We start from the raw sequence: 72089 nt of genomic DNA, 5'->3' as shown, positions 1-72089 counted from the left end.
GGCTGTAACTGGAGTGAAAGCAGTTTTGGCACCCTGTTCCTGAGCCATTTTGGACGTAAGTACAGCTGCAAATGTTGATTCCTTGGGAAATACTTCTGTATTGTTGGGGCAACTGACATTTTATTGGATACTTTCTTGAAAGTTTTTGAATCAAGAATAAGTTCGTTTAGCCCTGATTAGATTGTCATCTCCAGATCAATCAAACAAGGTGCATGGCTTCTAGTCAGAGATGGGTAGCCCTAACCTTTTCTGATGTTTAAATAAGACAAAATTATTTAACAGTCTAAACTGGAGACTCTTCAAACGATCATTAAAAAAGCCGGGGGGACATACTAGCCCCATTGAAGTCAATGAAAGAAGTACTATTGACTTTAGCAGGGCCAGGATTCCACCCTTTAAGCTTAGAGCCTGATTCTGATTTCATTTACATTACAGGTCTGTCTCATCTTACGTGGGGGTTCCGTTCCGCGGTTAGCGTGTAAAGTGAAAACCGTGTATAGCCAAAACCCCATTGAGTTCAATGGTGGGCGAAATCGCCCGCACTACAGGTATAATATTAAAACTGTTGTTTTTTATTTTTTTTGCCGACCGCGTAAAGTTGAAATCGCGCATGTTAAATGCGTGTAAGATGCGACAGACCTGTAGTGTGGAGTAACTCCACTGGGTGTCATCTTGGGAGTTACAACTGTGGAAAAAGTAGTGTAGCTGAGGAGAGAATCAGGCTTCACAGTAATAGTCTCAATGAAGGGTAGCTATCCATCATCCATGCAAATTCTACTATCCAAGTGAAGAGAAAATGTGATTTATTGCTTAAAGGATGGAATGCCTTTCATATCCCATTCAAATTTATACAGAATCCAAAGACTTTGGAGGGGCCTAAATCAATTACCATGTTGTGTTCCAGCTCTTGATTAAAACATAAGGACTGGAGCATTTCTGTGGTGTGGGTGGATAATCTCTTTTTGACCTGTACCTATTGCCTGGTCTATAGACACCTGAGGATCCTGTAGGTGAAGAACTGCCAAATACTTTTACTGTAGTTGCTTGGTTGGTAAAATAGTTCTATGTAAATAGATATATGTAAAATTTTTTTGACAAAGATACTTGGAAACAATTGGTGATTGGTGTACCCGTTATTGCAGAAAGCCCTATACAGAGCTGGCACAAGGCATAAGCAAACTAAGCATTTGCTTACAGCCCCGAGCAGCTCAAGGGGCCCCTTTTCACTTTTTATTATGTGTTGGCAGGAGGACGGGGAGTGTTCTTTACCATATGGATAGAATGAACATGTAAAGAGGAGCAGTAACCATAAACTCAAAATCCTATATTAAGACTTATTCTGTCTTGGTTACTGCTCTGGTTCTAGAATCTAGAACCTTCTGGAACTTAAAGTTCCTGTTTCATTTTATGATTTCTTGATTAAAAACATCAGTCAATAATATTTAATTACATATTTGACACAATTAAGTGTTTGTACCTACAGGGCTTGACCCTGCCCTCTGATAAATGATGTACATGATGGGATGATTTAGTTGGGGATTGGTCCTGCTTTGAGCAAGGGGTTGGACTGACCTCCTGAGGTCCCTTCCAACCCTGCTATTCTATGATTCTATGGTACATCACTGGAGGGGGAAAAAACCCCACAGCTAGTCTACTTGTACACATGAGCCACAGCTGATCTTCCAAGGTACACAGAAATATGTATGATATATCAGAAGGCAGGATCAATAAAAATGAAATGGCTTAAATAATGGCAACAAATGGTTCTATGGTAACTCACCATATAGAGTTATGGGAAAATAACTGTCGCCCAGAGGAAGAAAAGAAAAGGATATGTATGTAAAAAAAAAAAAAAGAGGGGGGGGGGGAGATATAGCTAAGCAATTATAGGAAAGTAAAAATAGAGAATAAATTAGAAAGGGACATCTGAAAGAAGAAGATGTCAAACTAAACATAATTTAGAATGTGATTTTTTAAAATGTTCAGCGTTGGCCTAACTCCATTCCTACTGGAATCCATGGGAATATTATCATTGACTTGAATGGTAGTGGAGCCAGCACCTAGTGCTTTTGGATATCTGACCCTTAATCAAAACAAATTTTGTTTCATTTGGCGGGTGGGGGAGAGAGAGAACTTCTGAAACAACATGAATAGGAATCAGAAGAACTAGTAACTAACAAAAGAATTATGGTACTGTAAACAACAACAACCACCAATGCAATACTAGTTAATAATTCATTTTAAAAAAATAAGAACAAAAAGTCAGCATATTGTATGAAGCATTAATTGTAACTGAGGCTATGCATGTCAATGAATGGAATACAAAGTGGGGAAACAGTGTGGGGGGAATTAAAAGCAAATGAAGAAAGATAACCAATAATTTAGAAGTTAGTGGGATAACAAGTGCACTGTGAAGATGAGAGGTTGTTTTAAAGATATACCTTTCTTCTTTCAGGTTTAAACACAATACAGTCCTTGCTTCAATATACAGTTGAATTATTCATTTTTTTTCTAATGCAAAATACAGTGAGAGGATTGTTTTTAAAGTTTTAAAATGTCTTATGGAGCTCTGGTGCTGCTAAACTATGAATAAAAAGCAGAAACTCAATTATCGTTGGTAGATTAATTTATTATGCAGATAAAGGATTAACTTAATAAATTAACAGTTATAATGAAAAAAGACTGCAACTTCATTAACCACAATAGCTATGGAAAAGGCGCTGCAACTACTGCCTGAGTCCTATTAACTTTCAAAATTCCCATTGCTGGTTGAGACAACTTGGGTAGATCCTCTCAAATGTATTTTATCCAAGGGATTACAGCTATAATTTTACTGCCACTCAGGGCATTCCTACTGTTTCTCTTTTAATATGGATGGAAGAAAACTATTCTATTTCATTTCCTTAATAGTACCCCAAGTGATCTCAGGCTGTCAGCCCACTAAGTTGCTGGTGCAAAGAACAATCGATATGGAATTGTCTCCTCCTGCTATTTTGATACTGTAAAGAGAAAACAACAATTAAGTCTGTTTGGTGATCTCTGCACAAATTTCAGAGTTAAACTACCAGATTGGGCCTGATCTGGTCAAATTTGTGGAGCTCAATCCTTCCTATGAAGGGCCTAATCTTGCAAGTTGCTAACTGCCCTCACCTCCCATGTCTACTGCTAGAGTCAGGACTCTCGAGTCTCTCCTACAGGTCTGTATGTACCTCTCCATACATTGGCCGTGCACTGGAATTACAAGTCCTATGAAAAGCGATAGTATAGGACTCCTGGCTGCAAAATTAATTTTCATTAAAACAAATTACTCTTAACTTTAAATGAAACAGCGGCTAGAATATGGCTTTAATCAAACATCTCTCTTTTTTCTGAGGTTCACCTGGTGACAACAACAAAACAAACATTTTAAGAGAGTGCACTTTAAAACTCCTTCAGAATGTCAAGATTAAAACAAAGGAGTAGATCCATAAATCCAAATGAAGAGGGAAAGTGAAAGAAGCATGTCAAAACAATATACTTCTGTTAAATCCTTTTCTTAAGGTGTAAATTGCCATTCTGACACAACTGCCAGTCTGAGCTACTTTGTCTAATAATGAGTTTGATCATAAAAATAGCTCCCTGTGGCAAGAAGACAGATGGGCTATCAATTCCTGAATTTGGTAGCCCATGAAATGACCTGTTACCCTCAGGACTAGAATTTTTGACCCATTATTAAGTGCAAACATGGTGATGAAAGTGTACTTCTGAATGCTAGAAAGATGCTTGCTGAAGTCAATGTTATGGGTTTTTATTAAGCCTGATTTGAGTTCTTCCAAACATTGTAATAGTTAAACTATTGATAATAAAATCAGAAATTCTTCTGGGGATAGAGGATTTCAAAGGTATTATAAACAAATTATTAGAGAAGGTAAAATGTTCATGGCCAAATTCAGTGAAACTCACCTGATTTGTGTTTCATGAACCCAACACTCACCTAAGGTCATGGACTCTTCAGCCTACTAGCCTGAACCGTCTTACCTTGCTCCAGTGTTTCTGGCAATGACCCATTCCCTTCATCTTGCTCTTTTGTTAGCTAGGACAGCAAATGGATCTCTACTGCTAAACCAGGATAAATCACCTGGGTGAAAGAGGTAATGTTTCCATGCCTTAATTCAGCACCAGAGGATCCCTAGAGCCCCAATGTCTTCAGTGCTGCAGAGGCCTGGATTGCCTGATTAAGCACCATATAGTAACCACCAGGGGTGCTGGAACAATTTTTATAGTGGGGGAGCTCAGTCATTGAACCAAACTGTAAACCCTGTGTACACTGGAAACCATTTCAAGCCAGGGGGTGAGGCAGCACCCCGAGCATCCCTAGTTCCAGCACCTATGGTAACCACTTCAGGTTCACATGGAATTTAGGATTTTATACAAACCTGAAACTCCAAGAAACCTGAAGAAATATGAGTTACAGAGTAGCAAAACTGCTGGTTTGCTATGAGAAACTGGGAAACCTGCCAGGTTCAGAGTCCTATACATTATGGGGGAAAGGTGTCAGCAGGCTGCCCTGAAAGGTCACTTCTGCTCCTGCAAAGTGTATGCATGAGGGAATTTGGGCCGTGACTGAGGGAAGGTGACTGTATCTAGGTTCACAGAAGAATCTATAAAACAAATCTGGTGGGGCAACTTTAACACAGTTTTCAAAGATGGGAGAAATCTTGTTTTCTTGAAGCTCCAGTGCTTGTCTTAGTGCAATAGATTTTTTTCCAGACTCTGACATTGCAGAATTATGCATTATTGAGAGTCTATAATGAATATATATTGAAAGTGCTGAGTCATACGATGATGACAGCGTAAGTACTTAGCTACATTGAATCTAGAACTGGACAAAGTACTTTATTGGAATCCATGAGGGAGGATTTTTTTCCCCCTGAGCTTCATGTAAAAATATTTACTGAGTGCTCCCTTAATCCCGGTTACTGAGGACATTCAATACATAATTCAGTTTTGATGTTTCCTTTGCAGGTCATATTTAAAGGAAAATAATGAAACACACACAGATCATGCTTTGGCTATTATAAAAATATCCATCTTCTCTTTTTGCTGTGGCTCATTTCAAACAACTCATAGAAGCTCCTGAAAGGAGATTTAGTCATATATTAGCTTTTCTTTACCTATATGATTACAATAGAAATCAAAAGATCACACTGTGTGTGTTATGGCATCACTAATACACATTGATTGTGCATTTATTAATATTTATACTTTATCTGGATATAATAAAATACATTTTAAAGCTGACTTGTATTTCTTTTTAATGTATGTAATTAATGTTCAAAATTGTGAGTTTGGATGGGCTAGCTTAATTTCTAGGATTAATCAGTTGATCGTTTTACTTCGGAATGGCCTGAGGATGTAAAATATGATTTAAAGGTACCGGGATCATACATCCTGTTTTGATTGGGACAGTCCCCTTTTTCAGCTCTGTCCTGTGTGTCCCAATATTTTTGCCCAAACTGGGCATTTGTCTCTGCTGATGACTTGTGCAGAAGTAAGGATGGCAATACCATACCACACAACACTTACTTCTGCGCAGATTCTAGTGGTGGCACTGCCTTCAGAGCTGGGCACCTGGCCAGCAGCTGCAGCTCTCCAGCCGCCCAGTTCTGAAGGCAGTGCCGCTGCCAGCAGCAATCACATGTTGCACATGTGATGCTTTTGTCCTTTTTATGGTGCTTGTGCATGTGACGGGTTGGATCACAGAAACCCCCTTGGGAACTTCCAACTGATGTGCCAAGACTACTTCTGCCCCTGTTTTCCCTGCCAGCTTGGGACTCCAGCACCCTGTCTTGCTGAGCCAGACACTCCCGTCTGCTCCAACACAGACCCAGGGTCTGAACCACATGCCCCAAAGCTGCAGAATTAACTGAAAGCAACCTAAGAAGTGTTCCTGTCTTTAACACTCAAATGCCCAACTCCCAATGGGGTCTAAACCCCAAATAAATCCGTTTTACCCTGTATACCGCTTATACAGGGTAAACTCATAAATTGTTTGCCCTCTATAACACTGATAGAGAGAGATGCACAGCTGTTTGCTCCCCCCCAGGTATTAATACATACTTTGGGTTAATTAATAAGTAAAAAGTGATTCTATTAAATACAGAAAGTAGGATTTAAGTGGTTCAAAGTAGTAACAGAGAGAACAAAGTGAATTACCAAGTAAAATAAAATAAAACACGCAAACCTAAGTCTAATACAGTAATAAAACTGAATACAGATAAGATCTTACCCTCAGAAATGTTTCAATAAGTTTCTTTCACAGACTGGATACCTTCCTAGTCTGGGCACAGTACTTTCCCCTGGTACAGCCCTTGTTCCAGCTCAGATGGTAGCTAGGGGATTTCTCATGATGGCTGCCTCAGAGTTATATTTCTTATTTCTAGTTTCAGATACAAGAGTGATACATTTATATAAATAGGATGAACACACTCAGTAGATTATAAGCTTTGTAATGATCCCTTACCAGAGACCTTTTGCATGAAGCATATTTCAGTTACATTATATTCAAACTCATTAGCATATTTTTATAAAATCATATAGAGTGCAATGTCACAATGCATATTTGTGTCGTTAGAAGAATCAGTAGTTTGTGTGTGGTCATTTATTACTATAAAATGTCTTGGAAATGTCTGTGTAATTTTAATGAAGATCTCCAAAAACAGGTCAAGTTTTTAAAAAGACACTTCAACATCGGACAACAGCAAAGTTGTATGCGAGACATGTGGAGCACATTTATTGATTGCCCACAGCAGCCAAAATGACATTACCCAGCACCTTCAAAGCAGAGATGCTGATAAAAGTAAGTGTTCAACACCAAGAGTTTCAGGATTTTTTTTCTGAGACAAGACACAGAAGCTGAAAAAGTTTTTGCCAGTGAGGGAGTGTTTGCTTACCATTCAATATGGCACAGACACAGTTTCCAGTATAGTGACTGTTCATCACAATTAATTAAGAAACTCTACCAACCTAAGTTTATCTGCTTGCACAAAATCTGAGGCAATCATTTGCAACATCTTAGCCCCATTTTCCATTGAAGTGCAGTTTAAGTTGAACAAGTGTTCCTTTATTGTGCTTAGTGTGGATGCGTCAAACAAAAAGAAGCAAAAACTAATTCCTGTTCTTGTACAGTATTTTCTCCCACTGAGTGGAGTTGCACAAAAATTATTGAGTTTTCATCTCTACCTGAAGAAACATCTGATTTGCAGTGTGCATTCATTCAGGAAGTGATTGAGAAGTACTCTTAGGACTTGGCTACACTTGCAAGTTAGAGCACATTAAAGCAGCCCCAGGTACCCTAACTCCTGAAGTGTCCACACTGGCAAGACACTTAGAGCGCCTGGACTTTGCAGCTGGAGTGCTCCTGGTAATCCACTTCCACGAGAAGCATAAAGCTTGCTGTGCCCAGTCTGAAACGCCCGGGCGTCAGTGTAGACAACGTGTTGCATTACTGCACTTTGATTGGCCTCCGGAAACGTCCCATAATTCCCTGAAGTCAAGTGGCCACTCTTGTCATTGTTTTGAATTCGATTGCAGCCATGCAGATATCCCCTTTCAAAGCTCCGTTTCTGACAGCCGGCATGCTTATCTGCTCTCGGACAAAGCAACCATTACTATGGAATGCTGCTGTTGTGAGTGTGTGTGTGTGTGTGTGTGTGTGAGAGAGAGAGAGAGAGGCGGGGGGAAAAGGGGGTCTACTGCTGTCTGAACTTACAAGACAGCATGCTGACACACTCTCTGCCCCCCAAAACACAGTCTCTCCCCCCACATACACACAACACACTCCCTGTCAGACTCCACCCCCTCACCCCATTTGAAAAGCATGCTGCATCCACTTGCACACTGGGATAGCTACCACAATGCACAGCTCTCTGTGGCGTTGCAAGAGCTGCTAATGTGGCCATGCCAGTGCGCTTGCAGCTGACAGTGTAAACACATGGCAGCGTTTTCCCTGCTGCTGTCTCAGAAGGCTGATTTAACTCCCAAAGCTCTACATCTGCAAATGTAAACAAGCCCTTAGTGACCAAATTGTTGGAATTTGTGAAGACGAGCAACACTAACTTTGGCAAAAGATGCAGGCCAACTTACGAAAAGAGACCATAAGTATTGGTGCATATGGTGAATAACTGCCTCCAAACTGCAGTCGACTGTCTTCCTTTAGTAATGGAGATTTTCGATGTAAAGGTTTACATATACTTTCATATCTATACAATGCATGTTGAAGAGCTGAAAGACTTCTGTTGATTTGTCAAACTCGAATATATCAAATTACTAGAGCATGATAGCACACAATTCCTTTCACTGGGACCAGCAAGACACAGGATTTTTTAATTTATTTGATGGACTTAAAGCATATTTTTTTTCTCAAGATAAGTGCCAACCTGCTAAAGAAGCTCTTTGATGATTCTGCTATTCAACTATGGCTTCTCTTTGCCAGCAAATTGCCACATTCCAAAAGATAATGGAGACGATCGAGGAAAAAGAACTTGTTGGTGACAGAAGTTGCATTGCAAATACGTTCCCTGCAAATTAACTTATCGGAGAGGCTTGGAGAAAGATTTGTCACAACAGAAGTGAAGAACCTATTGCACACTCTTGTAGAATGTGAGCAAATAAAAAAAAAGAGTTTTACAATGTAGTCAACATTTTTTACACAACATGCCAGTCCTACTTAGAGCTCTGGAGACTTGCCTTTGAGTGCACCCTGCTGAGGAATATACCACACTGGGAAGAAATGCACGACAGCCTTGCTGTATGCTGCACCAGAATTCCCACCTTGAATACGTTGGATGAGAATCATCTCTTTGAGAGGTCCAGTGCAAAATCAATTGTCTCCAGTTGTCTTTTAGACTAGAACCATCAGAGAATGCCCATTAGCGAAAAGTGGCAGAAAATTTTTTGAGAGATGGTCTGTAACCAAGGCTGTGGAATTTGTGCTGTGTCTGACTGGTACTATAGTGCCCATTAAACATGTCTTTTCAATTATTAATGATGTGTGGTCTTCTGAAAAATCACCTTTGAATGTCTCCACCCTAAAGGCTGTCTTGTGCATGCAAGTTAACTTTTCTCTGGACTGGACTGCATCCTACGACAAGTTGCTGAAAGACAAGAAAACCCTCGGAAAAATAGCACCGTCAGAGAAATACAACTGGTATCAGTCAGCTTCACACCCTGAAGAACAGCAGCAAGACAGGGAACAATGTCAGTAACTATTGAATTGTAAATAATGTATATGAAATTATAAAATGTATGAACTGCCTTATCTTTTGTGTGTACTATAAATAAACTCCCCAGGGCACTGACCATCTGTTACCCAGTCTCTCATTTTCAGTTTAGGAAAATATGGTCACCCTACTTAAAGGGAACAAAACAGTCAATACTGTATTAAGCATCTAATAACTTGTATTAATATGTTTTAGGGTCCTCAGCTTGAATTGTGTACATATTTCCCACTAGTATTCCCACAACTACACATCTTCCAGCCATTCCTGTCAGTGGAGGAAAGTACACCAACCATGAATACTACAGCACCCTTCAGGTTACAATAGCGACTGTGGAAGAGCTCCACTGCTGGTCTCCTGACCTGTGTAGGAAAGGATTCTTTCCCCAGCTCAAATGAATTTCCCTAGAGCAAGTGTAACCCATCCCCACTTGGTGTGGCACTCTGTCCCCCTCTAGTGGTAGCTAGAGCATCTAGAGATTGATGAGCCCGCTACTGCCTTGACTAAAAGAGATGTGTCTTTTAGCTCCTGCAGTAGAGGTTCATGTGCTAAGATTGAGAGATCTCAGGTTTGATCCCGGCCAACAACAACCAGGGTCTGTCAGTGTTACACAAGCACAGTTAGTCTTGTTTAAGGCTCCTTATTTGTCACAGCATCACAGTGTGAGAGGGAGCCCAGCTTGGTAAAACAGTGGTACCCCAGTTCCAGGTTGCACCCCGAGGAACCCATCAGACTGACACACTTCTAAAAATCATAATCTTGAGTGTCACACACACACAGAGAGAGCAAAGGGCAGAGAAAGAAGCCAAGAAGCCAGTTTAAAGCATCAATGCGTGATGAGTGGGATCGTTATATTCATGTAATTGAGTGTGTGCTAAACAGTATTGGTCGGAAGTGTATTCAGTCCTTAATAGGGATGGAATTTGCTTCTGTTTTGAAAGTGTGATTTGTGGAGTGTGGCTACAAACCTTATTTTTATACACATAGCACCTACGAGCCCTAGTCATAGAGTAGAACCCCAGTGTGCTAGATGCAGTACAAACACAGAATCAAAGAATGGTCTAAAATAATGGTGTGGATCGAGCTGTCATAAAATACTCTTACTTACTCATTGAGCCTTTCACTGTTCCCCTTAAATTGATACCGTATATGTACAGAAAACCCAAGAGATGAGTATTTGCCTTGGCCTCATTGATAATCTCTTGGGTTTCTGGGTCTCAGTCTCAATGTTACCAATTCTTACCATGTTTGGTGGGGGGTTGTTTGTTTTTAAAGCCACACCACCTGGAATCAGGTTTTTATGTTAGGATCTGAGTTTTAGATTTTTTTTTAAGTAAATTTCTAGTCTTCATGGTTGCAGAGGAAAACTTAAAAACATGGACCCAAAAGGCTCAAAACCAACCAAACAAACCCAGAAGACTGACTGAGAGAACTCAACATGTATTTTTTTAAAATCTTGTAATTTTTAAGATCATTCAATATTCTGGGGGGCTAGATTCATAATTTTTGAATGCCCGGGATTGGCAATGCTGCAATCATTACTGCGCTCTGTTTTCCATGATGCCTCCACCTTCCCCAGCCAAATCTGAGAGACACGCCATTTGTCTGGTTTAGCCTCTTATCCAGCAAAATTGTTTCTGGCACAGCAAGGGACAGCTGTGATTGTTATTGAAATTATAAAGGATCAAAGGTTTGCTTAAAGTTCAATCTAGGTAATACCACTTTACAGGATTAACTCAATGAACAAATGCAGGTCAGCTTTTAAGATACATATTTGCTTCATGAAGAGCATATACATGTGAATGCTCTCTCTTTCCTATAAAACTTGCATCATTCCTATAAATGGGAGATCTTCAACTTTTTTGTGTGTGTACTTTCTGTGTGGTGATTATCGCACTACCCCTCAAGAAACCTGAAAATGAAAATAAAAACTCTTTTTTCCATAAACTGTAATTACTTTAATTGCAGGATAATTATATAAATAATGCATTTGACTATAGGTTTCAGTTTTTCTTTGTTTTCTAAATATTATCATTTTTCTGTGTTTTCATTTGTATAAACAGGAAACATTTAAGTTAAGATGCAGAGCAGGTGAACTGCATGTGATACCAGGAGAGACAATCAAAAGATGATTAGGCTATTGAAAACTGTCTAACTAGGTGATAATTTTTAAGTGAGCAGGTGTACTTATTCATTATAACTTTAAAATGGAAAATACATTTGAATTAACTACTGAAATCCTACATTAACAGGTCTTGTTTACACTGATAAAAAAGCAAGGAAGTTCTGAACTAAGGTTGAAATTCACTTATTAAGCCCCAGGGATTAGTCACATTTTTTAAGAACCAAACTGAAAACAGGAAGAAAATACAAACTCGCTGTTTCCAGTCAGTGATGGGCTCAAGCTTTTTGCTTTATAGAAGACATCTTGGTTTCCTTAATAATATGGATATGTATTTGTATAAATGCACTGCCAAAGCTGCTAGAATCAAGGAAACATAATCATCACATCATTGTCCCAGTTGCCACATCCCTGGCTGGACCCTTCTCTCCAGGTTCCACTGGGGCCCTCCCTTCTTTATCCACGACTTCCCAGAGGGCTCATTCCTGGGAGTATTGTTTGAGTAAGGACTGGAGGATCAAGCTGTCTAATGGTGAAAGCCTTACTCCATTGAAATCAACAACAAAGCTCCCATTGACGTCAATGGGGCCAGGTTGTCACCTTAAAATTCTACTAGTATCAGTTGATCATACCATATGGTGACAATTCCACATATTTACATTCTCACCACTTTTCCTAGTACAGATTCATCCCAAGGAGTCAGAGAGTGGTACAATATCTAGGCATAACAGAGCAGCCTAACATCAGTGGGATTAATATTGTTTTGGTTAAAGTTTTTAACTAGTCAATAAACAACCTTTGATTAATTCAAGTGTGTGTATGTGTGTAGGCTAATCTTGTGATTAAAGTGAGGACCAGAAGTCCAGATGGGTCTGCAATAGTCTTCCTATGTCACCTTCAGAAGATCACTGAATGTTTCTGTACCTTAGTTTCCACATTGTGTGAGGTGATTTCAGATTGAATTCCTTATTGTTTACTAAAGTGCTTTGAAATCAACAGAAAATGCTACAGGAAAATAAATACTACATTGTTTATATGATGTTGTCAAGAAATAGCATATCACTACAAGTTACTCAGGTTTTTTGTTGGTTTGTTTCATTTACTTATTATATTGAAATGCAATAAGCAAACCAAATGTCCACAGTATATGACGGGTACACGCAGAACACATGTACAGTGCCAAAATGTTGAAAGTTAGGCATAGAAATCCACACTTTGACATTTGCCAATAACAAAATGATCTGATTTACAAAGGGTTGCTGGGCCCAAAACTCACTGAATTTTGGTTATTTTATTGACAGGCTTTTCTCTGCTACTCATTGCCAGAGTAGTTGAGCACATGTCATCAACATTAACAGCTTTGTCCTTGTATCACTCCTGTGTGCAAGGTGTAGATTATTATCCCCATTTTTACAGAGGGAACAGAAATGCTTTCAAAAGTGGGTTGGAATTTTCAGTGCTTCACTTTTTGAGCACATGCCACTCTCCTGCCTCAGCATGTGGGGGAACTTGATGGATCCAGCCATGAAGGGTAATAGTCCCAGCAGCAAGTGGGGGAGGGAAACATTCATTGAGGGACACCAGGGAGCTCCTCCAGCCCCCTCACCCCTGGGAGTCTCTGGCACCCATTAGCTAGCTTGGGGGAGAGAGGTGCTGATTGGCCAGCATTCCCCAACTCCCAGGATTTAACCTGGAGTGGGGTCTTGTGGAGCCTCTTTTATGTCTGCTCCTGCAACCTCGCTTTACCCACATTGATCCAGGAATGGAATCCAGCCTGACAGATTGCTGTGGGTCTAGCAGATTGTCCGTTTTGGAGGTCAGCAAGGAACTTTTTCTTGCATGAGCCAATTGGCAGAGGACCAGGGAGTTTTCCACCTTCCTCACAGCACCTTCAAGCCACAGTAGGTTAAGTAGGAATACATTTAGTAGCTAACTGAAGTACTTGGGTTGAGTTGTTAATTTGTCACAACTTGCAGCCTGTTTTCAATGTGGTTAAAGGGATAAAATGAAGTAAAAGATCTGGGATTTTGGTGATGGGCCTTGGGCTCATGGGATAGGGTGCGACCGTGTGGCCTTTGCTGGCTGAGATCCCCACCCTTCTGCACCTTCTGTCCCCATCAATGGGGGGGGGGGCAGGAATGTATTAGGACTGAGAGAGCTGAGTACAAGACAGGTAAGCTGAGGAGATCTTACCCCCAATTATGGTAAGGAGCTCTGTAACCCCAACACTGGAACCAATTAAATGCCTGGTATAGGAGAGTATAGCACTCCTCGCCTGTGCTATAAAGTTTAACTAAAGTTGCAGCCTGTCACTTAATTCTATGCATGTGTCTGTCCTCATTTTGCCATTGTCTTCATCAATCAAGTTTTGGACTTCAAGAATTGCTGAGCACCATCTAATCTGTTAGCGATGTGGGTGTCCGGCCTTCTGATACTCAGGCAAAATCTGAGCCACCCAAAGTTAAAAGCCATTTTTTGACAATGTAGGCGTAATTGATTTCCCAAAGGTCACAAAGTCGGTCTATGATAGTTCTCGAATCTCGGTCCAGGGGACTAATCACAGGATCATTTTTCCTTACCACTGCAAGGTTTTGAAGTCAATAACACTTCTGAAAATCAAGCTACTTATTTAAGTTCCTAAATATGGATATGCCTAACAAATTAGAAAAGTTTGACCAGTGTGGTTCTGTTAAGCAGCAAGATATAATAGGATGTATTAATTCAACTAACTCCTAATGTGTCATGTGAAGCGTGAGGCTGGTGACCAAGTGTCATTAATGAAGCTAAGTATGAATTGATGTAACACAATTCTTGCACTAGAGTGCCTTATTGTCATCATAAAATGTTATATGCAACTTTGTATGTACATCTATGTATGTTTCTCACAAGTTCTGAGCCCAGTGATTTATACTGTATGACACTGCTCCCAATATGCTTATTAGCAAGTTAGCTCATTGGTTTGTCCTGACTACTTTTTTAGAAGATCAGACTTATATTTTGACATGTATATAATTGAGTTCTATTGCTCTGTGCTCATTTTCAATCTGGCCAATTGGTTTTTACATCTTTTCTATGAACCCTCAATATCTTTGCAGTCTGCATGATTTCCTCCAAATCCTTCCTTTGTTTAAATTCTGTGGAGCTGTTTGCTGATTTGGTCAATCAAACTATACCATTATCATCATGATCTGACAAACAAGTCAGCACCACTACACTGAAGTCAAACAAATTAAAAAATAAAACTCAAATTCCCCACTACGAATTATGGTTTACCATAGTCACAGCTTGCAATTCTTATTGGCAAATCATTTCATCCACTTCCAATGTCTGTTTTATTAGCACTTCTTTGAACACATGAGGGCCAAGTTTCTCTCTCGATTACACTTATGTAAATTCAGAAAACTCCACTGAAGTCAGCATTTAGATACCCCAGCACCAAGTGCTTTAATGCCTACAGATAGAACCGAAAGCAGAATTTGACCTGTAGTCCTTCTCAATACACCCATCCATAACAAAAGTGTATTTAAGTTGCGTACACTTATACAAGTGTGCGGCTACTGTACTCTCTTATATCAGAGACGCTTATCCAGTACACTTGTGTGGATTTCTTTCTAGTCCACATCATGCTTGACTGTAATATGCTCAAATAAATTTGTTAGTCTCTAAGGTGCCACAAGTACTCCTGTTCTTTTTGCGGATACAGACTAACACGGCTACTACTCTGAAACCTGTAATAAGATAGTTAGATATTTTCTATTTTGGAAAGTAAGGGGGAAACTGCTGCTTGTGTATGTGTGTCTGAAGGAGAAATGTGAAAGGGGTTGTGCAGTGAGCTTTCTTGGCTTTTGGAGCATGCCTGAGTGGCAAAGGCACTGGTTTGTACCGACCTTTAACCTTTGTGTTCAATGTCAGTCACAAAAGGCTGATAACAAAACAGTTACAAGAACATACATTCACACTTTGTGTCAGTTGCTTGTCCATATGCTTGTTATGAAATATATTCAAGAGATCAAATAACCAATATTAGTCAGGTTTATTGCAAAAAGTCAACAATAATACAGTACAGGAAAAAGGTTCAATATTATAGCAGTTTCTGGGAAGCCATCTCATGCAGTGTTGTTATCTTCACCTTATGAAGAAGGTGTGCTTCCAAAGTTACACCCCTAAAGTGATCTTTTTCATAACAATCCTGTTTATAAATAGAAAGGTGGTAGGCACCTCATCTAAAACTAGCTTTAACCAATCAGCTATCTACCTTTTTTTTTCCAGGTACCATGGTGTACCCTTTATCTCTTTGTTTTATACACACATATTCTGGTTACCAAGGGGCATGAAGGCACCTCCTCGGTTTGTACCAGGGTAGAACAATCAGATAACTTGTCCTTTTCATTTGGAACATTCCAGTATTGCCCTGTAATAGTAACTCCTGCTGTTGCTATGGTAAAACATCCATATGTCCTGAACCTGACAGTTTTCTGATCTCCTTAAGCCAAAGCTTACTACAGCTAATGCGAGGTATTATGGGATACTTGACATAGGTGAACAGAATTCAGGGGACAGTATAAATACATTGTTAGCATAACTTCCCAACACTTATATTAATACTATGCCTGACATGTATGTATTGGCTAACACAACGCCACATATTTGAGTGCATGCATATACAAATACTGCCACCAAAATATGACAAAAAAAGGAAAAAAGCAGCAACAGCAAAAGGCAAACTCTCTTCTAATTGCCTGCTCCTGATCTCCCTGGGGTGATCTCTCTCAAGCTGGTGACTTGAGAGCAATTCTGATGCCATTATTACAGAGGAGTAATTTCATAATGACAGAATTAAAGGCAGGAGAAGATTCTTATTTGTTAAGACTGTTTAGATTTCATTTATCAGATCCTGATCTCAGTTACACAGGGTAAATCGGGAGTAACTCCACTTATTTCTACCTGGCTCTATAGTACATTAAAGAAGGTCTTATTAATATAGCTGCTCTTTTATTTAGAGTTGATTTTACTCAGGTTTCATTTTTGGTGGTAGATGAATTATGAGGGCTATGTGAAAACAGCATATAATTCTTCAAGAAACAATATTCCCAATTGCCCTCTGAATATATTTTGTGGGCCAAAACTTTTTTATGTGGAATTTTCACAAAAATGTTGACTTTTCATATTGAAAACTGCAAAATTGTATGTTTCGCCAAGGAAACTAATCTTTGTGCAAATACACTTGTGCATTTTACAAATCCTTCCCCTTTCCCCCGCAAAAAAGATTAGGACCTTTCTTAGTGAAAATCCTACAATTTTGAACAAACATCCACAGAACATCTGTTGTAAAATTGAAATAGAATGTGGAAACCACAAGTTTTGAGGGTTTTGAAGTTTGCTGAAAACATATTGCACAGTCCTAATTGTTATCAGCTATAACTGTTTATTGCATTTTTATAACAAAAAGGGTATTTTGTTTTCTTTCTGTAAACACAGAAATCTTCACAAGATATTTTATGCACTTCCTGTGTTTCCATTTTCTTTACATCAGAATATACTGTGACCATAGGGGAAAATTGGTGGGTGCTCTGCACCCACCGGCAGCCAAGCTCCCAGCCCTCCCCCGCCCCAGCTGGCCTCCACCTCTTCCCCTGAACTCACTGCGTCCCTGCTTCTTCTTCCAGTGCTTGCCACCATGAAACAGCTGTTTTGCAGAGTAACAAGCTGTGGGAGGGAGGGAGGGAGAGAGGGGAGAGGAGCGGGAACGCAGTGTGCTCAGGGGAAGAGGTGCGGCTGGAGTGGAGATTTGGGGAAGGAGGCCAATAGGGGCAGGGAGGGGGTGGAGTTGGGGCAGGGACTTTGGGAAAGGGGTTGGAATGGGGGTGGGGCATGGGAGGGAGGGGGAGAGGGACGGGTAGGAGTGGAGTCGGGCCGGGACCGGGGGCGGGGCATGGTCAAGCACCCACCGGCGCCAGGGGAAGTTGGTGCCTATGACTGTGACCATACTGAATTGATAAGGCCTGATCCTGAAGCCCATTAAAGTCAATGGAAAGACTCTCATGATATCAGTGAGCTTTGGAGCATGTGCGCACACAATATATGTATTAAAATACATAAAACCTACACAGAGCACACCAAAAATTGTGTTAGCACCCCCCTGAACCACCATTCCCAGAGACATTCTTGCTCCAGATGACAATGGATCATCATTTCAGGCACTGTTAATCCATTCTTAGGGTATGTCCAGACTACCCACCAAATTGACAGGTAGTAATCGATCTATCGGGGATCGATATATTGCATATCATCTAGACACGATATATCGATCCCCAAACGTGCTCTTGTCGATTCCGGAACTCCACCAGGTGAGTGGCAGTAGCGGAGTCGACAGGGGAGCCGCGGCCATTGATCCCGCGCCATGAGGACCCGAGGTAAGTCGAAATAAGATACGTCGACTTCAGCTATGCTATTCCCATAGCTGAAGTTGCGTATCTTACATCGACCCTCCCCCCCAGTGTAGACCAGCCCTTATAATTACAGCATTTCAAACCTACATGGTGATTTAGCGTATGGCAAGCCTGGGTGTGTTCGAAGTTTCCTTGTGAACCCTGCTACCATGCATTAAAAAGTCCGTAGTGCGCTTTGATGTCTTGCTGTTTAAAATGGGAGTACCTCCAAGCACTGTAGTGCACTGTAGCAGGGCCAGTGAGTATGCTGCAAGTTAGTGTGCTGTACGTTCACACCCTGACTTGGCACATTCTAAATTGCCATGTGAACAAGCCTGTAGTTTCTTCATGATGCCAGAGGGCTTGATGGAAGTCTGCACACTGCCCTTTGAACCCCGATATTTAAAATGAATCAAATGCATCAAAATGTATGCCTTATCACAGAAGTAGGATGTGTCCTCATACTTGGAGATACAATACCTGTGTTTTCTGCAGTACTGTGATCATGATGTCTCTGCTTATAAATTGAACACCTTCCATTCTTGCTGTTCTTCTTTACCTCACAGCTCTTAGCCATTTAAATGGTGGAAGCTGTTTATAGTGCATTAAACATTTATGCCGTTTCATGTTTCCCAAGTCATTTCTTTCCATTGTCATAGGAAACCATGCCCCCCCCAGACCGCCCCAAAACACAGAGAAACAAAATACTAATAGTGGACATCAAGAAGCAAGAGGTTTGTGGGTAATCAGCTAAGTCAACAGCTATATGAATGAAAGAAGTAATGCTACCAAATACTCTGCAGTTTGTATGTGAAGGGTTTAAATTTCTGCATATTTTCTAGTAAAGGAGCATTAATGATTCTTTTGAAAAATAGGTGGTTATGGGGCATTTGTTCACTAAAATATATTGAAAAGACACTTTGAGCTCCCTGATGCATGATGTCATCTGCTGGATGAAAATGGGAAAGTCAGGAAGCTAAGCTGTTTCCTTTAATTGGAAGAGATGGCAATTTCTCCAACAAGCAACCCTATATCATAACATTACAGTTCAGAGAGAAAGAATTGGTTGGAGTTACACTAACTCAAGAGCTTCCCAATCCATATGAGAAAGAGCTGTCCATTAGAATAGTTATTCTGATTGGCTTGGACAATTAAGTGTTGTATACTTATATGCCAAGTATTAATTACAGTATTTCACATGTAGTCCCCACGTGCATTAGGACTCATGATTTGCATTTCTTCACTTAGTGATATTGTCCGTTTATGCGTTAATGGATACTTATTTCACTGCAGTTGCAATATAACAAACACTATGTATAGTGAATGGCTATAAATAACTATGCTGCTTTGCTTTTGCACTGAGTTCTAAGCTGCATAAAACTTCAGTAATTATTTTGGGATCATTGCATATAAAGCATAAATACAATGTTGTATATTCACATGTAACATGAGAGGTTTTTCAATGGGAAATTGGAAATGTCTGTGTGATGATTGGAATAAATGTCTTCATTCCATTTACCATTGGATCTGTCAGGCATATGAAATCTTACCCTTGTAGGTCTCTATCCTTGCTCTAGAGGTACTGATGATCTTTCAAGGGAGAAAACACTGAATAAAGTGAAAAATTCACTCCATTTATTTATATCAGTTATGGTCTCTTCTATAGGTCAGCAGTCTTATGGCTCACATTAGAACTGGACTTGTGACCTTTTGCTTTTCCAAGTGAATTATTGAACTGGGAGCTCAATGGGGCCAGTTCGGAAGTAAGAATGACATTGTGTATTATAGTCAAGCTCAGGAAAATATTTAAATATAAAGGACCAAATTCATCTCTGGCTTGACCCTTTTGAAATAAATGGAGTCACATAAAAAAATTCACATAATTTATAGACCACAGTAAACCCCCTGAGCACCATACTGTTTGCTTCTTCTCATTTCTAAATTCTAATTATATTCCCACTCATTCTCTTGAGAGATGGTAACTAATTTTAGTCATGATAGATCTGGGCCTAATTTGAAACCTTGGTTCTCTCTCCTATCACATCACATTAGGGGGCTATTCAGTCCATCAGCTCTTTTGGAATGTTGATATTGTAATATACTGATCTGTACAACTTTGAAATGCAGCTCCTGGACAAAGACGCTATTTTATAACATCTATATTTACATTATAACCCTCTGCATCTGTTGCAGTCTATGCTAAAACCAAGCAAACAAAAGAAAAATATAAGGCCTCGGTCAAGCGCAAGTTCAGTAATACATTTTAATTTAATAGAAATGACTACAGTTTAATAAGAAATAAGTTTTTCCAAATTAACTGAAAAATAAAATACCTATGTATTAATTGGAAAAATAGAAAACAGGTCAGATGAAATTATCACAGGGAAATATACAAAAAAGAAGCTGTTACCTCTAAAACCATCCCTTAGCTTTAAATTGCAATATGGAAGAACTTCTCCTCTCCTCATTCATCTCTTGGATTTCCTTTCTCATTTTCCTCTCTCTTTTTTTTTTTTTTTGGAGACGGGGGATACTCCTCCCCCACTGCCCCCCCCCATCTCCTCCCGTCTTCTCACTGTTAATGGTGAGGAAGCTCATGCAGAACAACTCTAGGAAGTGAAGAAAGTATCCTTATTTTTTGTACGCTTTACACCAGTGGTTCTCAATCTGAGATACATGTACCCCTGGGGGTACGCAGAGGTCTTGCAGGGGGCACATCAACTCACCTAGATATTTGCTCAATTTTACAACAGGCTACATAGAAAGCACTAGCAAGTCCAAATTAAAATTTCATACAGAAAATGACTTATTTATACTGCTCTATATACTATACACTGAAATGTAAGTACAATATTTATATTCCACTTGATTTGTTTTATAATTATATGGTAAAAAATGAGAACATAAGCAATTTTTCAGTAATAGTGTGCTGTGACACTTCAGTATTTTTGTGTCTGATTTTGTAACCAAGTAGTTCTTAAATGAGGTGAAACGGGGGTATGTAAGATGAATTAGACTCCTGAAAGGGGTACAGTAGTCTGGAAAGGTTGAGAGCCACTGCTCTACACAAACACCTCATATTAAAAGTTCTCCTCATCCCTGGGGAACTGTTAAAGGGAAAGTGTGGAAAATTCCTCAGCGTTGTGTTGTGGGTGATTCACTTTACCAATTAAGTAAGGAGCACTTAGATGAACTCCAATATAACTGATCAACTAATATAACTGGTCAATGTAAAACTGGGGGTGGGAGTGGGGAGAAGAGTGCAGTTGTTTTTCTAATCTCTGGATCAAAATGGGTGTCCTACTGCTTCTGAAGTTTAACCCCAGAATTCAATGAATGCAGATATGAGTGGGGGAGATGCTTTTATTTGGAAAAAATATTTAATGTTATTTAATTTGAAAACAAGAATTTAAAAAGGTCTTTGGTATGACAAAAATGAAACTCAGCCATCTTCCATTCCTTTTGTACTTGAGTTTCAAATATCTACTTCAGTTGTGTACTTGTCTTGAATTTTATAGTCTGCCCGACATTCAGCATCTTAGTTGCACCATCATATAACATCAGAGCATCTTTTACAATAGTCAAAGAGTAACATCGCTCTCCAGTTACTATGATAAAGCAGCCAACTTCCTGGAATGAGTCAATACAAAGAACCACCTGTACAGTTCATACATACATGACTGTTTCTGTGGTCTGGGTAAGCCCTATTCCATTTAAAATATGGTATGAGTTGCAATTCCTGACAAAGGAATTCACAAAGCAAAATGGGATGTTTAATATGTCCATTTTCATGGTGATACCTAGATGCCCTTCAGTTCACAGCTGTCCCACAGCATTACTACTATTGGTGCTCCAGGAACAACTTAAGAGTCAGAGTAGATCTACACTATAAAAAAACAAACACGACCAAAAAACGACAGTGAGTCTCAGAGCCCAGGTCAATTGACTTGGACTTATGAGGCTCAAACTATGGGGCTAAAAATAGCAGAACAGACTTTCTCACTTGGGCTGGAGCCTGGGCTCTGAAACCTGGTAAGAGGTGTGCAGTGTAGGCAAAGGCTTGTGTGTCTTTGTGGATGTTCCAGGGTCATAACAGCCCTACTTCCTGCTCCTCCATATAAGATGGGCTCCCTGAGTTCCCTCAGGTCCAAGGTACCTGCATGCTGGGGAAAGATAGAACCTGATTACTTATCTCATTTGTTTACATCCCCACCTTGAAGTTTTTAGCAGTTCTGTCCTGTGTAAGCTGCTGTTCCCTCCTTGCTTGCTCCTCTGCTCTCAGCTTTGCACTCAGATCTACCAGTGGGAGTGGAGAGCAGAAGCTGAGGAAGACAGAAGGAGAAGCAATCAGCCACCATTTCATTGCGCACTCTGCCAAGCTGGATGCTGGCATTCCTTTTAATACCTCAGGCAGCAGCCAGTCTGGGACCATGACTGGAATTGTAAATGACTCACATCTGTTTCAAAAACCCAGGTTGCGTCTGGACTTTTGGCAGTTCTGGATGCAAAAATGTTCCTCTAAAAAAGAGCAGCAGAGATAGACCATTAATATATGACGACTCTTTGCCTGGGCCCTCTGCGTGGAAGGGATTCTGCGAATTTCAGGGGATGGGGTGGGGACAGGAATAACAGCTGTCTGCAGCATTGTGCCCTGCTCTGCACCTGGATTTAATTTCTGTATAGAATTCCAGGCAGGAGGAAATGCAACTTGAAGCCGTGCTCAGTTGTTGCTGAGCAGTAACTGAGGACACAGCCAATGCAAGAGTGGCTCCAGATGGATCGATGCCTCCAGGAAGAAGAAGGAGAAGAAGACCAACAGAACAGCAAGGCTATTAGCCTTTCCCTGTGAATTGTGGAGATCTGTGGGACTGAGGAAGTGTGTTTTAGAAAACCCACTGCTTCCCTAATCACTCCTGCTGATACTTTCCCATTACTTTTCCCCACTGGAGCAGATGATCTAGCCCCATATTATTAATTTATTTAATCAATAGAAAATTCCTCATGTCTGGAAGTTTAGTACATTATGTGGTACATTTCCCCAATGACTGTCAAGGGGATCTATGTGCATAACTTGCACTAACATCAATGGCGGCTATCGGCTTAAATCTCTCGTGCATTAATGGGAAAATAAATTCTTAAGCGTTCAGCCAAGCTACCTCCTTCTTCTATCATTTTACTTTTCATTGAGTTGAAGCTGCTCAGAACTTTGACCAAGCATGAAGTTGCTTTTAGAGATAGGTTCTTCTGCCGTTCCTGATGCACTGATGTGTGTATATTTATATGTAATCTCAGCTTTACTTTTGTTGCATTAGCATTCCATAAATACAGGTGGAGATGGACACCCCCTTCCCCCCCGTAATGATGACAACCACTAAGCTGATTCTGCTGGGGACAAAGCTTTCCTCAAGGCTTTCATGTTTTGTCTAGGTCTGACTCAATAAAATATACAATAATAAATTAATAAACAAGTAACTAGGTAAATAAATCATTGAATCATTGCCGATAGTTTATTTAAATACAGTTTTCTTTAAAGCTGCTTGGAGCCTTATTTACCTTTTCATAAAACTCAATCACTTGTGCCACTGTAGATCATTCTATTGCAGAATGAGGTTTTTAAATTGGCATCCTGGACATGTGGCATATGCAGGATCACTGTCATTACTTCTATGGGCTTGTTTTCATTTGGGATAGAAACACATCATCCCCATGAGAAGCAGTTTAGTGATCCAATTATAGGTGCAATATACCCAGACCCTCTGAAACCACAAGTTCAGATAGTACCTTTTCATGTGTATAATTAATTCCATCTACTTTATTGTGTGGGCTCTTTCAGGTGAGATTTTATAATCTGAGTTTCTGTGAACAATAAAGCTTGTATGACATTCTTCATGAGAGTTGAAGCTTGCTACGGTTGTCTCATCCAAAAATGTCCCCCTGTCTAGCTGCTGCTGTTCCTTCACCTCGGAGGTTGTTCTATAATTATACCATTTGTAAAAGGAGCTCTAGTTTATATGTTCATTATAGGCAGGGCTGGTAGCATTACTTTTAGCTTAGGTTGTCCGACACTTCCCATTTAAGACTCTGTTTTCAGTTGCTTATAACTTTGCTAAATTTTAACAGTTCAGACAACATTTTCCTTGCTGGGTGTTTGCTCCAGGCTGAATTTTGTTTGGAAAGTTTCAGCAAAAATGAATCCACTATTTCCAAAAATGTGATTGGGGAAACCATGTTAAAAACAGTCTGACAGCTGTTTTGTTGAGAAGTTCTAGCACCTCCATGCTTTCGTAAGTGCCAGACACTAAGCAAGGTGGGGGTCAGGGATTTGCCTTTTTCTGTTGCTATGGGGAAAAAAACCACCCACATTGAGCGAAGTTATACTTTGAAAAATCTCAGTTTGTACAGGATCAGATGAGACTTAAAGTTTAGCGGCAACATTCTCCAAAGATTCCACCTTTACTGAGAGCATGCTCTAGCTTCACGCAGCTCCTATGTGTCTGTGCAATCTTAATTTGCCTCCCTTGTGTGTATGCATTATGATACAGCCTTTAATTACATGAACACATTTATTCCACAGGACCTCTGACTCATTCAGTGCACAGGATATACTATGCTCTGGGGATGAATCAGGGTTGTGAAATGAACATAGTTGTTATCTGAAGTTCCTTGGCCTCATTTGTTGCTGAAGTTGGAAGGTGTGTGGTGAATGATGCAGGGGACTGCAGGAAGAGAAAGGATAGTCTCATTCCTGTATGATGCTATTCAAGTCACTTAAACCAAACTTTTCTCAGGTGGCCACTAATTGTGCTTTCCTAATGTTCTGGGTGCCTTGCTGAGGTCTAATTTGCAGAAGTGCTGAGCACTCACAATTGCAACTGAAGTCAACCGGAGCAGTGCTTTGAACATATAAAGTACCATAGTACTCTGAAAAACCAGGCGCTAGGCATCTCAAATTGGGCACTCAAAATTAGTGGACACTTTTGTCTTTAATTTCTTTGTGCCTCAGCTCCCCATCTGTAAAATAATACCTCATCTCACTGGGGTATTGTGAAAATATATTATTTACTGTTCTGTGAAGCACTGAAAAATCAGGAAAAAAATTGATTTGTGTCTAATAGATACTGTTTTTTGTTTTTGTTTTTGTTTGTTTTTCTTGCTGAAACAAAAACTAACCCAAAAAATCATTTTGCACAAACAAAACTTTTTTTTAACCCAAAATGATCTCTCCCCCCCCACCCCACCCCCCACAGTTTTTCATTTCATTCGGTTTTGGGGTGTTTTTTTTACTCTTTTATTATTTTTAAACAAATCTAGCAAAATTTCTAAATGAAACACTGTTTCAAAAAGCAAATGTGAAACATTTCTTTTTGAAAATATCTAAATGAAGCATTTTAACTTTTTTATCTTTTTCATTGGGCCAAATCTATTTGCCAAATTCAACACAAATTCTCTAATAGTTTTGGTTGCCCCAAATCTGCATTTTTCAGCAAATTTACTATTCAACCAAAAAAGTTTACCCAGCTCTAATTCTGAGTATCTACAGCCAGACTTGCTTTTTGCTGGGATTTCTAGTCTGGGTTCTTTCTGGTTTTTGCCAGTGGAAAAAGCCCTCATTTAAAACAAACAAACAAACAAACAAAAACCCAAACAAACAAAAAACAATATGGTTGTGCAGTATGTATTACCTCAATCAGGTTAAATAAATGGATTCTACACAGATATAGCACTTGTAAAGGATTTGTTCCTTTCTCAGCAAAATCTGTACCAAGCTTTCCCATGCAATAAAAATACAGTATTTAGGGGACAATGAGTTTCCATAAAATTATATCGCACAAACCAAGCTTTCAGAAAGTACATGTTCTACAGAAATTAAATCCTAAGTGTTTTATACATAGCTTTTCAACTGTCATCAAAGACCAAAAAAAAAAAAGGCACTTAGGGCTGGTCAATGAATTCTCGCTGCTCTGTGGTAGTGCTTTGCACAATAATGTTGTGAAGGTGCAGCTGATCTAAAAGGAAACTGCAGTTCTCTGCACTCCTTAAACTTCATGAAAAATGCTTTTAGAAATGCTGGCATCTCTGAGATGATGTAATCTGTTTGCTGGCAGAGATCCCACATAGGAATAAAAAAAATGTACCATACGAATGTTTTATGCTATCTAAAAATAACAAACAAGGTACATGACTAGTCACAATGCATATGAGTATCTGGTGAGTAGGTCAGTGTCACCTCAGTGGGTTTTGTGATAGCTACAAGAATTCAGGGAAAATGTAAGAGATAAATATCAGTCTATCATATTTTTCACTCATTGGGTGAGAAAAATCTCCACTGACTCATTCCTTTCAATGCCTCCATTATCAGCATTCTTTTTCTCACCTCCAAGGTCAGGATTAACTAATTGTCTTTCACTACTTTTACCTATGAAGAATGAACTAAATAAATTGAATCGACAGATAAAGTAGTTTATGAATAAATTAGGAAGTCTTTCCCTCTTGTCATTGTCACCTCTTGAAGTGACTGATTAGCTGCTAATCTCAAATCTATCAAGTGGATTCTTTGGGGGGAAAAAACCTAGCTAAATAAAATCAGCTATAAAAAGCTTTTGTTTTCAGCAAGATAGAGAATGTGTGAAATCTTGGGGATGCATCTTTCAGTCAACTCTAGAACTGGGGTTTATATGGATTTTTAGTGTCTGGAACACCAGTTCCTTTTTGAGGGCGAAAGGATTGCCAAGCCTGAGAAATTCCATTCATTTCAGTATTACCTTGCCCGTCTATCCTATTCAAATGGGATGTGATTTGTCTCTGGTTCTAATTAAATACACCTGACTAAGTCCTCTGGCTCACGTTTAAAGTTGGTTTACTAACAGAAAATTCAGAGTTGAGGCTGCAACTTCATCCTCACTCTACCTAGTTATGCCTAGATATTGCAGTACATATGGAATGTAACATCCTGCACTGATCTCAGACCTTAAACTATACAGACACAAGAGAACAAATTAAGGGCAAAATCCTCCTTTCATATCTACTATGTATGGACCAGTGATAAGCACCTCAAATTAGGGTTTTTCTTACCTGCAATGAACAAACATTATTTCATGAGATCCCCTCCAGGCTTCAAATAAAGATGGTGCCAGTTGTGCACACCATCATCTCTGGGCCAAACAAAGTGCCAAAGTGTATGGTCTGGCCAAAAAAAAAAAAAAAAAAAAGCTTTTACCTTGAAGTCTCTTCTCCCATTAGATATGTTCACACTTACACAGTCCATTGGACAGGAGATTGAATCAATACATGAAGGCAAGGTAGGGAATGAAACATGACCACTCAATATACTAAATAAATAAATAAATGTTGCATTGTCCTCAGCTTGATGGAAAATTCAAGTTATCTTGGAGCATTTAATAGTTTCTATACACAGAAGTTAATTTTCTCTCTATTTTGTATGTTTAGCCTGATTTACTTATACTCCAATTAAAAGAAAATGTTACTTAAGTTTGCTATGTCAACGTATCCAGTAGGAACCTGCTTTATTACTGAATGAGAGAGATTTAGTCTGTCTTTAAAGTTAATGGCAGCTATAAATGTAAATAGAGCCCTGAGTGGATACCAAATTTATATCCGCAGATGCAGATATCTGTGTATATAAAGTTGACATCGGAGTAGCTGCAGGGCTCAACCAGGAACGCCAGCGGCAAAAGCAGCCACACATCGGGCTGTCGCTCGCAGAAGCCAGCACCCCACGTGGGCAGCTCCTCCGGCATAGCTATACTGCCCCTAGCCCCACCCACTGGGGCAGGCAGCAGGCTCAGAGACCTACATGCTCCCAAGCTAGCATGACCAGGAACAGCTGCTGCTAAGCCTGGTGTCCATCCCAGTGGATCAGGCTGGGGCGTAGGGACCAGTCAGCAAATGTGAAAAATCGGGACGGGGGTGGGGAGGTACTAGGAGCCTATATAAGAAAAAGACCCAAAAATCGGGACACCTGGTCACCCTACTGGGGTGGTCCAGCCATGCTGGAGGAGCTGCGAGTCGCGGCCTGATGTGCGGCTGCTTTTGCCACTGCCATTCCCATTAGAGCCCTGCAGCTCCTCAAATATCCACTTTATATCCACATCCGCAGATAGAAATTTGGTATCCATGCTGGACTCTACATGTAAATTCCCAAGCCATTCAATGGGCAAATGTCCCACACACTGAATTAAATATGAAAGAAGTCTACTTTATTTACCTTTAGTCAACAAGTCACATCATATTTTATATGTCACAGGAAGAGAGAATCTCCTCAAGGTATGACGAACTGGGAACCCAAAGGCAAATTCTTGTTCACCGAACTTCATGTCTTATTTTAACCATACATGTACCTGTGCTTCACAGTGAATGTGTTTGTCCCAACTCCCAAGTAGAATATCTTTCCCCGTTCCCAGGAAAGAGCAATCTTGTGTTTTGTCATTACAACAAGCATATTGGAACAAGTAAATATATTCCCTCTGTCCCTAGATATAGAGGTAGCTACTGGTTCACCACTAACTAGGTGCTTGAGATGTATTTCATAAACCACTGTTGCAGCGGGAGATTTAGGAATGTGCTAATCAACAGAGCTCTATAGACATCTGAGAAAACTACCAGGCTTCAGGATTCAACCTTAAGGATGGATTTTGAAACCTTAACTTTGAGTTTGCTTGATTTTACAGATGGGTAAACTGAAGGACAGGGATGTTATCAGCTTGATTTTTCAAAGATACTGAGAATTTTCCATTAGTATTAAGAATCTTTGAAAATCGAGCTAAAAGTGACTTGCCCTAAGGTGACATAGGAAGCTTATTGCAGACCTGGGATAAGTGCCAGCTTTGTGCTTTAGTCACAAGACCATTTTTTCCCCCTATTTAAGCATTTGTTATTGAAATTGTTATAAGTATAGGCCAGTTTTTTATCGCTTATATAAATGGAGTTGGAATTAATTTGGTCCCTAGATTTAGTACCTTGTTTGAATACAAAATATCAGTGTTTATTAAAATATTGTTGCAGTGTCATTAGGAGATTTTCAAATATCAAGGAAGCTGTGTTTTTCTCGTTCAGTTTTCAAAAAGCTTTCTCTGCGCTGGGACAAATGCAAGATCAGATAATAATGTGATACTTTTTTCCATTATAGAACAGTCTTTAGCAGAAGGCTGAAATATACCCTTATCAGGTGAAGTTGTTTACGAAAGAAACAAAGCTATTCAGAAAGATAGTGTCTCTTTGTTTTTCTAAATTATTTAGAAGGAACTGTTGGTCCACTGATATGTAGATAGCTATCCCATGTTGTGTTCACTATCACCTTGGCAGGGTATCTTTCTACTCTCTTGTAATTACTGAGCCCTTAAAAAAAAAAAAAAAAAAAAAAAGGTATTTTTTCTATGGGTAAAGTGTAGCACTTTAGATAACATTGTAGAGGCCTATTCTCCAACTGTACTGTAGATAAGCAGTTTTTCCTTGCATAAATGGTACTGACACTCCTTTCAGATGATTTCATTATCCAAAAACTTCCGAACAACCTGCTTAGGAGTTCAGAACTTGTCTTACCAAATGGAAGAAGACAGGCTTTTAGGAGTTGTAGCCTGCTTCACACGAGTGTTTAGGAAGTGTGCTTTCTCTCCTGCATGCAGAGACGACAGTGTAGATGTGCTCTTCTCTATACCGGCGCCTACACAGCCACTATCATGACTGCCCTAGAAATTTCTGATTTATAAATAGAGGAGACTTGTGCTTGCAGGGTTTTTCAAAGAACACTTTTTACAAGGTCAAGTCACATTCGACAAAAAGTCTTGCAAACAGCTATCGAGATGGTCAAGACATTTCAAAAATCCTTAATTTTGAATTTCAGGGGGGAAAAGGGACAACATTTAAGCATTTCTGTGTATGTGAAAATTTAGTCCCAAGTTTGACCAGTTGTGAGAGTTTAGAGAGCACCTCTGTAATACAACAGATGCAATTACCCCATCTTTGAAAACAAAATAGAGACTTACAACCAGAGGAACACATCTGATCACCGTACTTATCCAAGTAGTCCCATGGGGTAAGGCAAGCTGGATTGGGACTAGAGTCAACAGTGTGAAAGATAAAATGTCAGGAATGGGCCAGCACCTGGGAGAACAAAACACTTGTTTTTCCATGGAGGAAGAACCTAGAGAAAAAGGCTGCCAGAGAAATTAACATCTATCAGCATCCCAGATAATCCCATTGACTTCAACAGAAGTAGAATTGGGACCAAAAAAAGCAGTTTATAATGCCAATTGTTGGAGACATTTCTGTAAGGAGCAAGGTAGTGCTATGCTGTACTCCTGTTGCTACAGACCCTAGTGCAGCAAGCTTTAGCAAAGGTTGGCCCTTACACCCACCTAGAGTTCCATTGATCTTGGAGTCCACATGAACGTAAGAGGTCGGCCCATGGAGATGAGGTTAAATTAGCATCTAAATCTGTTCATCCTACTCACATGCGGAGTCTCACTGAAGATAATAAGAGTACTCATAGAAGGTGATCGAGCTTTGGCTCACAGTGTCCAAAAAAGTGCAAAAAGTGAGCAAACATCAATGCTAGGAAAATAGAGCCCTTAAGAATGATCTAAAGGTCATAGCAATTGAATAAATATTAATGCACTTATGCAAAATCTGAGCAATGCACTGTTTCGACTGAAATATTATTCAAAGAAAAGTATTGTAATTAAGGGTGTTTTTTCCCCGCTAGGCAGTGAAAAAGAAATCCTGGGTTTGTTTTCTGCCTTTAGCTAAGGAGTGGTTGTTTTTTGTTTTTTAATTTTGATGTGATTTCTTTCAGACTGAATGAATAACTAGTTAATACTTCAAAAGTGCGGCACTCCTGTTGCGAAGCATTTAATTTTTTCCGCCCTGTGCTGTTACTTCTAGGTGCATTACTGGGCTGCAGCAGCTGCTAGTTTGTCTAACCCCTGGAAGTCAGAAGGCATAAGTGTCCCTAGAGCTAATACAAAATGTATGGGCATGTCATATCTGGAAATTCCTGCTCTTGGAAGTGCAAGCTTGGAGGGGAGCCAGAAAGCCTGAAGGGGCGAGGCAGGGACAAGATTTAGAGGAGAAAGGAAAGTGGGAAGAGAGAAAAGAGAAGTAAATTGGGAGCATAAAGTGGGGTGGATGAGAAAGTGAGGCCTGAAATAATTGGAACAAGAGAGGGCCTTTGGAAGGAGAGAAAGCTATTACTCCATAGTGATACAAACCTTTTTGGATTATCACAGCCAGATCCAGAAGGGTACATTTTTCCGTATCCCAAATAGATGTTAATCAAGTTTCCCTCCCCACCATTATTCTCAAAGGCCAGGATACCTACTGGTCCCCTGGATTAGGAAGCCATAGCCCAACTACACAAACATGACAGGCAGCAGCTCAGGTGAATAGCTATTGTGGAGGTGCCGGCTGACAAACAATGACAAAAGCAATCAACAATATCAGTAGTATTATTTCTGTCCATTGCCTCCTACACAACATTTGTGACAGCAAGGGTGAAGCAAGAGTTTAACAGACAAAATGGATTGAGGAGGTTAGCGGCCTTCCTGCTAATAATACATCAACACACAGAGAAGCAGCGTAACCCGGTGTGGTGAAAACTGCAAGCATCAAGCATGCAAATCTACTGTGAGATAGTTTGTGCACATATTTTGTTAGTGCAAGGAGAGAAATGACAGTATGAGGGGATAGATAGCATAGAGGGCTGAAGCTGGCAGACTTTAATGTTATCATTTTTTATTATTGTTTTGTTTGACCGTAGGTGATAGCTGGGCTTGCCCCTTTATCACAGTGTAATTAATATTGTTAATGTACATGTTCTAGAGCAGTGGTTCTCAACTCGCAATCCTTGGGCTTCTTGTGTCCCAATCAGCACACAACTGAGGTCCATGTGACCTCCTCAAGGCCATACAGGTAACATTGGATGCGGCCCACATAACACTTCATGGGCCACATATATGGCCCCCAAATTTAACTAGGTTGAGAACCAATGGTCTATGGTGAGGAAATATTATGGGGTAGTGAAGCAGGGAGGTGGCCAGTAGACTTTAATATGGTAATGTTTTGAAGGTTAATCATATTCTGATTCACAAAATCCTAACAAAGATCAATGTTCAAAAAACAACTTCATTGAACACAAAACATTCACATCAGTTGACATGAGTAACAAGTGTAAAATCCACACTCAGAGAACAAACCAAGTATTCTAGAGACAGGATGTGTCATGATGGATGTGAGATGGCTTCTGTCTCCTCTTCCCTAGTATCTATCTTGGAAGTCAAATTGTGGGTTAGTTTGCCATCCTGCTTTTCTGTTTCCTTAGTTCCGCATCACAAATTCTGTCATTGTCCCTTCACAACCCTCTGACCGCCAAGAACCCGTTCGTCTCTTATTCTTTGCCTCTCACCACAGAGACTGGTCAAACACTCTGCCTCTCGTGGTGCTGATGGTCAATATCCTGATCTCAGGGGCTCACAGAGAGCACAGCTGAATCTTTTCTTGTCAAGCAGACTAACTTCTGCTATTGCATTGTAATCTGCAGGGGGAGGGTCTGTAATGGGGCACACAAGTCTCCACACAAGGCAGGAAGGGGTTAATAGGCTATTGTACGTGTCTTGTGCTTACTTGACAAGATGTGGTCTACTCAATGGAAGAGGTTGAGCTGGGGGGGTCCTGGGCTGGAAAGGCTGGTTATGTGTCTGGGCACTAAAGGATCCTCTGTGGCCTGTCACCTTGGGACAAGACTGGCACTGGCCCTGATGAGGAGGAATGCAGGCCAAAAGCTGGAAGGGAAAAGGTGTTGTGAACCCACAGCAACAGCTTAGGATGTGTAAAAGCAATGGTCAAACAGAGAAGGAATGGAAGGGCCAAGAGGAAGCCCTCAATCATCTTCCGTGATTATAGGATCATAACTAGGGTGACCAGATGTCCTGATTTTATAGGGACAGTCCTGATATTTGGGGCTTTTTTTATATGGGATCCTATTACCCCCTACCCTGTCCCGGTTTTTCACACTTGCTAGCTGTCACCCTAATCATAACAGATACACTGCCTAAAATGCTTCAGCTTTCAGACTGCACACTGAGTCTAACATGGTCAAATGTGCCTAGGACACTTAGGTGTTTTTGAAAATTTTATCCTGGGGCTGAATCATTTTGTCATACATAGATGTCATTAATGAGACTAAATCAGATATCTACATACTTTCAGGCTGAATTTCTACAGCAAAGTTTCCAACAATAACCTCTTAGCCTTCAATACAAAATGAAAATGAAAAAGTTTCTCCTCTAATTATTCAGTAGGCAAGTGCTGGAACCGCTGAATCAGCAAATTATAACTCTTTTTTTTTTTTTTTTTTTCCCCAAATCAACACATATTAATGATCAGGGAAGCCTGGAAGTGTTATGTAGGATTATTCTGAAAATTGCTGGCTGAAACTGCCTTAATCTGGATATGACTGGTTATGAATAAGGATGTACAAGTCATTATCAATTTTCATCAAGTTGGCCCAAGTCTGTTTATCCCTTTGCTGTATGTGATGATGCATTGCTGTCTACATGAAAATATCCCATCCGCCTCCTAGAAAAGCTTAATAATTTATCTATAGTCCATCTTACTCTAGACTAGTGCACACTGTTTGTCTGCCGAGCTGCACAACCAGATCTTAAAGTAACGGTATTGTGGGCTGCAGACAGCTTTGCTTGACATTCCCCCATTTTTCATTATATTGATATTTTGCCAGGGTTTAATGTTACATTTTCAAAACAAAACAGCATAAGAATTCAACACTGTGGTGTTTGGGAGATGTGTCATGATCTTGATTACAAATGATACTATATAATCAGATGGAAGTTTGTGCTGGTATCATCCATGGTGCATATAAAGACAGAGAAAACAAGTTGCCTATTCAGTAACATTTACAGGCATCAAATAAAGCCCAATATGATAGCTACGAAACCTGGGAGACAGTCTACTTGCTTCCTCCCATTTTGCCAAGCTGAATCATCCTTTGCAATGAGATCAAAAATCCTGCAATGTAAAGCAATATTTACCCCTCCTTCTCTACTCAGGAAATTCACATACTTGGTCAAGGGTTAACTGGGGTGCTCACAGGATTATGGGTTGGAACCATGCTCCACCCCTCCCTTGCTTCCTGGCAGTTCCTATTTATTTGGTGTGTTTTTATTATTCTTGCTTGCCTTAGCTTACTTTGATGTTGCCACACTAACAGGAAGCAGTCTATCACACCTGCAACTGCAGAGGGCTGAAAAAGATGTCAGCTTTTCTGATTTGTATGTGCTTACAGGCTTTTTAAAAAAATTGGTTTGCCTAGTGAAGCTGTATGTTCAGCATTCAGGGCCTAATCTACCATAAGACCACTCCTGCAGACTCTCAGCATGCTGATCTCCCATGATGTAGAGGCAGGTCTGCTTGCAGTGGTCTTTCAGGATCAGGTCGTTTTAACTGTAGCCTTCCTGTCTATACCACTTCCAGTAACAGTCAATTATTGAAACACAAAAGAATCTGATCACAGAGGACTTTACTGCATAGGAGCTTTTCAGCCACTCCCTTAAATTTGATCCATCTAAATCTATTTCCCCACCACCTTCAGGCCACTCCTTCTATCAGACAGTCAAGTGATTTGGCGCGCACCATGAGTGATTTTTTTTGAGAGCACCCCCGTACGATTCAAAATTCAGTTGCAAATAAGCTTATCCAAGCTATCCAAAATTCTGGAGTCTGCAAAATGGGGCTAGAAGAAGACTTGCCAGAACTTCCTACTAGGAAAAAATAAAATTACTACTACTAATAAAAAAAAATCAGACAGACAGCTTCAATGGCTAGAGGGGCCTTCTAGGATTGGGTCGCTAAGCAGACAGCTGGATGCTTTGTTTTTTTCAAATAATTGGTGTCTGTCTTCTGTAAGACTCCTGCCCTTTGTTCCTCAGCTGTCAGATCCTGCTAAGCCCCCTAGTCCCTCTGTTCTCACTAGTCTGTCCTAGTGGCTACTGATGTGCTAAGCAGCATGTGCTCCCTTCCCTTCTCTCCCAACACACCACACCCTACATACACATAATTGCTATCAAAGGTGCGCGGATGTTCACGTCACCATTTGGATTCCACTTACACTGCCATCCTTGCTCTAGGGATGGGATTGTGGAGCATGATGCCTTCTATTCAGATGTTGTGACACACTGTGATGTAGTCATCATGGTAACACAACACCAAGCTTCCTGAACCTGAGCTTACTTAACTTCAGTGCATTCATCAAACTCCAAAAGGGCTGCTGTGGATGGCTGTGAAGATCTTCTGAATAGTTCTTCTAACAGGACTCTCTGGTTCTGGTAGAGTTAAAGTTAATTTGGGATTTTGACTGAATTCCTTCTAGATGTTTCAAGTGAAGGCAACATATTGGTCCAAATTCATCCCTGGTAAAGCTCTGAGTTTGAAGTTGGTCCATTGGTTTTAACAACCAGACAAAATACAACCGTAGCTAATACTAAATATGTGGCACATGAACTATGTTGCTGCCCAGTAAAGAAGAGAAAATAGACGGGGGGTTGGGGGGAAATAGTGCATTACTATTGAATGTATCAAGGTGGTAATATCGAATAGTGATATCTTACAATGATAGAATGTGTAGATCCTAAAATTCTTTCCAGACAGATAGACAAGCTGGAAAGTGGGGTCACTAAAGACAGGAGAGAGAGGTTCCATCCTCTAGCCCTCACAATACATTCTCCCCTTCCCTACTCAGACTTACCAGAGGAGTGAGGATTTAGCCTTTGGAACATTGACAATTAAAGGAAAAGAGAAAGCCCTTTTGGTAGAAATAAACATGATTTACCCTCAACCCTGGTATCTGTTACTATAGTGCCATGTGTGTGTCTACTACCCTGTTTCCCCGAAAATAAGACATCCTCCGAAAATAAGGCCTACTTACAGTTTTGCCTCTCGTTGTAATATAAGGCATCCCCCCGATAATAAGACCTCCCCGATAATAAGGCATCCACCGATGATAAGGCATTTTTCATTTCTGAAAAATAAGACATCCCCTGAAAATAAGACCTAGCGCATCTTTGGGAGCAAAAATTAATATAAGACACTGTCTTATTTTCGGGGAAACAGGGTAGTAGGTTTTCTATAGCACCCTCACTGCATTATATAAATACTTCCCAGGTAAATTAGGTTAGCGTAGGAAAATGCCTAGTAGACCTCATGCAGTCTTCTGGTCGTCTTTGGTTATACAAGTCTCTGCTTAAGATATACGTTTAAAAATATTCCAGTAAAAAAAGAAAAGCTTGATCAAAGAAGAGGATCTTGCTATGTGTCCTAAACTAGCTGGACTCTGAATAAGTCAGAGTTCCTTTGGAAATTCATTCCACAGCTGAATTGCCTCAGTGGAGAGTGCTTTATCTTTGACCAGGTGAAGCTACATTGTCTCAGAAGAGTATAAATGTTTTGTAGGCTCACAAATGGGAATGTGGTAGCTGCTGTAGTTGGCACCTGACTTGTTAATGGCTTTGAAGATCAAAGCTAAGGTACAAAGCCGACAATGAGGTGGACTGGGAACCAGTGGAGGGACTAATGAATAGTGATGGATGTGCTTAATAGCAGCCCCTTCCACCGAGGAAGCAGTAGCCACATTCTGTACAAGCTGGAGCCTCTGCATTGCTGCCACCTTCGACTCCAGTTACAATAAATGATAGCAACACAGTCTGCAGCTGATGAAAGCATAGATCACTGTGATCCTTGTCTGGGAGGAAAAGACAATGTTTCATTGCGAACTGGAGGTGGAAGAAAGCATTTTTCATCATGTACAGTAACTTATATGCTGTGTTCAATGATAAGTTGAACAGGAGGACCTCTGTTAACAAATGAGGAATGGATTCCTTCAATAGAAGGGGAGGACATTATTGTAGCTAGTCTTCAAAGTGTTCCTCTTCCAAACAGCATCAGCTGTCTTTTCTGGGTTCAGATTGAACCATCTGTTCTTCATCTGGGAGCGGATCTCTTGTGGGCATTGTGATATCCTTATAAAAGCTGTGGTTTCATCTGTGGAAATTGAAATATAGAATTGAGTCTCACCAGTGATTTGTTATCATGTTACATCATTTCTCAGTCAATTGTGGCTGTACTCTGAAAGGTGGCTCTGTAAAAATAGTATGACTTAGCCCATGCAATCTGAATTCAGCCCTCTTGTGCATATTACTCCTGGGGGAATTCTGCACAAAAAAAATAAAATTTCTGTGACAAAAAATTAAAAATTTTGCATACATTTTAAAATTCTGCATATTTTATTTGTCAAAATAACACTGTATAATCATGCCAGTTTCAATTATTTTGATAGTTTATTCAAAACACCTGTCAGCAAGTATGCTTGAAACAATACAGACAACAAAAAAGATTCAGGAAATGTTTTTTTGACAAATAGATTCCTTACTAGGAATATTAATACAGAACTTTGAGTAATAATTCATTTAAACTACAATACAGAAAAGTATTTCCTGCTCCCCTCAGAAGCAGTGCAAAGGCTTAAGGGAGTATGGGGTAATGGAAGAGCTGAGGGAGAGGGAAGTAATTGCTGGGATTATAGGGTGACCAGAGGTCAAGTGTGAAAAATCGGGACAGGGGGTGGGGGGTAATAGGTGCCTATATAAGAAAAAGCCCCCAAAATCGGGACTGTCCCCATAAAATCAGGACATCTGGTCACCTTAGCTGGGAAGGAGCCTGGGAATGCACTTGAAGTGTTGTTGGGTGTGGGAGAAGTATGGAACAGTTTAGTTTTGTTTGTTTGTTTGTCGGGGGGGAGGGATTGTTAGGGAATTGGGAAGCCTCTCCCATGCAGACCCTGGTTGACCCCCTAGCCTCCCCCATTCAGTCAGGCACATCTGTCCCTGTCTGTGTGTCCCTGCACCCCCACTCTCTCATGTGGCCCTGCACTCTAATCAACCAGGCATAGTTGCCCCTGTCCCCATGTATCCCTGCACCCCCACTTCCATTCAGTCCCTGGCTCAGGGTTGTCACCCATTAGCCTCTGCCCCTCCCCACTAGCCCTTCTGAACGCCAGTCTGTGTGACCCTCCAGTACAGCCTTGAACTACATGACCACCTACTATTTTTCCCATAAGACCCCTGACTCAACGTTCTAGACAACCTTAACATTGCTGCCAGCTCCATCTATAATAATGGTCATTCTGAATTAAAGTGCTGTTTTACAACTGAAAACCTTGAGCTGGCTGCTAGATATATTAGATCTTTGTTATGCTCCTCTTCTATTGGTCCAGAGACCCACCAGAGCCTCACAGAATGTCACTGAAGTACTTTGAGATTCTCAGATAACAGACACCTTTGGCAACATTTTCTAAAGGTCACTATTTTAAATGCTTCCGTTTTTGAGTGTCCAGCTTGAGAGGGGTGCTGAATGCCTGCAGTTCCCATTGATTTAAATTGGCATCAAAGGTGCTAGAAAATCAGGCCCAAAGTGTTTCAAAGCTGAATACCCAAAATTAGGGGCCACTTTTGACCCCTATATAAATGCAAAGTTTATTATTTATTTATTTATTTATTTATTATGGGACACTTAAAGCAGAGAGAAACCAAGCTGATTCACAAAAAAACAAAAAACAAAAAAACCCCACTACAGACACACTGACTTGGAATACACAATGTGTCGAAGAGCTGACTAAACCTCAGGATTTTTGATTTGTGAGAAATTTTAATTATTTTTTTTTAAATTTGATTTCCTTCCGAATGGGAAAGAAACTAATTTTTTCAAGATTTCGTGTGAACTGGAAACCCCAAAACGGTGTTTTGGAAACAGGGACATATGGTGTTTCTGAAATTAAATATGCTCTTGGGGACCCCAGCAGCAGCTGAGTGAAACTGACATTTTTGTCAGTTTAACAGTGGTGAAATTGACAAGAATGTCAATTTGTCGGTCGCTGCTGGGGCTCTGAGGGTCTATGGCACCAGGGCAGCCCCACCATGTGGATTGACCTGGGCTGGAGTCTGGTGCTTCAGCTTAGCTGACAGTCTGGAAGCCTTGGAATTCCCAGTCTGAGTTGTCCTGGAGTCACAGACCCTAGAAACTGGGGCACCTGGCCTCAAGGCAGTTTGTATGGCAGGGCTGCCCCAGAGTCCAGGACCCTAGAAGTCTGAGCTCCCCAGCAGCCTGCCAGGCTAGCTGGCTGGGAGCCAGGCAGGTTTTGCTCTGCCTGGCAGACAGAACCCTGACTATGCTGTGACAAAAGTTCGTCAAACCCAAACTGTTTTGCCAAGATATTTCGCATTCAACAAACTAGCATTTAAGCTTGTTTGCTGAGACATACTTACACTTCATAGTGCGCATACATATATATGTCTGTGTGGAGTTAGAGGAGTAAATCAAATCTTTCTGTTTCATGGCACTTGTAAGAGTCTGAGTAACTATTACCCTTCATTAGAAAGCACAAGGTAAGAGTGGTATCAGAATGAGTGAGATAAATAGTGAGCACAGTCTATCTCTAAGTCATTATATAGAAAGACCTAACAATTAGACCTGGTGGCTACATCAGTAGGAGGTGTTTAATAACTACTGTAAGCTGAACAATGCCCTCTAAAATCAGACACTGATACAGACCAGTTAGAGAGTGGGTTAGACCTTTGTTTCACATATGCATTATTTAAGCTGGGCAGAAAAGGAAACCAAATGTTATTTCTCAGTATTGCCTTTTGAAGCAATTATGTGGAAAACTGTTTAGAAAAATATGCATTGAAAAAGAATCTCTCCCCAAGAATAAAATGTAGTGAAAGGAGCTCAGAGCTCTCTTTTGCTAGACTGAGGTGAACAAAACCAGCTCGATACCTTGGGGCCAGCAGATCTGGAATTCCCTTCATCATAAGCACTGATTCATTTTGCCTAAATGTGTCATGCTGGTGAATCCTGAGGTTAATTATTAGATTATTCTAATATACATCAAAGACTTTCGGAGGCTCCTGAGTCTTGGCAGTTTAATATGTTCATTTATCAGGAGCAGGTAGGAGAAATGAAAACTAATTAAATGATTTTTTAAAAGTCTTTTAAAATTATATTGAAATCCTATTCATGGAGCTGGCTCAGTGATACAGCAGGAAGTGCAGTGCGCTGCTTGAGGGAGACCTGGGTTCCAACGATGGTACTCACTGATTTTCACTCTTTGACCTGGGCTTTGGGAGTAGGGCTCTGTGAGCTTTTTGCATCAAAACTTGATACCAGGCAAAACTCAGCTGGGGCCTGATCCATTGCCCTTTGAAGTCAATGGTAGTCTTTCCTTTTATTTCAATAGACTTTGGATCAGGTAGTTGGTGTCTGGTTTCAGCCCAGTCCTGCCTTTTACATTCCCTCCTCTTTACAACCAGCCTAGGCTCCCGACAACTACAAGAGATTACGGGTGCAGTGGTCTTCTATTCTCCTGCATTCCTAATGTTTTCAGGGACAGTCATCTGGTTCCCAGTCTTGGACTTCAGGAGGCAGCTAGCTGCCCTCTAAATCTTGGTGAACTTTCTTTGGGGGAGTTTTTAGACAGAGAGGAATTACATGCCCGCTTTACATTTTGATTCCTATTACAGAAGTATCTCTGATCCCCTTGCTGCCCCTTACCAAGGACTAAAGATGATATGCTGCAGAATGCATTAGGATAATAGGAGTTCCCAACTGGAGGAATGCAGAAACCCACGATTACTTTGTGTTCTGGTATGTTTCAGTTCCAAAATGTGGTAAAGAGACTCGATAAGTAACAAGAGCTGGATGACAGGAAGTTTTCACAGTCCTGTTGCAGCAGAGCGTCATAAAGGTGTGCAAGCCAGCCGAGTCTGCAAAGACATGAAAGAAATGTAGGGGGAGCTGCCTACATTCTGGAACCTAAAATTCCAAAGAGGGCGTGGGCCAGTTAGTTACCCAATGAAGACATCAGGAGGGAAATATGAGTAGCAGATTACTGCAACTCAAGACATGTATTGCTAAGAAGAGAACATGATTCTGTTGGCAGGAAAGGGAATTATGGTGGATGGTGAAGATCTCTGCTCTCACTGCAAAATCACTGAGTTTTACTTGAGTTTATGTAGAAGATTTGTGACTACCTAATTTTTGAGTCTGGTGATATGAGGCCTGTGTCAAGGGAAAGGAATGGGGTTATATAACTGGAAAAAGTCCTGCAGGGAGGAGGTACAAGGTAATTACATTTCATTTAAACATGGTTCACTATTGTTTGGTTGGAGCAAAACAAACATTGTGGAGTTTAACATTTTCCACTTTCCTAAATAAGTTTTCAAAAGTCTTCTCTAGAAATGAAATGTTATGGAAGAGCTCATAATATGAACTGATTATTATTTTTTATTATGTTGTAGTGTAAGGAGGGGGAGTTATTTAGTCACTAAATTCCCTGATGCAGAATTTATAGTATCTACTTTTCATAAGCATTATTAATATGTGGAATTAGAGTGACCGCAATGTTGCAACAGAATGTGATGGCAATACTATGTGAACTGAAATGTCTTCTGGATCTTCTTTGCATCATGGACTGTAATGATTCTGTCCGCTCAGTGGAAGAGTTGCAGAGATATGTGGAGTTGTTTAATTTATTGTTGAGCTGCTCATTTTGTTTTGTTTGTAGTTGCAGGTTACCAGGTCCACCCAGAGGATTCAGGGGGCCTGGGGCAAAGCAATTTTTGGGGCCCCTTCCATAAAAAAAGTTGCAATATTATAGAATACTATATTCTCGCAAATTGCCCCACTTGCCCCCCCTCTGGGCAGCCCTGCAGGTTACATAATGTCAAAATGATCCACATCAATAATTTAAAAAAAAATCATCCTTGATATTGAATTCTCCTTCAAAAAGCGTTAAAGTTCGGAAGAACTTTTTGTTTGTTTTACCGTAAGCACTCTTTTGCCTGTCTTCCTTGGATGTACAAAATAAACTAGGCAAAGAATTTCAAAACCAACTAGTAATTTGGAGTGCCTCGTTTTTTTTTGGAATTCGTTCTGAGACGCTGTAAAAGGACATGATTTATTGGAGGGCAGGTGCTCAGCACTTTCTGAAAATCAGGTCACCTCACATTGCTCACCCCCCATAATCACTGCTCACCTTTGACAATCCTGGCCTTCAAATATGAGTGAAAACATAAAATAAAATACAACAGACAAGAGTCAGATAATCATCTCATTATTACTTAATTTACATGCATCACATCCATTACCTATTTATCTATACTGAACATAACACTGAGTCTTTTCAGAAATATCCTTTGATAGCCTTGCTTTCTCCTGTTAAGCAAGTTCTTCTTTTCCCCTGCAAATCAATCACCATTAAGTTTGTGGACAAGTCTCACCCACTTGATGCTTCTGTATCTTCCAAGGCATTCATATGTTTTGTTTTTACTATTATCAACCTTGAACAGATCCAGATCCAAATTAGGATCTCCTATATCTTTAACCCATACTTTTACCTCAATTCTTAGTCTACTCTTTAGCTCTTTATTTAAATTTTTAATGTATAGAACAGGGGTAGGCAACCTATGGCACGCGTGCTGAAGGCGGCACGCAAGCTAATTTTCAGTGGCACTCACGCTGCCCGGGTCCTGGCCACCGGTCCGGGGTACTCTGCATTTTAATTTAATTTTAAATGAAGCTTCTTAAACATTTTTAAAACCTTATTTGCTTTACATACAACAATAACTTATTTATATATTATAGACTTATAGAAAGAGACCTTCTAAAAACGTTAAAATGTATTACCGGCACACAAAACCTTAAATTAGAGTGAATAAATGAAGACTTGGCACAGCACTTCTGAAAGGTTGCCGACCCCGGTATAGAATGTAGAGCTACTGCTCACCAATTCTGTTACAATGGTGTATGTTTCTAGTGCCTGATGTATTGAGTTACAAAACAAGATATTTCAAGAGGTATTTGTAGTGAATGAATGGAAGTTTGAACTCTTTAGCATATATTCTCAACACCATGACCAGTGGTCATTTCAATATAATTTATGTTTTAATAGTAAATTAGTGAATTCATAACATTATTTTAGTCAAACCAATTTGTGGATTTAAAAATTCCTCTTGCAATATAATTATCCCAATGTATTACCTTTACTTTTTACTTCATCAAGGATTCCCTCCCCCATTTTTGTAATGCTTTTGTGAAATTCCTTAGATGCAATTTTCTTTTAATCACATGCTTCCTTCCAAATTTTCTGTGACCTTGATTATGATCAGGATAACAAAATTTGGGCTATTTTGAGATTTGGGACTGGATCCCGCACATGGTTTTTTCTCCTCAATTATTGACACTTTCCTTAATTTGATTTCAAGATTTTAGAATGTTTATTTGGGATATCTTAAATGTCAGCCGATATATTCTGAATGTGGTTAATGGTCATGCACTTGTAATCTGGTTAACAGTCATCACACCCCATTCTTGAATATGTCACATGTTTGAGTGAATTTTCATCGGGGATTTTTACTTACTTTGCATGCACAGGGTCTTTCCATGTTTTTAAAGCAAATTTATGGGAATTTTAGTGGGAAGGTTATATCACCTTCAAGTGGCTTGGGCATTGAGGATATAAGCCTTGGTGTTACTACAGCTAACAGGTTTTTCTTTAGCTCAAGAGCCAGCAGCCTGTATTTTTGTAGCAGAAGATCCTGGGTTCTATGCCCAGTTTCAGATGTGTGCAATTTGGCTGGCATTTGTGGTGACCCTTGTTTGTGGTCATAGATTTATTCCATGTACATAGTATTTTTAAGCTTGTGGGTGTTACTCTCAGCTGGAGAGGTGGAGGGTGGCCAGCTCTGGAGCTGCATTGTTTGTGGGTATTATTAGAAAGTATAACAGTATCAGCTTGGCTAGGACAATCTGTCTGGTGTCCATGCTGTATTTAATTATCAGTGATGCAGTGTCCTTTATTTTTAACACAGAACGTCTGTCCCTAATTTTGGTATGTCTTTGAAAAAGGAACCTGCTTAACCTTTCAGTATCCTTCATTCCAAGAATAAGTAGCAAGTGTTCATGACATTAATGAATGGCTTTTTGGTCCATAAACTCCAATCTCACCCTCAAGTGACTGTAATTTCCATTGGATGCAGAAATGTCTGATTCCTAGATTACCTAGCTCTTCCTGCAAGAAACAGAAAGGGTTAGGAAAGTCTATGTGCTTTTCTTATTGTCCAAGTGTACCGTAAACAGTACAGCACTATCTCCAGACTGATTAAAATGAAAACAAGAAAGCTCACTTCCCCAGTTGCACACATATGCACACTCCATATACTGATAATGCAAAGACTTTTTGACCATTATGCTTCTTTAAAGATCTTTTAGTATCTCGATACCAAGGTGATAGGCACATTAGAAAGACCTTCGATAAATAGCTAGACATCGACAGTGCATGGATTATACTACTGGTTTTAGGGTATCTGAATAACAAATAAAATTTGCTCCCACTCTACTGGTTCTCTGCTACAGTAAAGAAGCACTAAAGTCAATTTATGATTCAATTCATCTGTGACTATACCTCCATATATTATTCTCTTCTGTCTCTTTTGCTCAGCCATATACACCAATACATACTCCTTTTTTACTTTTACATCTGAAAATTGTTTTAGTTATGTGAAAACAATACATCTCTGGGTGGGAAATGTTCTTTATTATAACCTTGTGCAGTTTGAACTGCAGAAGAATAATTCACTGGTATTGCTGTGGCTAATGACCGAAAGGCAAAGATTTGAAAGCACACTTGAAATCATAAGGTTTGTACTCTTTTAAAAAATAAATAATTATGAAGAACATTTTATGAAAAGGTCTGCAATGTCCCAGAGCTGTATCTCTCCAGTGTCACAGGCAGGAGGGTGGGGGAAGATATACCAAGGAAATGCTGTCTCTAAATTAAGTTCTATATGTGCTCAGTTACCAAAAATAATAATTTCATCCACAGCTAGGATACAAATGTGTGGAAAGTAAACTCAGGAAATTAACTGTTTACTTCATAGAATCATAAGACTGGAAGGGACCTCGAGAGGTCATCTAGTCCAGTCCCCTGCATTCATGGAGGGACTAAGTATTATCCAGACCATCCCTGTCTGCTCATTGTGACAGGCTCACGTTGGGCACTGACTATCTGAATTAAGGCAAGTGTATAATGCAAATGTTTTGTAGCATAGAGAAGCAGATTGACTGCAGAGTATCTGCACCATCAGAAATTGATTTGATGACTATGTCAATTACTTTTGGCACCAAGTTTTCTGTGGGTTACTTTCTGATTGATTTTTTGGTTAGCTATAACTGTTTCCCCATCTATGCATATTCTTCTGGATTTATTAACTGCATTGGCTGTCATAAATCATGCATTTTTTCCCAGGTGGAACTTCTGGTGATATTGTTTGGGTCACTTCTGATTATTCTTTCTCCTTCCCAGGTAGTAAGAGCTGTTGCTGAGCAATGCCCTCAGTTACAAAAGAGCTCTACCAACCTCAGTCTTGATTTGTGAGGTGCCTTTTGAGGATTTAACTTATCCACAAAACATCAGTTTCTATGTATGTTTGTCTGACATGCAAATTATTTTCTGTGACACTTTTTGATGACTAGGTTTATTTCAGTGCTGTTGAATTGCTAAGGCTGCGTATGATTCTGCAGGAACTTTTTGTACATTGTGTCAGATACTGATGCTGGTCACAGAAGATCCCATGTAACAGCTTAATCATCAATCTTTCAATGCTTGAGTGCTTATAGGGAAATTAAAAGATGGGGAAGGAAATGGATTTTAGAATATTTAAAGGCAGCCTGAAATTAGTTTTTTTTATTCTACTTTTTTTTAAAAAAAGAAGCTTAATATCAGTAATGTCTTGTTTATCCTGATTTTTGCTGGACATCTCCTTAGAGAGGGGTTCTCAAAACGTGTATTGGGACCCCAAAGTTGGTTGTGACCCCATTTTAATGGGGTTGCCAAGGCTGGTGTTAGACTTGTGGAGGCCTAGGGCTGAGGCCGAAGCCAAAGCCCGAGCCCCACTACCCAGGGCCGAAGCCCAATGGCTTCAGACCTGGGAAGGGGGGGGCTAAGGTTATATGCCTCCTGCCCAGGGCAGAAGCCCTTGGCCTTCAGCTTTGGCCCCCTTCCTAGGGTTGCCAACTTTCTAATTGCACAAAACCAAACACCCTTGTCCCACCCGTGCCCCGAGGCCCCGCCTCCCACTCACTCCATCCTCCCTCCATCTGTTGCTCACTCTCCACCACCCTCACTCACTCGTTCATTTTCACTGGGCTGGGGCAGGGGGTTGAGGTGCAGGAGGGGGTGAAGGGTCCGGTTGGATGTGTGAGCTTTGGGGTGGGGCTGGGGATGAGGGGTTTTGGGTTCAGGAGGGGGCTCCAGGCTGGGGGTGGGGCCAAGAGGTTTGGCGTGTAGGAGATGGCTCTGGGCTGAGGCAGGGGGTTGGGTGTAGGAGGGGGTGAGTGCTCCGGCTAGGGGTGTAGGCTCTCGTATGGGGCCAGGGATGAAGGGTTTGAGATACAGGAGGGGGCTTCAGGCTGGGGCGGAGAGGTTCGGAGTGTGGGAGGCGATGCAGGGTTTGGGCTCCGGGATGGAGTTTGGGTGAGGGAGGGGGCTTGGGGCAGAGGGTTGGAGTATGGGAGGGGTTTTGGGGTGCCGGATCTGGGCAGTGCTTACCTCGGGTGTCTGCCTGCAAGCAGTGACATGTCCCTCGGGTCCTAGGAAGAAGTGCAGCCAGGCGGCTCTGCATGCTGCCTCCGTCTGCTGGCGCAGCCCCGCAGCTCCCATTGGCCACAGTTCCTGGCCAATGGGAGCTGTGGAGCCAGCGATTGGGGTGGGGGCAGCTCAAAGAGCCCCCTTGGCCATTCCTCCACCTAGGAGCAGCAAGGACATGTTGCCATTTCTGGGAAGCCACGCAGAGCCTGGTAGGGAGCCTGCCAGCCCCGCACCAACTGGACTTTTAATGACCTGATCAGCGGTGCTGACCAGAGCCACCAGGGTCCCTTTTTGACCAGGCGTTCCAGCTGAAAACCGGAAACCTGGCGATCCTCCCCCCGGCCCAGGGCAGTGGGGCTGGGGCTGGCCCTGTCCCCTCCTCCCCCCGGGGTCATAAAGTAATTTTTGTTGTCAGAAGGGGGGTCATGGTGCAATGAAGTTTGAAAACTGCTGCCTTAGAGGATTCAGACAAGTGGATTTTGGAGTTTTCTCAGCCTTTAATTAAGTGTTAAATTTTTGAAGAAGTAGAAGAAAAGATCCTTGTGAAAATGGCTTTGAATTAACTAGCTGTTAAGAAAAAGACACAAAACCCAATGTTTTTAGTGGTCTTAATAACAATCACTTTTCTTTGTTAATTGGTTTTCACTTCCTTAGTATAATTATACTTGCTCTCCAGTCTTCTATAGAATCTTCCAGGAAAACAATGAAAACAAGATGTGATTTTTCTATTTTTTTTTTCTAAAGGAGAAAAAATAGCTTTCAGGCCTTTTTTATTCATCACAAAGAAGTGAAAATGGTACAAACCCCCTTCCCCCCCTTTGCAGGTCCCCTTTAAAGATTCCTATTCCTGTTGTTGTTCCTTCACCTCAGTTGTGAATGAGCCATTATCTTTACAAACTCAGGATGTTCGTTTCAGACTCATGGTCCCTACACAATGATGCACATCAAGCAATCTTTTATTTATTTATTGGTGTAGCCCAAGGTCCAGTGTGCTTCAGCAGCTGCTCTGGGAACTACAAGTTGTGGACTACAAACTGCAGCATGTTGAGAGAACTTCCTGCCAGGATTTACCCTCTGCCCTCCCCCCCCCCCCCCCCGCCCCTACCTCCTAGGAGGTCTCAGGATTGACTGAGCTGGGAGCATGTAGCAGGCAAGCAGAGAGGAGGCTGCTGGATTGTAATCCTGTTCTATGTTCTTTACAGCACAGGTTCTCAACCTTTCTCTTTCTGAGGCCCCCCCAGCATGGTATAAAAACTCCACAGCCCACCTGTGCCACAATACACCTCTACTCCGATATAACATGGGTTCGCATATAGCGCGGTAACCCCGGGGCTCCGGCAGCGGGACTCGGGCAGCGCTTTAAAGGGCCCGGGGCTCCAGCTGCTGCGGGGAGCCCCGGGCCTTTTAAATCACTGCTGGAGCCCTGCTGCCGCTACCCCGGGGCTCCAGCAGCGGGGCTCGGGCAGCAATTTAAAGGTTCCAGGGCTCCCTGCGGCCAGAGCCCTGGGCTCTTTAAATGACCGCTGGAGCCCTGCCGCCGCTACCCCGATATAATGGGGTTTCACCTATAACACGGTAGGGACTTTTGGCTCCCGAGGACCGCGTTATATTGGGGGTAGAGGTGTAGCTTGTTTTCTGCATATAAAAGCCAGGGTGAGCATTAGTAGGTACAAGTAGGGCAATTGTCTGGGACCCCACACCACAGCAGGCACCCCATGAAGCTACATTGCTCAGACTTCAGCCCCTGATGGCAGGGCTCAGGGACCTTGGCTTCAGTCCCATGTGGAGGGGCTTCGTCTTTCTGCCCTGGGCCCCAGCGAGTCTAATTCTGGCCCTGCTTGGAGGCTCCCCTGAAACCTGCTCGCGGCCCCCTACGGGGTCCTAGACCCCTGATTGAAAACCACTGCTTTATAGAATAATGTCTTGCTCCTGGTGGTTTGTCTGAGTGTGTCTGGTCTGAAGTGAACACACTGACACACAATGCAGAGCACACAAAAGTGCCTCAGGCCCAGTTTCCCAAAGTTGTGTAAAAAGTCACAAGGCAGGCTTCTCCTATTCTAAATAACCTAAGGACGGAGGGCTACATTTTTTTAGTTATTGGTGCCGTGACTCAGAAAGGGGAAGTTTAATTTTTTGCACACAGCAGGGAAGCTGCCACAGAAGAGAACCTGGGCAGCATGGATTCACAGTTTGGAGCCATGGGGAGTTGGCCTGACCCTGGTTTGGTGTCAGTGAAAATAGAGACCCCCAATGGGTATTGTAGCCAGTAGACTCCTGCTACTAAGGGTGAAGGTATGGGGGGGGGGGAATCTTGGGGAGGAATACAGTAATGAAGGTATTGGGGGGGGAATCTTGGGGAGGAATACAGTAATGCCACACCTCCCTGCACAGCACCAAATCCATGGGGTTCCTGTGTTCAGGAGTAGTGCAAATTGCAGTGTAAACATAGAGGACTGGATAAAAGGTATACAGTACCTGCTCCGAAAGGGCCATCCTTTCCCTGATCGGGACTATAAGTTGACACAGCAGTTCATGCGGGGCATCCAGGAGCAAGAAGTGCGGGACAAGTTGGCACCTATGCAGCCTCGCTACATGACATCCCAACAGCTGCAAGGAGAACTGCGTCAGCTGGCCCAGGAGAGGAACGTTTGAATGCAATCGGATGCCTTTTGGTCTACAGAATGCCCCAGCTACCTTCCAGAGGCTGATGATGCACATCTTGGGGGATTCTCAGCAGTACTGATTTACCTTGATGATGTCATAGTGTTCTCCAGGGGGGAAAATAATAATAAATTCTTACCGGTACAGGGGGCGGTTCTGGCTCCCGGAAGGGGCGGAGCCTTGGGCAGAAGGGGCGGGGCTGGGGGTCAGTCTCCCCCAGCCAGCCCGCTGCCTGGCCCCTGCCGCCCAAGGCTCTGGTGGTGATTTAAAAGGGCCCGGGGTTTCAGCTGCTGCTGCGGTAGCAGTGGCTGGGAACCCCGGGTCCTTTTAAATCGCTGGCCCTGGGGCAGCTGCCCTTTTGCACCCCCTGCCAGTGGCCCGTGGGGGGGGGGCAAAAGGGGCAGGGACGTTAAAGCACTGCCATGGGCTGCGTACAGACCGGTACCGGCTTCTTACCGGTACGCCGTACTGGTCCGTACTGGCTCACTTTCACCCTGGTGTTCTCCCATACTTTTGAGGAGCATCTGCAGCACCTAGAAATGGTTTTTGATAGACTCTGTCAACACAGTCTCAAGCTGAAGCCCAGGAAGTGTCACTTGCTACAAGAAGAGGTAAGATACCTTGGGCACATAGTGTCTGCCCAAGGAATTGCAACAGATCCAAATAGGATATAGCAGGTGAGGAATTGGAAGACCCTTTCTAACAGGAAGGAAGTGTTACAGTTTCTTGGATTCACTGGCTGTTATAGGAGATACATCAAAGGCTACTTCAAACTGGCAGTCCCATTATTCAGATTAACTGCAGGGGAAGCCTGGACCAGAAGGAGAAATCAGAGGGGTCCCACTAAGATACCCAGTTTTGTTTGGACAGAGGAATGTGAACAGGCTTTCACAGAGCTGAAGACAAAGCTGACTAGTGCACCAATATTGAGACATGCTGATTACAGCTTACCATTCATATTCCAGACAGACGCATCCAAAGAGGGGCTAGGAACTGTACTGGCTCAGAATCAGTCAGGGAAGGAGCAGGTCATAGCTTATGCCAGCAGGAGCTTAACTCCCTCAGAAAAAAATATCCCACCCATAAACTGGAGTTTTTGGTGTTAAAATGGGCGATGGCAGATACATTTAGAGACTATCTATAGGACACCAATTTACAGTGCTGACTGACAACAATCCACTGACCTATGTTACTACTATTGCTAAATTGGACACAACCAGTCAAAAGTGGATGGCAAACCTGACAGAGTTCAAGTTCAACATAAAGTACCGGCCTGGGAGAAGTAATGCCAATGCTGATGGCCTGTCTCGGTTACCCCAGAAGGAGGTGTGGCTGCAGTTCTGAATGCTGTGTCCACCATAGCAACCCAGGGTGAATGCCAAAGGACTGCAATGGAGAGAGCTGAGCTGTTTCACAGGCCTTGCATAGAATTACCTGCCCAGGCACCCAGTGCCTGGGAGAGGCAGAAGGAAGAAATACCAGTGCGGACATTACTGAATCAATGGAAGTGATTGCAGCTGGTAGAGGGGATCCTTTACAGGAGGACAACAATACTGGGAGAGGGACAGATCCAGCAGGTGGTGCTGCCAGAGAAACTCCAGACAGAGATATTCGAAGCTCTGCACACGGACATGAGACACATGGGCATTGACCAAAAGGTGGATCTCCCATCTGCACTCGCTGTTATTGGGCAGGCATGCAGTCCACCATCCAGGAGTGGTGCCTCGCTTGTAAAAGGTGTTGCCTAAGAAAGAGAGGCATCTCTGAAGGCAGAGCTCCACTTACCTCAATCCATACCAGTAGGCCCCTGGAGCTAGCGTGCCTCGACTTTCTCACCCTGAAACCATCCCGGGGGGGCATCGAGAATCTCCTTGTAGTCACTAACTACTTCACTCACTATGCTCAGGCATACCCTACTAATGACCAACGGGCATCTACTGTGGCCAAGGTGATGTGGAAACAGTTCATCTGCCACTATGGCATCCTTGAAAGGATACATATGAACCAGGGGAGAAATTTTGAAAGTAATCTCCTGGTCCAGCTTTGGAAACTGTTGGGGACTTCAAAGAGCAGAACCTCAAGGGAATGGGACTACTGAGCGGTTCAACCGAACACTCCAGAATATGCTGAGAACCCTGCATCCGGGGACCAAAAGGCAAACTGGAAGGACTATGTGGAGCCCATGACTTATGCCTATAACTGCACCCGGCACAAGTCCACTGGGTTTTCCCCATTCTTCTTAATGTTTGGCCAGCACCCAAGGCTGAAGGTAGATCTGGCCCTGGGTTTACCCCACCAGAGAGATGAGGGGGTAGAGGTGGAGGAGTATGTCTCCTGGCTAAGGGAATGCCTAGAGAGAGCATATCATCAGTCTGCACAGGCATCTGAAGCCACCTAATTTCACCAGAAACAGTTCTCTGACCGCCAGATGTGAGAAGCCCCACTGGCTCCTAGAGACAGGGTGCTAGTAGCCAGGGAGAAGAAAGGGAGACAAACTGGGAGACAGATAAGAACCAATATCATGATCAGAAGACAAGGGGACTTGCCTGTCTATGCTGTACAGCCAGAATTAGAAGGGGACCAGGTGATACCCCATAACCGAATTACACCATGCATGTTTCTACCTATTGGTGGAGTCAATCAACCAAGAGGCAGGGAGGTACAAATGGAGGGAGCCAAGTTGGGACTTGAGGGAAACTTCCCATTGGAGGCAGGCATAGGCGCCGACTTCCCTTCTGCCCGGTGGGTGCTCAACCCCCCCCACCCGCCCCTGCACCACCCTTGCCCCCCCCCCCCACTCCACCCTGCCCCCAAAGTTCCCACCCCCTCCCGCCCCCATTCAACCCCCTTCCCACCAAGTCCCTGCCCCTGCCCCGCCTCTTCTCCACCTCATCCCCTGAGTGCACCGCGTCCCTGCTCCTCCCGGAAAGTCCTAAGTGCCGCCAAACAGCTGTTAGGCAGCGGGGGCGGGAAGCGCTGGGAGGGAGGGGGAGGAGTGGGGGAGGGGGAGGTGTGGGGGCACGGTGTGCTTGGTGGGGAGAAGGAGGTGAGGAGGGGTGAGCTTGGCTGCCGGTAGGTGTGGAGCACCCGCTAATTTTCCCCTGTGGGAAAATTAGCACCCACGGAGTTGGCACCTATGGAGGCAGGGGCAGGGAAAGAACTTACTGGGGGCTCTGTAGATAGACCAGGCTGCTATAGGGGAAAGATGACGTACACAGGGGATACCTGGGACATGGGGGATGGATAGTGCAATGAAAGGGAGCCAGGGCTACCCTGTATTGAGTCACAAGACCCAGACCCAGACCATTTTGACTCAGACCCTCAGTACTCTGACCTGGAGGAGCCTGACCAGACCATGGGGACCACGGAGCAGACCGACCAAACTGAGGAGAGTCTGAATGAAACTAATTGGATTGGAGAAGGACAGAGAGAGTGGGACCAGATTGGAGAGGTGCCCAGGGATAGTTCACCAGCTCCTTGGCACTCAACAAGACAGCGAAGGGCACCTGTCTGGCTTGATTGGGAACAGTGGGCTGCCTGAAGAAAGAGGAGCAGAGACCGCGGGTTTGGCTAGTGCTGCTGTGGGGCGATGTGGAAGGAAGCTCTTGGAAATATTTGAAAAAGGGGGTTGGCATGTGATATTCAACCTGAGAGGTTTTTGATTAAGGAAAGGGACAAGATCGCCCTTTCAATAAGTGGGGGAAGGGTGCAGCCCAAGGTCCAGCATGCTTCAACAGCAGCCCTGGCAACTACAAACTGTGGCATGCTGGGAGAATTTCCTGGTTGCTGCCAGGATGTACCCTCTGCCTCAGGCCCAGTTTCCCAAAGTTGTGTAAAAAGTCACTAGGAAGGCTTCTCCTATCTTGAACAACATCATACTGGGCCAGTGAACAGGGGGGTGGGCGGGTGCTACATTTGTATGCTTTAGCACCTGAGAGTAAGGTCTGGCCAGTACTCTGACAATCGGAGGTAATTATTGTAATGCTTGTCTGGCAGGTCCATCCTTAAAACATCTTTGCAATATTGTATCTCCTTTTTAAATGATGCTGATTGTTACCTGTATGGGACTTTGACAGCATATTAGTTCCACTTTATGCAGATTGGGCACTTGCAATTTCAAGTTGTACAGACCACTTTTAGCACAGATAAGAAGACTGAAAGATAGAATTCTCTGACAATGATTAAATCTCTGACAAGTGACTTTCTGAGATACTACTTTCTTATTTGTTTGGATACTTTAAGGCATACATCACTGAATGATGTCTTGTTACTTGACAGACTGGAGGTAGCATAGTACAGTATTTCATTCACTTTGAATATTCATTTTTAGGCTAATATCTGCTCTTTGAGCTTGTCCAATATTAAATCCCTTAACAAATTGCTGTCTGCTGACAGAAAGGAGCTTCCTGATCCCAAATGCCTCACTTTATTTGCATAATGGTGACAAAGTTATACTGTACCAGTTTTGTAAAACATATTGCCAATAGACAGAAGACTGACACTTTGGTATTTCTAGGGCTGGATTTGTCCGGGTTGACTTTGAGCTCACAAACTCATTTCCAGTCTATAAGACTAAAAGGAAAACAACACTGAAAATAGCTAGAAGACTATCTGAGAGGAGTTATACCTGAGTGGCAGAATACCCAAACAGAAGGCACCACCAGGAGCCCTGTACAACAGCTAAAGTCCATATGAACTTGGACACTGCTCCCCACCGCCAATGAATTACTGCAGCTAGTGGCTGTGGAAGGAGTGACAGATCACAAAATTGGCATCATTGCAAAGCAATCGAACACACAATCAAGGAACCAAAAAACTGCCGGAGCTGAAAACCAGGCCAAAGAGCAATCAGGAAGCCATCTCCAACTGAGAGAGATGGAAAGTGGAGACAGAGCAGCTGCTTAAAACAAGTAGCTCCATATTTATACCCAGATGGACAGATATACCTATGTCACAGAAAATTCCTCAGAAATACAAACTAACCCCCACCCCAAAATGAGCAATGACAGCAGAGGAACAAAAATAGCTCCTACTGTCAGAGAACGAACAGCTCCTTTTAATTCTGAGTCAATGGAGAAATGGACAAGTATGCGGAACATATGCAACATCAAAGTACTCCTGCAATATTTTTTCACTGCACACACATACACACGAGTGATGTAAACACCAGCAAAATTTCAAAATTGGGGATAAATGAATACAAATTAAGCATATATCAGAGGGTCAGTTTGGGAATTATTTTAATGTTCTGTATATGTACTTGTCTAAATTCTTCTCTGTCTCCTGACAGCATGGGGGCTAACATTTTACCCAAGGACAGGTGGGCTTAATTCCCATTAGCAAATGTAGGAGGCAGTTAGGGTGACCAAATAGCAAATGTGAAAAGTCAGGAGAGAGGGTGGGGATAATAGATGCCTGTATAAGACAAAGCCCCAAATATCTGGACCATCCCTATAAAATCGGGACATCTGGTCACCCTAGAGGCAGTGAGTATTTTGAAAATGGGCATCTTTAGCAGAGACCAGTCAGTGGCCTCAATCCCACTGAGAAATGAGAGATGCGGCCATTTTGAAAAATGATAATTCTTCATGAGTGTCTCTGAAGGAGATGATGTTATTCTCCAGTCTTTGCTGAGAGATAAACTTCCAGGTAGGAAAAAATGATTAAAAAATTACCATTAATCTGAAATATTTCCTTTCCAAAACTATCCATTGTACCAGATTGAGTCAACAAGGAGGACTGGAGAGAGTGGGAAACAAGGTATGTGTGTGTGTGCATGCATGCAGGGGAACATGAGAGACATAAAGAAGAGGAAAACATATATATGGTGTGTACATACCAACTCCTTTGCCCTACTCTGGCGATGCAAAGCAACTATGAACCCAGCTGGTTAGTAGTCTATGATTGCTTTGTGCTGCTCCAAACAGCACAAAGCAGCCAGTGGATTACCAGTGTACGTGACCCGACAAATTAAATACAAAAATAATGTAAGGTTAACAGTATATATCTACATAGCATTAGAAATACCCTATAGTAACAGATTCTTGGAGTTTATTGTTTAGTGTTCCCATGAGAAAAATTTAGTTTAGAAAAAAAAAAGAAATGCCCAAAGTTTTTGTTAAAATAGAGTTAAGTTTGAGAGGACAGATCAGTAATTTACAGTAACATACACTACAGGGATATTGTAATTATATTACAAGGATGTTGTTATTCCAAAAGTAAGTATTACCAATCTATGAAACTCAGAGTTATGATTATTCTTAATACAAATCCAAACATATTAAAGTACAGAAATGCACAGTTAAGGAACCCAAACACCCTTTACTCTGCCCGGACATGAAAATATGATGGTTTAAAAATAAAAAGAGAGAGACAGAAAATGGAATGTGTCTTTAAAACATTGAATCTAACAGACAATAAAATATATTTATCATAAGCATATGGTCATTGCATGGTGCCACTATGGGGAAACATTCCATTTCCCTATAATGTATGTTACCCTAAATTACTGATATGTACTCTCAATCTTAACTCCAGTTTAATGTAGTTTTGATCTATTTAATATTTAATAGATATCTAATAATAATATTTAATAGCTATCTAGCAAAGTCAGAGTTTGTCTGTTGCATGTATTTACAACACTCAACTTTCCTCTTGTCACTTAGAGGTTAACAAGATAGTGTATTATGTTCTATTACTCGATGATAGCCTTCAGTGATATCCTTCATATACTGTGTGTCCACAAAGGTGTGCATTAAAATTGTGTGCACAGCTGCAAGCCCAATTTGCATATGCAATTAACATGGTTGCATGTGCAAATTTATCATCTCCTTTTTCCAACACAAGGTTGAGTACAGTCACCCTGTGCAAATTTTATATTTGCAAATACAAATGGCCAATTAGATACCCAACGGTCTCTTGCTCTCACAGGAGCAGAGCCTCAGTTATGCTGGTGCTGTTCTCTGATTCTGGGATCACCTATTGCTGGTTTCACCCCTGGTGCAACTCAGAGCAGCCTGTGGGTTGCTCTAAGTTGGGCCCAGCTGCAACAATCCCCATAGGTCCGTTAAAGCAGCAAGTGAGTGCTAATGTGTATAATGTATGGGGAACAGATGGCACAGAACCACTACTTTAAGTCTGTTACCTAGGGAATTTCCCTTATATTAGGGGAATCCCCAGCCACATGGTTGGCTTTACAAATACTTTGCACCACTGGAGCAGCACAAATCAGCTATCCCCATAGTCACTGGGTATATGTCATCTCAGGACTGGATGCAGAGATAAAGTTTCTAGACACCATTAAGGACTGCGTCTTGGAGCAATTAGTCCTGGAATCCACAAGAGGTGAGGCAATTCTTAATTTAGTCCTAAGTGGAGCACAGGATCTGGTCCAAGAGGTCAATTTAACTGAACAGCTCAGTAATAGTGACCATAACATAATTAAATGTAACATCCTTGGGGGGTGGGGAATACCAAAGAAGGGGAACTACACAAACATGATTGGTGTGGAGAAAGTGAACAAGGAAGTATTTACTCCTTCACATAACACAAGAACCAGAGGTCACACAATGAAATTAATGGGCAACAGGTTTAAAACAAAGGAAGTACTTCTTCACACAATGCACAGTCAACCTGTGAAATTCATTGTCAGGGAATGTTATGAAGGCCAAAACAATAACTGGGGTTCAAAAAAGAATTAGAGAAATTCATGGAGGACAGGTCCATCAGTGGCTATTAGCCAAGATAGGGATGCAATCCCATGCTCTGGGTGTCCCTAAGTGTCTGACTGCCAGAAGCTGGAACTGGATGACTGTGGATGATTCACTTGATAATTGCCCTGTTCTATTCATTCCCTTTGAATCATCTGGCATTGGCCACTGTCAGAAGACAGAATACTGGGCTAGATGGACCATTAGTCTGACCCAGTATGGCCATTCTTATGTTCTTAGGTAAAGCAGTATTTGAAAATTTGACTCTCAGGCACCTATTTGTATCCATAGCTCTTGTAACTGCATGCACTAACTAGTCAGATATAGTAATTATATTCAATATAACAGAAACAATACTATTAATTACCATATTGAAGCCAAAATGACCTCCTTCCGCTAAGATCTTATATCAATTACCTGGGAGTAATCATCATAGTTAATTTTCTGCTTATAACATTAATTCTGTGCATTGAAATCAGAGTATAGGAACCAGTAGCAGATACCGTTTGACCGACTGAGCAACTGCTTCGTGGTATATAGCTTTGCGGGGACTTCACTGTACCAGATCCAGGCATTAAGTTAGCAAATAGTTCATCTTAAATGACATTTAATAAGTTAGTTAAAGTCATAGGAATGACGAATAAGGAAGCTGAATGAAAGCTGAATAAATACACCTCTGTATTCAGAATATTACACAATAAATATCGAGGTGTAAAGGCAAATAAATCTCTGTTCTATTTGTGACTTTGCTTTGAGAACAGAGAAAAACTCCATTTTACAATGCTTGTCCATTTCTTAAGAATTGAACATAGTAGTGATTGTTTCTTTAAATGGGGGAAGAGGGTGGGGCAAGCGCTTGGTCATCTGCTCTGAACACCTATCAACTTCCCTGTGAGAATTAATTTTAATTTTGATGGAATGACTGCAGGATGGAAAAGACACCCCCTGCCTCCCCACCAGACCTAAAACATAATGGCTGGATTGTGTCAACGGATACCAATCCTTCACAGACATCCTACCCTTTAATGCTCCATATTTAGCTCAGGACAGAGCATTATGGAGGCACATAACATGTTTGGTGGCCGCTATGCTGTCCAATTGACAGCATGAGAATTAGCCAACCTAAGCATTTTCAAAGGGGTATAAGGCAGTTAAATGCCCAAATCTCACTGAAAATCAATGGGAGTTTTGTGCCTAATGCCCTTACCTTTATTGGAAAATCTCAACCTTAAGCCCTAAGTTTTAAGTTCTGAACACCCAGTGCATTAATGGCAATGATGGGAAGAAGCCTCTCTTGTACCTAATGTCAACTGATAGAGTTGGAGTTAATGTAATACATTCTGGACAACACAAGACAGAATTTTGGGAAGGACTTAAGGAAAGAGAGGAGAATAGCAGCAAGATAGAGAAGTGGTGACAGTTTTGTGAGCTTATTTGAGGAAAGAATCCAGTTAAGCCCCACCAAATTCTTGTTTGCTGCATTCAAAATAAAACACTGTTTTAGACTTATTTGGTTCACTGTGCCTCTTCTGTCTCCTAATATCTTTTCTCCCACTCAAGAGAGTGCTTCAAATTATAGCTTGTCTTAAGTTGACCACTGCTATAATACATCCTGTCCTCAGAATAACTTGTGTACAGCTTGGTGTGCTACTATTATGCATAAAAGTAACATGTTTAATCAACACACTTGGGTATATTATGTATGAAAATATGATCAAGAGGCCAGTTCTGACATCATTTCTCAGTGCAGAATAAGGCCCTGAGGTCATCAAGAGATGTCTCCCACATAATTGCCCAATTGGGTGGATGTGGCATTGATCTATCATGGTGTATTCTACAGTAAGAGCCTCTCCCTCCCCCCCCCACCCCGCACGAGATGGAGATTCAGTACAAGAAGCTATATAATAGGATGCCTAGGGGCAAAGAAAGAACAAAAAGAGTGTGGATGTGAGGAGCTAGATGTGGTGAGGAGTTGGAGGAAAAGACTTTCCCCTTTGTAAGATGGGATGAAACTCATGTAAAACTCACTGGCCACATAAAAGTCTAATGTTATCCAACAGTAAATTCTGATCACAATGGTCAGGCTGTGTTATGATCAAAGGTGTTTGTCATTACTACCAACTTTAGGGAAAGTTTTGGGTCTCAGTTACTATTTATTTGGCTTAGTAGTGGAACTAACAAGATGCCTAATCATTCTAGGGTGTATAGTTCAGTAATAACTCACTCTGGGACATAGCCAGAAAAACTATCACTACTACTTTGTTTGTTGTATATCTTTTTTGTATTGTAATTCCTATATCATTCAATTACCGTGGTCTCACAGCAGAGTCTGGAGACCACTCAGCCAGCAGAAGACTGAGAATATTGTCATCCTATTTAGAAGCTGGTACAATAAAAGCTATTACCTCACCCACCTTGTTTCTCTAATATCCTGGGACCAACACGGCTAGAACAACTGCATACATTTTTTCCCCTTGGAAGTTTGTGGGTTTTAAGAATCCCGAAGAGTCTTTTCACACCATTAAAGTCTTGTTTTCTCATGTTACAAAGGAGTATTAATCCCTGCATCTGAATGTTCACTACTTTAATACAGTCTCATATGGGCAAAATCATGACTTTGTCATGCTGTAGTACAGAGATCACTAACTCACTACTCTTATTTATGCCAGCTTTACCCTGGTTCAACCAGTTTCTAGGATAATGAGGCTAGTGCAGAAGAGTGAATGGACTAGTAATTATGTGCAGAGCGGGAAAAGAGCTCACAAAGTAGGCCCCCAGAGTATCACCCCATATAGTAGCCCTCGACAGAGTTTTTCTTATCCCCACTCACAAAGGCCAAGAGGATTAATGCAACAATGGTGCAATAGTACAGTAACTCCTGTGGTATAGCTTAAGAACATAAGAACGGCCATACTGGGTCAGACCAAAGTCCATCTAGCCCAGTATCTTGTCTTCCAACAGTGACCAATGCCAGGTATCCCAGTTGAGAAGCACATTGCTGCTGTTGTGTTTGCTGTGGTGTTTCCATGTCAGGATTCCACTCTTCTGCTGCAGATTTCACACAAAGAACATGTCCCCCAAGTAATGGCCTAATCCAAAGCCCACTAAGTAAATGGAAAGACTCTATTAACGTGAATGGGCTTGGATCAGATCCTAAATGAGCTGCCCATTTAAGCCTTGAATTCTTGCTGCCCTTACATGAATCCATAGAGTGTGATGGGGGGCAGAGAGGGAGAAGGGTATAAACAAGTCTTGCCCCCGTGATAGTTTATATGTTAGGGGAGCACCCTGTAACCCCCATATTCATCAGTTATATATAATTGTGATATTTCACACAAAGCATGTCACGTGAGGTATTGGGGAAAGGTTATGATTCGCTGAAAGCCATTGTTCTATCTAAGTATGTATATCATTAATGAGATTGTGTTGTATGGTTGTCACTAAAATATGCTGTGAGTTGGGGAATTGCCCAGATGGTAGCTCCCCACACACAAGGGCAAGGACAAAGGAACTAATCAATGCCCGGGCGGGTGTTGAACAACCATCAACAGCCATTGTCCACCAAGGGAGTTACAATTCAATGACTCACTTGCACAAGGCTTCACCAGGGGAATTGCTCAACCTTGCCTGGTGACTCAGCAATGCTCACCAGACATGACTGGACTTGAGTTCTCCAAGCACATGGACTAAGGGTATAAAGCAGAACACAGTGGCCCCATCCTTTGCCTTTGTCCCCCCACCTATGCTGCAAGCAACAAGGACACTCAGAAGACTGAAGACTCCAACAGAGGAGACTGGCCCAGGGTTCAAGGATGAAATCTGTGTACTATGCACTGCAATATCCAGTGGGGTGAGAAAAACTGCTTAATCTAGATGTTGCCAAGTCTGATAGGGTTGAGAGTTTAGACTGAGTGCTTATATTTTATTTTATTTTGGTAATCACTTTGACTTTTCGCCTATCGCTTTTAATCACTTAAAATCTATTTTTTGTAATCAATAAACTTTTTTACTGTTTATCTTTACCAATGAGTTTGCCTTAAGTGCTTGGTAAATCTGCTCAGGTTACAAAGGCTTGTGTGTGTCCACTTTCCATTGATGAAGTGGTGAACCAATTAATAAACTTGCATTGCTCAAGAAAGGGTCTTGCACCCCGGAGATCCCGTCACCCTCCCCACTTATAGATTACCTACACTGCAATCTATCTAGTTAAAAATAGTAGTGAAGACACACAGTGGCATGGGCTTCAGCACAGGTAAGCAACACAAGTACATACCTAGGATTCTGGGTGGGCTTGTACAGCCCGTGCTGAAGCACCTACTACCGCACCTTCACTGCTACTAGTACTCATGATTAAAGCTAGTGCAGATATGCCTATCCAAGCTGAAATCACAACTCCAATTGCAGTGCAGACCCCAGAAGTACAGGGTTTGTCCTGATTCCTCAAGAGTGCAAAGAACTATGAAGGGGGTAAGCAGGAGCTGTAAACATAGCCCTCCATATGCACTCACTGGCGAGCCACATGGGATCATCTGCACCCTGCAAGGAGGTGTATTAGTAGCCTCTGCATGTCTTGGAATGCCAGGAGGTATCCTGTCTCCAGGAGCTAAAATGCTGTCTGGTGGTATAGCTTCATGTGTCTCCTTGTTAAGGTCTTGCCTAAGCGGTACATTATAGTCCTTAGAACTTTGTGTTTAAAAATATGAACGTAATATTTATTTTAAATATTAATTTAAAGTTGCATGAAAGTGCTCGTACATAAAGCCAGCCTGGTATAAAGACAGTGCAATGCAGCTTAGTACTACTAGACATAGAGACTAATGCTTAATTTAACTTCCAAGGATTAATTATTAATTCCATGTCTACAATAAAACTGCCAACATTTGCTTTTGCTTTTTTCCAGAACTGGGCAGAACATTTTCTTTTTCCCTGGGGGTAATATTGCTGGCATCACAAAAGCAAACTAGTTTTCACTGGCTTTGTCACAGAAAACTACAGTAAGCGTCCTGAAATCATTGCTTTGTGTCACCGCGGAGGTAAAGCTGGAGGTCAACGTTGGAAACTGAAACCCAGTATGTACTGCATCAACTGAATAAATGGTATTCCATGATCATTAGATCTTATTATGCCAAGAAGAGGATTTTGGCAGCTGGTAAAAAGAAGTCTGACTAAAACTCATTTAACTAAATGTGAAGAAAGCTGTGCTGAAGCCAAATTAAAGGGACATGGTCAACTTAAAAAAAAAAATCCTGTCTGTTTTTTTTTAAACTTGGTATTGATTCAAGTAACACTTAAGATTATTATAAATTAAATTTTAGAAAAAAATATTTGGTTCTTCCAGTTTTCAAAATGTGAACATTTAATAATATTTTGACCAGGTTTTCAAAATTTGACACCTAAATTTAGACTTCTAAATCCTGATTCAGCCTCCCAAATACATGTGCTTATTTTCAAAAGTGCTGAATACACAGTAGCTTCTGTTAAATGACTTAGGCTAATTCAAAATAAGCAAAGGGTAAACTGGTTTATTAAGAATGTCTTCATTACAGGGTTACACAACTGTAACTTAGTCTAATTTTAAATTGATCTTGTTACACCATGCAACTTTTCTAATGCTTTAGGCCTGTCCTAATTATTGCCACATTCAGCAATCTAAGAAGTGGGCTGTAGTCCACGAAAGCTTATGCTCTAATAAATTTGTTAGTCTCTAAGGTGCCACAAGTACTCCTGTTCTTCTTTCTCCTGTTGAAGCAATTCTGCTGTGTATTAAAAGTAATTAAAAAGATCATTAGATCGGGACCCTAGGTCTCCTACCTCCCAGAGAGATGCCCTAACTACCATGCTATAGGGTCAGTCTTATGCTCACACTCTCTCTTTCTATCTCTGGCCCATTGACTATTTTAACCCCATCCCCATTACTTTCTATACAGCAGAACTTCAACAGGAGAGATTGAGAGAGACCCACATCAGAATATCCTATAGCCCAGTGGTTAAGGCAATCTCAGGAGAGGTGGAAGACCCCTGTTCAAATTCTTTCTCCCCTCTCAGCAAGAGAGAAGAATTTAACCCAAGTCTCCCACATCCTGAATGAATGTTCTAATCACTGGGATAAAAGTTATAAAATGGGCACCACCATCTCCTTCCCCAGCCAGATTTTGAATCGGCTCCAATCTGGTAGGTGGTATTTGAGCACACCTACCATATTGGTCACCCAATGAAATTAGATTTAAAAAAAAAATAAGGAAGTACTCTGTTATATAATGCACAGTCAACCAGTAGCACTCATTGCCAGAGGATATTGTGAAGGCCAAAAATGTAACTGGGTTAAAAAAAAAAGAATGAGATAAGTTCATGGAGGATATGTCCATCAATGGCTATTAGACAGGATAGTCAGGGATTAAGCAATATGATGCATCTCTGCTATATTTGAACATTTCATATTTCTTGGGTCTCTAAAAATGGCTGAAAATGTTGTGAACACAGGTATTCTGGGGAGATTGCAGTACTGTGGAGCTGATGAGACAGATCCTCCCTCAGGTCCTTTTCCCCTTCCTGTCTCTTCCATTTCCCCTCCCTCCCACCTCAACTACTTTGAACAAACCTGATTGGCTGAGGGGGAGTGCCACCCCAAAACAAGAACACAGAATTAACTCTGAGTCTGTGATGGTTGGAGCTAGTGAGCAGATGACAGGGGCAGGGCAGAGGGCACTGGCCTGGGAAGATTGGAAGAAGAGATAAAGGAAGCAGCAGGGCAAGAGGCTGGAGCCCCAAGCTACAGCAGAGTGAGGAGATCAGGGGACCCAGGGAAGGGACGCTCAAGTCTGGCCCTGAGTCAGGATAAAAAAAATTGGGGCAGAGAGTCTGTGTGTGTCTAGTCAGGTGTGGAGCGAGTGGGAGGCAGGCTGTTTCGTTGTATGCTGTGCCAAGACAAGGGAGTCTGTGTAACCCCTGCTAAAGATTCTGATCTGTGTCTGCTCCTGGCATTTAGAGGTTTGTGACCCAATTGCATCCACAGCCTTTTCCTTAAAGTTCTCAAAGTCCATATTGGGGTATTGGACCCAAAGGGAGTTCAGAGCCTAAACAGTACCTGGGTCACAAGTCCCTTCTGACAATCATTGCACCAAGTCCTGTTCTAGCTTCTGGATCAGGGAGGGTCTCATTTTTTTGGTGGTGCAGAGGATCACTTAGAGGTTATTGGCAAACTCTCTGTATGTCTTGGTCGGTTTTGGGGCCCTTTCATCTGTTCATGGCGGGGGCAGGGTCAGGGGCCTATCAATCCAATCCAGTCACTTAAAAATATATTTGTTGGTACTCTTCTGGTCTTCAGGCTAGGCCTGCACTTCCACTAGGGCAGCTCCCCACAGCTGGCCCAAAGGGATCTTCACCTTCTGATACTCAGGGTGGCTGTACTTGTTAAATGTGGATTCCAACTCTGCCTGGAAAGCTGAAAGCTGGTCTTGCCAATCCCTGTAAACCAAGATAACCACAGGCCTCCCTTGTGATATATCAGTCATTGTGGCCGGGCTGGCTGCCCGGAGGGATGCTAGGTTGGAGGGGGTTGTAGGAGAGTCTGTATGGTTCAAAGATGTCCCTGGAACCTCAGACATTGTCCCCAGGGATCCCTACCTAAACTCCCTAACTCCTGTTCATGACACCACTTGTCAGGTGTGCAGTTCCTAGAGTTGGGAGAGGAGTTGCAGGTCCCAGCCATGGACCTCTGCACAAAGACTAACCCTCACGTCTGGGGTGGAGGGTGGGGGGAAACAAAGTAACAAGCAATAGTACAATACTTCTATCTAACCCAGGCAAGCCAGAAGCAGAATCAAATCATAATTTTTAGCAGGGGTTACAGTACTATTTCCTGGCTTCAGAGGAGATATTCCTGGAACTAAGGTAATATTCATGTTGTTTTGACCCTGTGCTTTCAGTATCAGTCGAAGAAGCTCATAAGTATGTGAATTACAAAATACTGTATATTAAAGCAACAGAGAGTCCTGTGGCACCTTTAAGACTAACAGATGTATTGGAGCATAAGCTTTCGTGGGTGAATGCCCACTTCGTCGGATGCATGTAATGGAAATTTCCAGGGGCAGGTATAAATATGCTGGCAAGAATCAGTCTGGAGATAACGAGGTTAGTTCAATCAAGGAGGGTGAGGTGCTCTGCTAGCAGTTGAAGTGTGAACACCAAGGGAAGAGAAACTGCTTCTGTAGCTGGCTAGCCATTCACAGTCTTTGTTTAATCCTGATCTGATGGTGTCAAATTTGCAAATGAACTGAAGCTCAACAGTTTCTCTTTGGAGTCTGGTCCTGAAGTTTTTTTGCTGTAAGATGGCTACCTTTACATCTGCTATTGTGTGGCCGGGGAGGTTGAAGTGTTCTCCTACAGGTTTTTGTATATTGCCATTCCTGATATCTGACTTGTGTCCATTTATCCTTTTACGTAGTGACTGTCCAGTTTGGCCAATGTACATAGCAGAGGGGCATTGCTGGCACATGATGGCATATGTAACATTGGTGGACGTGCAGGTGAATGAACCGGTGATGTTGTAGCTGATCTGGTTAGGTCCTGTGATGGTGTTGTTGGTGTAGATATGTGGGCAGAGTTGGCATCGAGGTTTGTTGCATGGATTGGTTCCTGAGGTTCTCCTCCCTTGGTGTTCACACTTCAACTGCTAGCAGAGGACCTCACCCTCCCTGATTGAACTAACCTCGTTATCTCCAGACTGATTCCTGCCAGCATATTTATACCTGTCCCTGGAAATTTCCATTACATGCATTCAACGAAGTGGGCATTCACCCAAGAAAGCTTATGCTCCAATACTTCTGTTAGTCTTAAAGGTGCCACAGGACTCTCTGTTGCTTTTTACAGATCCAGACTAACACGGCTACCCCTCTGATACTTGTATATTAAAGGATGACTGATCATTTTTAATGTTTCAAAAATTCATTTCAGTTTGGGTTTGGTTTGAATTTTGGGCAGAGGTTCAGGTCTCTTTCTATTCTGTGTTATCTGATTCATGATATATTTACTCAAAATGTGTATGTGACCTAATTTGTATATTTCTAAAGTAGGGAGGTCATTGCAAGATGAAGGCTGGAGTTTTCCCAGTTTCATAATCCTAAAGAAAATCAAATGTCTCTGATCTGTTCCCTAAACTATACAGCCATTTCTCTCAATATCAACAGTTCCCAATGGAAGTAAAGAAAAGGGTTTTTTGTTTTGTTCTGATTTTAAGCAGAAGATGTCTAGAATGGGATGATTCTTTTGGAAAGAACGGTTGCTTTTGAACCTGCTTACATTTCAAGAAGGAATGTGAAGTTCTTTCACTCTTTTTGGCATTTTAGGGAGCAGATTGAAATTGGAGGTCACAATTTGTTTTGAATTTGAAATGGAAAACTAGATATCAGATAGAGCCCGAGGCGCGACTGGATGCCTTTTATATCAGAAGGAGATTATAAAATCAAAAACTATAGCACATCTTTTATATTTTGTTTTTAATCTAAACAATCAAAGCATATACACAGACAGAACAGAAAAAGTTAAAGCGATGCCATCCTGGCCTGTTTTAACACTGTCAGGCTGTTAGAGAATATATTGTCTGCATATTTTATCCCACAATTACCCAACTTCACAACAATGGCATAAAGCCACTGTTTTTAATCATGGGGTTCCTTGTCATATTTTCTCATCAATTTGGGGGGGAGAGGATAGCAGTTTGCATTAGACAGAAAAGTTTATTTTTTCCCTTTCCACTGGAGAAATTCATGTTAATTATTCTTCTGCACCTGCCTAATGGGGCTGAAGTAATTCAATTGTCATATTGTTGTAGACTGTTGCTTTGTGTAATGTATCACCCCTGCTGCTTCACTAAAAAAATTCTATACTCCTCCATTATTCAGCAAGGCCTAATGATTATTCCAGCATTTGTACTTGCTGCACTGTTGTTTTGATTTTAATTGACTTCACTTTTTTAATTAAGTACATTGGTTTTAACAGTGTTGTTGACATGCATGGTTTTGTCTTTATCAGTATTTGCTTCCATTTGCATTCCAGTTCTATTGACATTTTATTTAGATTCATTCTAAGAGAATAGATAGATACTCTGCAAGCTTCATCACCAACTAACAACTCATTTCACATATTATTCTTATCTAATGGTCTGAAAAATGTAAAAATATGCTGAAAATGTTAACTTTCTTAAAAAAATATAAATTGCTTTAACAATTTTTTTAAAAAGCAATGTTTGTATCATATCTTATTATATTCTCTTACTTGCAAGGGTAAACCTAATTTGTCTTCTATACAAGTTGGACGTATCGTCTAAACCATTTTCTACATTTAATTTGCATCACGCAGTGTTTCAGAACTATATTTGGAGAAGTTTACCTAATTTATCTGCTTTCCATTGCACCTTCAAAACAAGGTGTTTTATTAGAAAGTCATCAGTACAAATGTGCACTACTGACCATGCAAAGTTATAGCCTACTATACACTTACTTTAATTATTTAAAATCAAGCAATAGGAGGTAATCTTTTCAAAAGGCTAGTTTATTTCTTCTGTTCCTTAAAGACCTAGTGACAGTACTTGAAAAATGGTCCCCATAGCCTTTAAAAATACAGTAGTCAATTGATCTATTATAGGCTCTATGCCCTTAAAGTACAACCTTAAACAAAATCCTGTTGCAGAACTCATTCAAGTACCCCCTTTGAAAGTATGTTTCATCTATTTATCACAGTACAGGATAATAAAGAAAAGGCTATAGATGAAATGATTCTAGGGTTTTTTTTAACTGTAATATTAGATGTTGCTGAGCTGAGCGACAGGATTATTGTCTGAACATGCTCACTGTAAATTTAAAATGAAAAGGAACAAAACAATACTGCCATACAACTTTTACTGGCACAATCCAGCCTATGAAAGTGTAAAGACAGTACACATGTAGTTCATTATAGGGAAGAGATTGTCTGAATGCTCACATTTCTATTTTGTTAATGGACATGAATGAATGGGACCTGGCTGCCATTTGATCATTCAGGAAACAGAGGGTGAGGATTTAAAAGTAGGCCCCGATGCCCTGTTTGGTGCTGCCTCCTTGCCACAGCACTGATTGGTGATGAGTCACCCAGCTTTCCTTCTCTCTGAGATTGTCCTTCTGCTTGGTGTTCTTGACCTGGGTTCTTTTAGCATGCCATTCATTCTAGTGACGGCATGACTGAAAAGTGTTAGGATAAGATTGTTGCAACAAGCCCAGTTTTCACTGGCTTATGCAGGGCCCTACACGATCAAGCTGATGAAAAGATTAAACAGAGCCCTATAAATATTCATATGTGTACATATATGTTTTATATAGAATTGTTAAAAGAACATTGAGTGTGTACTGTTAATTAAGAGGATGCTAACGCTAGGGTTGCTTATACAGCTTTTACTGTATCTCCTTTTTGTATGCATTCATTATAGCATTTTGTTACGTGATCCAGCATTGCCAACCCCAACTATTCAAAAATCATGGACTTGACACCCTCCAACTCCCAAAATTGAATTTGTTTTAACAATCATGAGATTATAAAAGCCAACAGTTCTGGAAGACTTTTTACTTGCTTGCTGTATTTTGAGGCTTTACGGTGCAATTGGGTCACGTTTTCTAGCTCTTTTCCACAACCACGAGAACTAGAAAATTATGCTGTTGTTATTGTTGTTTTTAAATGAAAGCTGAGATTCTTATGTAATCACTTGACTCCAGGATCTGGGGCTTTAAGAAAAATACCAAATATCATAAGTCCTGTGATAAAGTGAGATTGAGCAACATTGTGCGATCGCAAAGTATTCTTCAAGTAATACAACAGACACTTTTTTGTGTAGTACTGCATAACTCTCTGAAAGTCATTTACATGCAAGGTGCTCAGTGATTGAAGCAAACACTTCTACAGACACCTGCACATTTTATACACAATGCAGTGGGTCACAGACACTTTCCTGCTTTGAACTGATGGGTACACTTTATAAAGTGCACATGGACCACTGCACAATTACGAGATGGATAGAGAGTGAGGCACTTTACAGGCTTAGCAGAAATGACATTTAGATGCCAAGACGATGAGGAATCCTAGGGCGGGGGGGGAAATAACCTCTACTGTGCATGACCAGTAACTCTCCAATCAAAACCAATTTCCTCAGGACCAAGAAATGAATGCATAATTGGGAAGCTGAGGCAGAAAATGAACCAGAGAAGGGCATAGCAGGGAAAATGGAAATGAAAATGCATCACTTCAGTGATGGGGAGGAAATGACTAGGAAAGGATTTCGGGCAGTACTGTGGGAAGGTCAGCAAGAGGGAGAGATGCCTCATTTTGTTGAGAAATGGAAAAGGAACAGGTAAGAGGAAGGACGAGCTTCTGGTGAGTGTGGAGACGAGAGCAGTTTAGTGATTTTCAGTTTGCTGAGGTCAAGAAAACCCTGTAGGAGAAGGGAGAATGAATATGAATGAATAAGTTATTTGATATGAATATATCTCACAAACAAATAAGAAAGCAATCCTCAATTACAATTGTGAGGGACAACTTCACTATCACTCCTATGCATATTGGTTCAGTAACATTTTTAGACACAGAAGTAAAAAGAAACTCCGCTCTCACAGTGGAAATATTACAGAAATAATTGTGACTTGATTTAATGATCCTCCTGGAGTATGTAGCAAGTCACTGAGGATAGGCTATATTTATTTCCTTTACTCCAAGCGTCTGTAGTTGCCTGGTCTTTAGAAATATACCAATTCATATCACCTCTTAACCTGTAAATCTACAGACCACAAAGACAGATTTAAAAACAGGTGAAAAAAATGTTTGTATCAACAACAAGTCCTTAGATTTTCTACTTGACACACTGCTCCTGTTACAAAGAATTGTGTCAAAAAAACAAAATGAGAATATTCAGCGCTCCATCTTGTTACTTTGATCCTCTCATGTTTAGGAGATGCTTCTTGTTTAACCTAACAACGTGACTTATTTTACCCAAACAATGCGGGGCGATGTGTGTGTAAATGTGCACATGTGGGATTTAGCACTATACAAAGCCAGCAGTGCCAGAAAGGCCCACTGGAGAGGGCCTGCACCAGCACAAGAGACCCACAACTCCTGGCACTTCACCAGGCAGAGATGTCCCAGTGAAGCAGACATCACAATTTAGGCCCAGGTCCTGCCATCAAATTATGGTAATTTAAGCAGACACCTGGCCCGGGCAAAGACCCACCAGAGTCAATGCTGCTCAGCAGCAATACAAACAGATGAACTTGCAGGTCTTGCAGGATCGGGGCTTTAGTGAGTCCAAATGAATAGAGTACTCTGAGAATACGTATGTCCGTTTACACAGCATCTTTCATCCAAAAGTATATTACAGATTATATACATGCAGCACCACTGAACTGCAGCAGTTTCTGGAGAGGACAGCAGAAGCCAGTTGGTACACAGAATGCTGTACCACAGGGACAGGAGAGGGTTAGTGAAGTGACTTGGAAGCACTCTTACAAAATGCATCAGGAAACCAGCTTCGGTTTGTAAAGTCTGGGTTGCTGAAGCAGCAGTGCCAGAAGTGTCTCTGAGCCCAGAACATGAAAGGCCCCCCACACTGCTGTCACGGGGCAGAGGCAGGCTCCCAGTTCAATGGATGCACCATGATAAACTGCCGAGGTACATCGCCCACCCGCAGCGGCACCCTCCACAGTGGCACCGCAACACTAATCCCAGCCTGGTGCAAAGGGGAAGCCCCGGCGGAGAAGAAGGGGCCTGGAAACAAGCCTGCCCTGCACTCACCCTGCAGCAGCAGCTCCTGTCCTGTGAAGCCAGGTGTTGCTCCCCTCTCTGAGCATTGCGACCTGGTGCACATGACAGAGGGCAACTGGGCCAAACCTGAGTGTCATTGCAACTCTATGTGGCAGGTTGCAAGGCCCAGAGCAGGGAGTTGAGCCCAGACCACTGGGACAGGAGCCACTGCTGCAGGGTAAGTGCCGGGCAGGCTCACTCGCTAGCTGAGCACCCTGCTGGAGGTCTCCCCTCTGCACCAGCCCAGGAGAAGTGTATATTTGCCTGATTTTGCACCCTTGGTTTCATTTGTATGTGAGTGCAGTTGAACCCATGAACCCACAATGAAGGTGCCCCTGTGCTGCTGCCTCGATAAAGTGGAGAAATGAGGCAGCAGTGCCACAAGAGACCTTCAAGCACAGTGCCTTGGCACAGAGACATCGGGTCCATTTCTCCCAGTTCCCCTGCACAGCTCTGGTCTCCCTGATCTCAGGTCTATCTATTTCCATACACTAGTATTTTTCCCAAGCCCCGGCCCTTAATCCCTCCCCAGTCCTGCTACGCCTTCCCAGGCTCCTGATAAATCCAGCTCAATCCATCTTACTCCCAAATGCCTGCTCACTCTGCATACCACTGCTCCCACCAGGATGTGCCCTGCTCACCCATATGGTTTCCAGAGTCCCATTTCTCTCCTACAAGCCCAGCCCATTCTCCCAGCCGGCGCTGGGACTCGCTAGGGGTATGCGCACAGTTGGTGATTTGGGAAGCAGGCTAGCAGCCTCAGAAGACAGAAGCAGCTGACACATCAGAGCAGTTCTGCCAACTTGAAACAGTTATTTCTGAATACAGGGAACAACTCCTTATGTGTTTAATTGTAAAATTTCATGTGACCTATATCCAAAGTATTTGCTGCATGTCTGAGAAGTTTGGAATTTGTGCGGAGTGTACTTCTTTGCCTACAGCCCTCCCTCCCCCTCCCCAAGTAAGGCAAACTGGGCAAAATCTCAAAAGGGGATCATTGGAAAATGTTAGTATTTCACGAAAAATAAAGTACATTAAAAAAAATCAGTTCTCCCATGAAGGATTGTGCCAGATTTGAAAATTAAATTCAACAAATATGAAACTGGGGGATTTTAGTCACAGCAGTCTTTACCATGGAACTGCTGCTGCTACCCCCATAATAATATTCTCACTCTCTCTTTCTCTCATTCTCATATTTGCATTTTCATGTGAAACTTGCAATTGTTTTGAGATGTAACCTGATCATTTTACTAGAGTTTTCTTATTTAAAATTTACCATGTTTTTATATTATCTTAGACACACACAAAAATACTATTCTGTTATTAAGAAAGCTGTGCTGGACTGAATCATATTTTTAAGGTTCAGCAATT

Source organism: Malaclemys terrapin, chromosome 2 (genome assembly GCF_027887155.1).
Source record: "Malaclemys terrapin pileata isolate rMalTer1 chromosome 2, rMalTer1.hap1, whole genome shotgun sequence".
Classification (NCBI taxonomy): Eukaryota; Metazoa; Chordata; order Testudines; family Emydidae; genus Malaclemys; species Malaclemys terrapin.
The sequence above is the reverse complement of the archived record's forward strand: the minus strand, read 5'-3'. Positions refer to the sequence as shown.